Source organism: Elgaria multicarinata, chromosome 11 (genome assembly GCF_023053635.1).
Source record: "Elgaria multicarinata webbii isolate HBS135686 ecotype San Diego chromosome 11, rElgMul1.1.pri, whole genome shotgun sequence".
Lineage (NCBI taxonomy): Eukaryota > Metazoa > Chordata > Lepidosauria > Squamata > Anguidae > Elgaria > Elgaria multicarinata.
In genome coordinates this window covers 33,700,110-33,768,927 of record NC_086181.1, presented here as the reverse complement: position 1 = coordinate 33,768,927, position 68,818 = coordinate 33,700,110, and the positions used below count along the sequence as shown (strand labels likewise).

Below are 68,818 nucleotides of genomic sequence, written 5' to 3'. Positions count from 1 at the left end.
AGGCCTTATTGCCACAGCCCAGAATCCCTCTGGGTCTGGGAATCAGGTGATACCAGAGAGCCAATCCTATGCCACGGCCTGCTATCAAGGGCCCAGATCTGCTGATTTTCACTCCTGTACTGTCCATTCATTTCCCCTGGTACATAGCTTCCTGGCGGCCCAATTCAAAGTGCTGGTTTTGGCTTTAAAGACCTAAATGGTTTGGGACCAGGTTATCCGAAGGACCACCTAGACCTGAATGAGCTCGCCTAAACATTAAGATCATCTTGGGCATATCTTGGAATAAAACACTGATTTTTCCTGAGGTGTGTTCACTCTCTGTTGTGGGTTTGCCTTGAGAGGGTAGTGCACCCTGAACGGTGGGTTAAAATCTTTTAAATAAAGAGTCAGACTTGGGAACTGAGTGCCTGACACAGAACATACTCAAGAACACACAATTATTCCCTCGCCCTGTACACAGGCACATAAACACACACATACTTTTCCTTAGGCACAACTGTGGCTTTAGCTGCAGCCTATGAGAATCAACAAAAATTCTCAGCTTCCCCAAAATACTTGCTCCATCCTGAGTATTACACAGTCTTTGCCTCTCCCCAAATAAGGAGTGCCCCTCCTGCAAGGTCAAAGGTGGTTCATGTGGGAAGAGATGTTCCCCTGGGTACAGCAGGACCGGACCATTGACCAATATGATGGCTGAATCAATGCAGAAAGTGCGCATTTCCATCGCTTCAGTGCCCACCACAGACACCTGTTGCGATGTGCCAAAGCTCACATGCACACAGACATACACAACCCACTTATGGGATTTATACAGTCTCTTACCTCTGTCCTCCTGAACATGGTGGATGCAGTACCAGAGCACTTAGAAACACAAAGCCCCTCATCAGCGAGGGGTACAGAAGAGCCTGGGGTTGCACGTTTTTGATGCTCAGGGGTGGCTGCATGCTGCCAAAGGTCCGCACAGTCCGCACGCATCTCACATTCGCAGAACCTGCAGGCCGCCTTGCCCTCATCTCCTGCCACCGGCTGAAGCCAGCCTTTCAAATCCTCCTCCTCCTCCCAGCTGCTGCAGTACTTTTCCTCGCCTTCGCCTCTCTTTGACGATGCCATGATGAGCCGGGCCTGCAAGAGAAGGCTTGCTTGATAAAGTGCTCGTTGCCAACAATATGAGATTACTAACTGAGATGTAACTGACGGCTTCTTCACACAACATGAAGTTTTTTCCGCGGAAGCTGCTTTTGTGTGTGTATGTGTGGTGGTGGTGGTGGGGGAATGGCTCCAATCCTGTGCATAGTTTGGTGGGTATGATGAACACTCATGTGTTTTTTTCGCCCTGTGAGCACACTGTGGGATCTGCTGCTAATTATGGCTTCCTTGCTGCAGGTACTCAAGAAGATGTCACTGCATCTCCCATGTAATAAATGACAAGTGTGGTTTTATTTATTTAGAATATTTATATACCGCTCCCCATTGAAAAATTTCGGAGCGGTGTACAAGGTAAAATGGAAAAAAACAAAAACCAACACAGAATAAAAACAGTTAAAACAAAATTTAAAAGAAGCAATAACAGTAATCTGGTTGATACATCCAGACAGTTTAATAGCTTTATTAGGCAAGCTTTTGAGACCACCAGATCTCTTTAGCAGGCACAATGTTACAAAATGCACTGCGAGGTTTGGGGGGTTGACTGGATGTTGTAGTCCAGATGTCTGCATGGCAAGAGACTTCAGATGATAATCTTTTTTTGTGCTATGTTGCCTGATGAAAAGATCTGGAGGTCTCAGAAGCTTGCACATTTTTTGCGATCTTTGAGTTGGCATAATAAAGCTATTACACTAAATGGATTTTGGATTTTTTTCCTTATGGCTGCCTTTGTTTTTTGTATGAAAAGGTTGACAGCTTTTTTCACAGAAGTTAACATCAGAGACGGTCCTAGTCTTTAAAATGCTCCATTTCTCTGAATCTCAGCCCTTGCTCCAAACCCCATAATTAGGATTTAACATAAGACAAAGCTTTTCAGCACACAGTGCTTGCTTTTAATATCAAGACTCTCGCCTCAATTGTGGTAAGGGAGTGTTTCTGACCATGTGCAACAGGAATGAGGAAGATGCTCTTTCATGTGATTTCTAGGCAATCTATTGCATCTCTCATGGGAGAAACTAAATGCTAGCCCTAATTTCTTCTTGCTTTGAATTCCACAAAAGTTCACCTACTATTGCCTTATTTGTCTCTCATGTGAAGCTGCTTCACATAAAATGAAGAGCTTAACTGGGTCGCTAAAAGGGAATCAGGAAAATATATGGCTAAAAACAGCCATGACAGCTAAAAATAGCCTGACGCGACCTGGTGCCCTCTAGATATGTTGGATGCCCAGCATCCCCAGCTATGAATTCCCCCCTTCCGTCCTCTTATAGCCCCGTCTTGTCTATTAAGCAGGGTTCTTTCACTTTCCAGGGCTTCAGGGAAGGGAGAATTCCACCTGGTGCGACTTGAAGGACCAAAGCTGCATCAGGTGAAATTCTGCCTTCTTGGGCAATGCTCCAAAATACCGCTCCTAGCACATGCCTAGTGCTAAATAACTGAGCAGGAGTCTTTGCTTACCTGGATTATTAACCGAGATCCACTGGGAAAGATCCTCCCACCAACACAAAACCGCTTCTAGAGAGCCACGTGGGTCTTTTTCCCGGGGTTCAACCCATAGACCCACCCTCGCCGATCAACAAAGTAGCCATTCAAGTGGATAGCCAGGGGTGACGTAAGCACCTGTAGACCAATCAAAGGTAGCTGGCGGAAAGCATGCGGAACACTACAACCAATCAACAAGGAGAGGTACAGGAGTCTGATTTCAGCCTGAGACAAGCACAGAGAGTGTCCAATCGGAAAAGAGATAGTCCAGAACAGCTATTAAAAATACAACAAAAACAAAAGGCACAATCCTATGCAGAGTCGGACAGGAAAAAAAGTCTTACAACTCCCAGCATTCCCCAGTGGCTGGAGCATGCTGGGAGTTGTAGGACTTTTTTTCTTTCTAATCCTGCATAGGATTGCGCCCAAAGGAGTTAGGAAAAAACTATTCATAAACATTCAGAGAAGTTGCAAACTCAGCCAGATGCAGGCAAAGAAAAGCCCAAATCATTATAAACCGGATAATGATATACCAATCACAGACCAGATGATGAATGTACATAACCACCCCAGTGAGCCAGGCTATTGTCATCGGCACTTCCAAAAGGTGGTCTCAGGATTCTCCTGCAACAGGCACCTATTGGACAGCGTCTGTAACGTTGCTGATAAATGATGAGCGGCACCATGACCATCCTTGCCCTGGATTCCCACTTACTTTGGGGCTGACAGCCAGGAGCCCCACAGACCAGGGGGACCCCAAATGACCACCCAGAGAGTGGAAGGTGGGACGGACAGCTGCAAGCAAGCCTGGCATCAGTGCTTGTTGAGCCAACATGGACATGCCAGGGCTTACTGGGGCCAACATTGCTTGCTTGATGAGTTATGCCTTATATAACTCATCAATTAAACGTCAAGAGTGGTTGGCTGGGAATGTGTATGGTTACAGATGCTTGCTTTATGATTTTTTTACTTTAAAAATAGATCATTTTTTTCTACAACAAGATGGTACTTTATTTCCAAGTAAATCTGTTTATCCATTAGAGCAGCAGAAGCAAACCATTTCATTCCTGTAGTCATGCTGGTGCTATGGATTTAACTGAGTATAAAATACAAAACCACACACACGTTTGTGTGTGTGAATAAACAGTGCTGTCCAACAGTGTTTTGTGTTTGTTCCCCCTAACATATCAGGAATGTAGGTGCAATTGTAAAGTATGGAGTGGCAGCATTGGGGGGGGGGGGTGGGATTGGAGAGAAGATAAATGTTTGTGTGCTTCACAAATTATGTAATTCACATGGCTGTCTAAAAGAGGGACCATTAAAAGCATAGCAGCAGAGCCAGTAAAAATCGTTGGCAACTCTGGTGCTAACCCAAATATCTGTGCTTCTCAGAAGCGGAGATTCAATGGGACTTACTTACTAGGGACAGAGTAGCCAAAGGTCAGGTACCATCCACCTACTCAGAGTGACCTCGGGTTCAATCAGTTATCAGATAGTTTGTTGAACAGATCATGTGTATTTTGAGCTTGGGTTGCAGCCCCTATCAACTCTTCCCTGGGTGCAAGCCCAGTGGAACACGGTGAGGCTTCCTTCTGAATAAACATGCTCAGGTTTGCACCCATTTAGGGACGACCTCCTGGAACTGCCAAAACCAGCAGCAGTGGAGGCTGGTGGCTCCAATTTCAGTGGGTTAGTGAATCTGCTCCAGGATTGGTCAGAATTCTAAAGGAGCTACCAAAATTTCACCTCGCCGAGTCTTTAACTCTAAAGGGGCTATCTAGTTTGCACCTCGGATAGCTCCTCTAGAGTTCTGACTCGTTCTGCCCAAAATACGGAGCAGATTCACAGCTCCACTTTCATCGGAGCCACCAGCACCCACCGCCCATCAGTCTATGGTGGACACAACCCCTGAACTTCTCCAAACTCTGCACACAGAGCAGGTATTTTTGTTTAGGACTGGGCTGATGCAGCAGCCTGATCCTACACGATTTACTCAGAAGGTAAAGTTTTACTCTAAATTCAATGGGGCTTACTGTGAAGTCACACAGAGGAGGGCCAGGAACTCTTCTCATTCATCCCAGAGTGCAGGACATGGAATAACGGGCTCAAGTTACTGGAAGCCGGATTCTGGCTGGACATCAGGAAAAACTTCCTGACTGTTAGAGCAGTACGACAATGGAACCAGTTACCTAGGGAGGTTGTGGGCTCTCCCACACTAGAGGCATTCACGAGGCAGCTGGACAACCATCTGTCAGGGATGCTTTAGGGTGGATTCCTGCATTGAGCAGGGGGTTGGACTCGATGGCCTTATAGGCCCCTTCCAACTCTACTATTCTATGATTCTATGATTCCAAGTCAGTGCACCCAGTACTGCAACCCTACTGCCTGATCCTATGCATTAAGTAAGTCCTGCAATGTTCCAAGGCAATGTGCACAGCAGCAGTAGGATCAGAGCACCTTAGGAACAAGAGGTGAAATGTGTCTGCACAATCCTATTTTCTAGGCATGTAAGGATCTGTATTCTGTTTCCTCCATTTACATGGGCAATACAAATTGGTATACCTTTCTTTGTACAGTAATTTTATGGTCAATTCAGCAGCTGAACAGAAATTCAGTAGCTGCTCTGCCTGGGGTGGGAGAGGCTGCTTATACCAGAAAAAGCAAGGGTCCGAAGTGCCAAAAATCATCAGCGTAGCCCTAATCCCACCCCTCACCGTGCAGCCTCCCAGCCCTCAGGAATTCAGGAAATTTGTCTTGTGCAAACCAGTTGGGCAGGAGGGAAAAATTGCAGGGAGACGTTTCGGAGCCTGGATCTTCAGGTAAGATCTTCTTTTAATTAACTGCTTCTTTTAATTAGCGACATTTGGAATTCCTACACAATTGTAAGGCGTCAGGGAATGCGTGGGTAGGATCACAGAATAAAACCCCCAAATCACAGAAAGATTGCCTTGTTTGGTCTCCTCTTTAATTAAATGGAAGTCCAGCCAGTTTTTCTTCTTGGCTCTCAATTTTGTTGGGTTTGGGGGAAGTTTATCTTGTTTAATATGTTGCTTTCTCCCCCCCCCCTTTTTAAAGAGAGTTCATTTCATGGTTTTGGCTTGATGTCTAGAAACAGAGACACACCCACATGCACCTCTAGCAATAGTTTGTCATGGGTCTGGAGGTGTCCTTCAGGAGACATGGGACTGGAGGTGTCCTAGGACTTTGGGTAGAAACCATGAAAACATGTAACCACTTAGGAGGCAAAAATTGCAACCAGACCCATTTGTGGGTCACAATTTGAGTCACTACTAGCCTGGTACTTTTATGTTAGTATAGTGTCTTCAGTATTTGGTTTTTTGGGGGGGGGGGGTGTGACAGCACACTGGAGGCTTATAACACTTTCGTAATATTTTTTTAAAATAGTGGATTTCAAACTGCACATTTTCCTGGAGGGGATGGGTTATACAATGAAGGACTCCCCCTCCATTTCTAGAGGCTTCTCCCCACCTTTAACTGAGTTAATAACAAACCATCAATGCCAGATTTAGGAACAAGCCAAATAAGCCATGGTTTAGGGCCTCATATTATGAAGGGCCTCTAAATATGTTGGTGATTACTATGATGTAAGATAACTAAGGTGAAATTGCTTTAGCTGAAATAAGTTGGAAAGTCTGGTGACAAAGCAGAGTTGCCTTATATAGAGAAAGCGTGGCAACACAACATTTAATATTGGTGACAATAAGGACAAACTAGAGCCAATTTATGGTTTTATACTGTTGTTTTGTTTTGAATTGTCTTAAATTTGTAAACTGCTCAGAGAGCTTCAGCTATTGGGCAGTATAGAAATGCAATCAATCAATCAAGTTCAAATCAACTATTAGCCTTCTCTGAAGATGTGTATAAAAGCACTATCTAACACTGTTTAACTACAGGCACTCTCTAATGCTTGGTGGTACCTTTTCTTTACCCTTTCTCTTATAATGGAATAACTTTTTGGTCCTTAGTTTATGGTATGGGGCATCTTGTCTCAGCATGTCTTAATCCAGCCCTGCACACCTTTCCTGTGGTGCAACTCCTTTAAGTGTCTATATTTACTAATAGTTAACTCAGTCTTCAAGTTTGGAGCCTAATTTAGCTAAAACAGCACCATCAACTCACAAGAGGGAGGGATTAGCACATTCGGGGCGGGGGGGGGGAAACCTCAAGTTTGCAAAACTACAAAAATCTTTAGGAAAAAAATTATGGGAGGAATAACACATTCCACTCCTTTCCCCAAACAGCCCAACAGGAAATGAAGGTTAGTTGTCACAGAATACTAACTGGCTGGGGATGAGACAGGGTGGGTGGGGGCAGAGAGAATGCAATGGAGTGTTGTGGAAAAGGGCACAGCGGGCTGGTTAGCGGGCAGGAACTCTGAACCAGAGGTCTCCACACTATAACATTTTGTTGCAGATCCCACTTGTATATCGATATCAATGTTAGATATGGAAAATAGACTGTAAACTTGTTCAGTGTTAACTGGTGCTGCGCCGGTTGCGTTTTCCTGTTTTAGAAGAGAGAAATAGGGCTCAGAAGGTGAAATCAGCTTACAGGCAGGTCCCATTTCAAAACATTTGAGATGCATTGATTTGCAAATGATGGGCTTATTCACATAGTCGCAGGGGGGAGGGGAACTACACTGCAGGGAGGGGTAAGAAACTTACAATGCGTGTGCCCCTCACACGACTGTGGAAGCACGCAGAGCAGTGGGGTTCCCTTACCGATCCCCACAGCATGGTTGCTTCATTGTTCTTCTGCCATGGTGGCCGCATCTCCCAGCGATGGAAACCAGGTAGTACCAGCAACCACAGAGTTTGGCACCTTCTCCATCAAAGAACTTGAGAGAGATCTCCAGATATCAGGAGACCATTTCCTAACAGTTAGCTCCCACAAAGTCACGACTGAACCAGCCATTCTGGACTATAAATCAGCAATTTACCATATCAAAGATGTTTACCATAACACCATTATGCCACCACGTTTGGCTTGGTGATCCCTCAAAAAAGTGGAGATTTGGTCCTTTGTAGTCTCCAGCCTTACAAGGACCCAAGCATAATCACAGGCCTCATTTTCTGGGTTTTCAGACAGTTACAAGAGGATAAAAATAAGCTAGTGAATTTAGCAGACTAATCTATCCAGCAAGAGTAGATACTGTAAATCATGAGCTAATAAACTGCACCACTAATTCTTACCACTAGGTGGCACCATTAGTTTCTTGGAGCTTTGTCTGGTATACCTTTGCCAACATCTCTATGGTTTCTTCTCCCCAGTCCTCATGGCCTCCCGCCCAAATCTTTCACACCTTCTCCCTAAAGCCCGGTTGCATCAGCTGGCCCGTGACTGGCTGCAGGAAGATGCTCCCAGCTTTGACTACGCAGGTTATGCAGTAGGCGAGCATCAGGAACGCGCTGTGCTCCTCTGCAAGTCCCCAGGAGTTTTAGCTGGCTTCCCGTTCTTCGAGGCGATCTTTGCTGAAGTGGGCTGCTCTGTGGAGTGGCTCCAGTCCGAGGGATCCTGGGTCGAACCAATTACCCGAGTGGCCGAAGTCCACGGGCAAGCCAAAGACCTCTTGCTGGGCGAGCGGGTGGCTCTGAACTGTATAGGACGATGCAGTGGTATTGCCACATCAGCAGCCAAGGCGTGTCGGGTGGCACAAGAAGTTGGCTGGCATGGAGAGGTGGCTGGGACGAGGAAGACCACGCCCGGGTTCCGCCTCCCAGAGAAATATGCCCTCCTCGTGGGAGGAGCTTCCTGCCACCGTTTCGACTTGGGGAGCTTCATCATGTTGAAGGACAACCATGTGTGGGCCTCTGGGAACATCACACAGGTGAGAACACAAAAAGGAAAGGAAGATAGGTCGGCCCTTAAGAAAATAATTCCATAACCCACAGTAGGGCAATACGTTTACCCGGGCCAACCAAAATGTCACAAAATGCTGATCGCTGCTTTCAAATTCTCCAAAACTCTTTATCAAATTGGCTGTGAAGCAAAGCAACGGGAGGGAAACATAACTGGTTTTGTGGTAAAGCCATCAAATCCATGTTGGTCAAATCCGTATTGGCGTGTCGTGTCGTCCGAACCTGGTGCGTGGTGCAGCTTCATACCCACCACCCTACAACGCATGACTTGCAGTAGAGGTTGTAGGGTGGGTATGTGGGCACCCTGCCACACCATGCACCAGTTTCAGACGACATGCTATCCCTCACTGCAGCATGGGTAATAGGTAAACAATGGCCAGACAGGCAGGCAGGCGGAGAAGCCATGATTGCTTCATCCTCCCCCTACCCCGATCATTGGAACTCAGAGTCTGTACACCCTGTGTTAAGACTTTGACCAATGTGGGTTTGATGGCTTCCTTTCCCCTCAGCAATTGTCCAAACGCCCCACGCCACCCCTGCAACCTTTGGGTGCTTCCTGACGAGGCTTCTATGGTGCAGTTGCCCTGGTTCAAACACATAATTTTGGGGGTGGGTGGGTTCCAGACTATGGCCTCATCTACACCATGCAGGATATGGCACTATGAATGTGGTATATAAAAGGCAGGAGCCACACTACTGCTTGGTATTGAAGTGCACTGACAACTCTTGGGACTCATTGACAAATACCATATACCACTTTCATACCGCTATATCCTGCTTGGTGTAGATGAGCCCATTGTCATCTTTCACTTGGAACCTTCCTGTGTTTTCCCACCGTTCCTTTCATCTTTTTTTTTCTTACCTCACAAAATCTGTTTAGGAGAGAAAAATTGAAGAGCTGCACAATAAGGGGCTGGTGGATATTATCTGAGGTTTTTTGGTTGTTGTTTTTAAGTGAATCTGAAGGGGTCAGAAAAATTGCTGCTGTTACAAATTTTGCTGCTGTTACGAATTGCCATAGCTCTTGGTGTTTCGTTGGGGAGAGAGTTGATGGGCTGCATTTATATTTATTATATTTTATTTTTATTTCATTAATTTTTTAGTTGTAAGTTGCCTCAGACTTTGGAGAGATGGGATGGAAATGTCTTAAATGAATCCCCAAACTTTCACTTTTTATGGCAGCCTCACCCAACCAGACATTTGGACTATAGCTTCCAGCATTCCTGAACATTGCCCGGGTTGGCTGGGGCTGTTGGGAGTTGAAATCTACAACCTCTGGAAAGCACCAGGTTGGGGAAAGCGCTCCTACGGGTTTTATACAGAGTCACCAGCACCTAAGTTTAAGTGAGCCATTTCACAGCCATTGTAGCTGACTGGCAGCCCGGTCTTATCAATTGCATAGCAAGAGAAACATTTCCCATGAAAGATCCAGCTCAAGCATCCATGGACAACCTGCATGTGATTCTTCTGAGGAAAAGTCAACCCTTCTAAGCAGAAAATGGTGGGAAAATGCCAAATTGCTACGTGCTGGTGTTATGTGCATTTTAAGCACTCCCACTAAGCTACATCACACCGCCTCTGCTGTTCACCCTTAAAGAATGCCTTTTCTGCTCAGGATTAAATGTAGATAACTCTTTGTCTGTACTATGCATTAGCTTAACCCAAGGGGTAAGCAACTTGGGCCCCTCCAGATATTTTGGACCAGATCTCCCATAAACCCAAGCCAATGGTCAGGGATTATAGGAATTGTAGTCTACTCTAAACTAGCTGGAGAGCACCAGTTTGCCCTGTTTTTCAATGTGTGCAATCCCACAGGCTGTCCAAAGTGCCCGGCGTGTCGGAGGCTTTGCCCTGAAGGTAGAAGTTGAATGTTCCTCGTTGGACGAGGCTCTGGAAGCATCAGAATGCGGTGCTGATATTATCATGTTGGACAATTTTGCTCCTGAGGTACTTGGCTGGGATAAGATGGGGCCAGGTTTGGAAACTGAAATTAGCCCTTGTTGTTTTTTTAAAAAAAAGTCCTGCCCTTTTTTCTTTCTTTCTTTCTTTGGTAAACATTCTGCCTTTTGTATTTTGGCTTTTTGAATCTCTACCAGAACATTATCATAATCTTAAAGAGGTTGTGTTGAGCTGGGTTACTTCAATAGTGTCAGGCCCTGTATTTCCGAACAGTGGAGTTTCCTTCCTCTGCGGACACACGTGTACCTGGCTCCAACTCCAGCGTGGAATTGTGTGCTCTTCCAACCAATTTTGGTCTTTTTAAAAATCTTTTACCCCCTCAGCACTGTGCTGGCTTAGCCGTTTCCTGGAAACAGAGGACCTGACTGCTCCTGTGCTTGGTTCAATTTTATTATTATTTATTTCTATTAGTTGTGGATCGCTTTTCAACAAAAAGTTCTCAAAGCGGTTTACATAGTAAAAGGTGGCATACAAGCATGCTTTAATAAAGTTCTGTACAGTTGTACCGGTGGGAGGGGCGGAGGCTTTCACATATAGAATAAAGGATCACACTCCCTCAACTTACGACTATCGATGCAGCTTGTGGTTTTTGAAATGTCTTTGGGCCTCGGTTTTATGACCCCCAAATAAGTGGCTCTAGTGACGTGTTTAAAAACCATCTTATCCTATGTGGGAAGCGCTTCACAGACATGGCTTCGTGTGCAGTTTGAACCCCATGCTGTACTCTGCCATGCTACGTAAGACTTGGGCCTCAAGCCTCAAAGTGCGAGGGCTTGATTTTTGACCCGGGCTCTGTTCCCGTTAATCCACTTTGTTCTCCTTCTGCAGGACTTGCATCCCACGGCCAGCGCCTTGAAGGCCTCCTTCCCCCGTGTGACCGTTGAAGCCAGCGGGGGAATCACTGAGGATAACGTGGCCCGCTTTGTGGGGCCCAATATTGACGTGGTCTCCCTTGGTTGCCTCACTCAGTCAGCAAAAGTCGTCGATTTCTCCCTCAAGATCAGCCGGGACCTGGCCCCTAAGCCACCTCTGCGGAATTTTGTCTTCTGAGTCCTCAAGATTTGAAAGCCAGTCCCAATAAAATCTGTGGGGAGTTTGTCGTTGAACAAGGCATAGAAGAAGGGGGACTGCCTTCCTTAACCTGATACTCTCCAGTTGTGTTGGACTACAACTCCCATTGTCCCCAGCAAGAAAGCCCATTGGCCTGCTAGCCGGGAATGACATCTGGAAGGTACAGGTTGGCAAATGCTGGTGTATTGGCTTTGCCAAGTATCACCCTATGTATCATGGCTCTGCCCATTCTCCTCCCCACCCACCCCAGATTGCCTGGAGTGGATGGAGGGTGGGCAAAGGGACCAGTGGAGCAACAGGAAGGTAGAAGCTATCCTGGCAGCCTCTGCTCTTGCCACTTCACACTTCTTAAAGATGTTGGTGTGAGTTCTCAACTGGCAACTCTGAAAAGTGATCTTTTCCTGCCTTGCCTCCTCGGCTCCTGCTGCTGGTGGTTTTCGTAAGCTAGCCAATAAATCAGTCGGGTTTTTTGTGTGTGTTTTTAAAAAGGTATTTCACTGGCATTGATTTTGTCACCTGTCCAACCCAATACTATTTTTTTTCTGAATCCCCTCAGGGATCCCTCCCCACAGTATGCCCAGCCCACTTGGTGGGAAGGCAGAGGAGGAAAGAGAGAGAGAGAGAGAGACAGAAAATGAGAGAGGAAATGTGAGAGAAGGGAAAGACAGTGGCAGAAAGGGGTGACCCCCACTCACTTTGGCTTCTGGCTCTGTCCTCCGTTGGCTTTGGCCCCAGTTGCTGCCAACATGCGCCCCCTTTGTCCAAACTGTCCAAACACTCATACGCACCCTCCCCAACAAGCCTGCCATACGACACCCCTCAAACCTGGCCTGCCTCTATGCTCCTCCTGCTCCTCCATTGCATTCCCCAAGCACCACCATGCTTTCCCTGTCAAAGGCCAACTCTCTGCTCCACAGCCATAACTGAAGGATTCCTTGAATCAAATACACTGAATTCCAAAAGAAACCATAGCAAAGCTCCAGCCCAAAGGTTCCCTGTCATAAGAATGTAAGAAGAGACTTGATGCTGGATCAGACCAAGGGTCCATCTAGTCCAGCACTCTGTTCACACAGTGGCCAACCAGGCATTAGCCAGGAACCAACAAGCAGGACGTGGTGCAACAGCACCCTCCCGCCCATGCTCCCCAGCAACTGGTGCACACAGGCTTACTGCCTTGAATACTGGAGGTAGCACACAACCATCAGGGCCAGTAGATTGTCGTCAGAGATTGTGACGACATTCTTGTGTGATAATTCAAAGTAACTACCACTTCCCGATTCCTTGCTTCAAATCCCACTTTGTCCTTATGGAAGCATTGCACGGGTGGAGGGAAAACCCACTGCTGCCACCCCCTGCCCCCCAGTCTCAGATCAGAGTTGCAGTGGGACTGCGGGGTGGACTAGATCCCTTTCTCTGTGCTGTTCCAGAACGGAGAAGAAAAAATGGGGGAGGTGACGTCCGGAGGCAGGACCACGCCCCCTGATGTGCCATCAGGGCTGAGGCCACGCCCCCTGACATAATCTTGCCTCCCCCCACCGCAAAACAGTCCTGCACCCCTGCTTTAATCCCTGCTGAGTGTGAAAACAGTTCATAAATTATAGGAGGGGTAAACAAGTGTGCTCAGCCTAAGTTCAAAAAGTCTCTGCAAGCGATCACTTCATACTTCTGGTAAGAGCCATTTGTCCCTCTCTGGCCAGCAGCCTGTAGGGGAAGATGGAAGGAAAGGGAGAAGAGGAAAGAGGTGGCAGAAAGAGAAAAAGGATTGGCAGAAAGAGAGAGAGAGGAGAGGGGCTGGCCTTGCCCACCTTTGCCTGTTCACCACTAGCATGCAGTCCCCAAAAGATCACACCCACACCCTGCAAGGGAATGCAGTCCTCTACAGAGGAAAGTTTCTCCACCCCTGAGTGAATGTGTGTGAATGGGTTTATTAAACTAAAAATCATGTGAACGCGGCCCTGGGGGTATTAAGAATGTACATATGGAGCCCAGTGAGTGATGTGAGAATACCTGGGATCTGTGGCATTACAGAAACTAAACGGTGTGTGAACCTGATCAGGGATCTGGATGGGAAGCCCTATATAAGAGCAGGGATATAAGAATAAATAAGTAAATAAAATGTACAAGTGAAGCACCTTTAGCCCTGTCACTCGATGACGGAAATTTAACCAGATTAATCATATGATTTTTAGTCGATTAATCTGTTGGTTACATTTGGGAAGCGTATTTCTTTTGCATAGATGATGGATGACGCATACCTGGCGTCTTCTTAGAAGAGCCATGATGGAAAGAATTCTGCTTTAAGCTGGGGTTGCCACCTGCAGTTTTTATAAGCATGTGTTCTAAAACTATCTTTTTTAAAAAATCCGCCCAAACACTTACAGAAGAATAATTTAGGACACAATCCTATGCATATTTAGATAGGAGTGGTAGGCCTTTTTTCTACCTAACCATGCAAAGGATTGTAACTTCCAACAGATTAATCAACTAAGGGGTGCAATCCTACGGCTGTTTAGACAGAAAAGAATGCCTACAACTCCCAGCATTCCCCAGCCAGCCATGATGTCTGCAGAATGCTGGGAGTTGTAGGACTTTTTTTCTGCCTAGACAGACATAGGATTGCACCCTAAACCAGTCTTCCTCAACCTTGTGGCCTCCAGGTGTATTGGACTACAGAGTTTCCACTAGCTGTAATCCAACACATCAAGTTCAGGAACCGGAATAGGAATTGGGATTTAACAAAAAAACAAAAACAAACCCCAATTAAGGGAATGTGCCCACCATACAAAACCATTCTAGGCGTATTTCATATTGTGAGAAGACAGACAGATTGTAACAACAGGGGCATTAGAAACAGAGCTGTCCTCGTTTTTATTGAGACATTTTACGGAGGAAGGTCCCAGTTAGGTCAAGACTAGTTGAGGTGGGCAGAAGTTGGCTTTGGGGGGCATAATTTTCCTCCCCAAATCATTGTAATAGTAATAAATAACAGATTGACATGTATACTGTTGGGGTACAAAAGTGTGTGGATCATCAGGGACCAGCTTAAGGGAAACTCCCCAGCCTGGGGGTGTTTGGGTGTATCCCCCCACAAAGCAAGGGTGGTATTTATTCCCCTTCCTTGTCCTCTCCGTGTGTGATGACGTGGCAGATGTTCTTGTAGTCAACGTTGCCACCTACATCTGGAGGGAAGGCGTGCCACATGTTCTTGATCTGGTGGAGAGAGGAGAGGGTTAAGGTGAGAGGTGGGGTGATTTTTGAAGCCGTTTCCCTTCCCAGGAGTTAAAAAAAACATGGTGACCCCATTCAGAAGACACCTTAAACCATGGCTTTCACCCCCATGGTTAAGCCAGAAAGCCAAGCTGGGTTCAGAAGACACCTTAAACCACGCCTTTAACCACAATAAGGCTTTTTGCTTTATTCAACATGGTTAAAGCCATGGTTTAAGGTGTCTTCTGAACGGGCCCAGTATAATCCAGTTCAGTAAATGTATTGATATTTTAAAAATGCAGATAACTAATCAGGTGGAGGGAGACAGCGAGGAATTCAGGAGCAAAGAGGAGGATGATAGGCAAAGATATTTATTTTATTATTTTTACAAGGTTCTCCACAGTGCTGCCAACCTCACCAACTGACTCCCACCTTAGTTCTGCGATGGAAATTTGGCACATCCAATCAGGATAGAGCTTCTGTTTTCTAGTCCATGGGGCGAGGGGGGGGGGCAGTTTCATGATAGAAAACTCTTAATTGGCTGCAGTTTCCCATGACATGTAACACCACAAGCCTGCATAGACATCTCATGTTCCAGGCCGGAACTATATGTGGAAATGGCTTGCAATTACTCTGTGGTGACAGAAAAGCTCTCTGCACATGCTCAGAAGCATTCTATTATCCTTTGATATGGGGGGGGGAGATTTAATTGGCATAAGCTATAACTGGCATAAGCATATTCAAATTTAATATTCTACCCTGAGTCTAACATTCTAGCTTTTGCAGAATTTAGATATATATTTTTTTTGGCAAGGAGCAGCACATGGCAGAAGATCAGTTGATAAGAGGGGCATGGGGGAAGAGGAAAATTGGGACAACAGCATGATGCAGGGAAGTTCCCTTACCTCTTCAGGGGTGAACCGGTCACACTGGGTGGTCAGGAGTTCTTCCAAGCTGGAGTGAAGCAAAGAGAACAGAAATATTTGTGACCTCCCTCTTAGATTGTCCCCAAACGCTCCACCTTGAGAAGCCTTTGATTCTGGAGAACTTCTACGCCACAATCATGTCACCCACACCCACACACCAACCCCAGTCTTGCATAAGCCCAAAACCCATATTGACAGAAATATTTTTGTTCGGAAAGATTAGTGGCTATTAAGCCATCACCACCCTTGCAAAATGTGGCCTTTTCATAGACCACCACCACCACCTTCTTTGAATCCCAGTTCTTCAAGAACTTTAATCCCACAACAAGGAACTTTATTCCTCTTCCCTCCCAATCCCCTTTCCTTTTGTGTCATGTCTTTTAGATTGTAAGCCTGTGGGCAGGGACTGTGAAGAAATACTTTTGTAAGCCGCCGTGAGAGCCTTTTTTGGCTGAATGGTGGCATAAAAATGCTTAAATAAATAAATAAATAAACAAACATGCATACATGTACTCCACAGATTCATGGTTGGGCAGGGCTCACACCCAGCAGGGGCCCCCCAACAAGAGCCCCCTGCTCTTCTTCACCATGGCAACCTGCTTGTTCACCTGCCTCTCGCTCCGGCCCAGACAACAGGGCTGATGAGGGGCAGGAGACGCCATGGCCCGCTTGCTCACTGGCTCTCTGCCTGGCCTGCAAACAAGTGCTAACTGCGATGAGAAAGAGGAGTATTAGCTCCTGCTGATAATGAAGTGACACGGTAGAGAGACTGAGAGAGAGGGGTGACTGAGGAAGTCTTGCCCAAGAGTCCTCAAAAACCTGGAGCTGGTCCTGCACAGGTTTTATTCTTCTCATGGAATGGGAGTTTTATAAGTACTAGAGATCTCGAAGAAAAATCTCAAAACCATCAACAACGTTAGTCTAGATCCCAGGTGTTTTTACAGGTGGTGTAGGTTTGTAGTACAATCATGGGTGCAGTGTATTGTCTCAGAGACAGTGTGATGGTTCAGGTGTAATAGCCAATCCCTGGTCTGCCTGTCAAGTACAAGCCTCAGGCTTGCATACTTGCATTCTCTCTCTGACTTCTCGTTTTGGGCCAACCATAGTTTGCTGTCACATCTGAATCAGTAAACTAAGGTTTGCAATTTGCCATCCAAACCAGGACTGAAAACTCACCGCAAACTGATTCTGGTTTGGAGGGTAAGTGCAAGCCATAGTTTGCCAATTTGAATGTAACGACAAATCACGGTTTGCTTGAACAAGCAAGTCAGGGAGGGAACTGGAGCTTGCAATGAGAGGAGGGAGAATATGTGAGCCCCAGGACAGCCAAACCATGATTTGGTATTACGCATGAACTAGTCCAGAACCTCTTCTGGAAGTGAGTTGGCGTAGATACTCACAATTGCTTCTTGACACTGCCCTTGCCCTCAGGGTCCAGGACTTTGAAGGCGCCAATGATTACGTCCTCGGGATCAGCACCTGGTGGGATGAAGGGTGAGCGGCAGTGAGAGGTGGGGACAAGCCATGGAGCAGGGAAGGAGGTGGGCAACACATGGGAGGAATCACTCACCCTTCAGCTTCTCCCCAAACATGGTGAGAAAGACGGTGAAGTTGATTGGGCCGCTGGCCTCCTTGATCATGGCATCCAGCTCCTCATTCTTTACATTCAGGCGCCCTGCGGAGCCAGGGAGGGGAGGGTTAGCAGCTGAGGGGAGGCTTGGTGTGGGGTGTGTGTGTGGGGGTGTCCCATCAACCACCAAACTTTGGTTCACCTCCTGCTCTCACTGTCCTCTTTCAACATTCCCTTTTGTCTTACCCATAGCAGCGAATGTATCTCGCAAGTCTTCCTTGTCAATGATGCCATCTCTGTTCTGGTCAATGACAGTGAAGGCCTAGGAAACAAGATAGAAGAAGAACACACTGTGGGGTTGTAGAAAATCTAACTTCAGCCCCCCCCCCCCACTTCCCCAAACAAAAATGAGCGTTGCTAGAATCTAGGACAGCTTTCTCAACCTGGTCCACTCCAGATGTGTTGGACTGCAACTCCCATCATCCCCCAGGCATGGGAGATAGGAGATGCAGCCCAAGGTATCTGGAGGGCACTAGACTGAGGAAGACTGATTCAGGATTTGTAGGGTAACTACTTTGCAACAATCTTTGGACCTTGAACCTTCTCACTTTCAATAGCGATCTAGATCTGCATCATGCTGCCACGGCCTCTACAGATATTTGCATGCAAACATGGGCTTCCATTTCCAATGGCTTTGTGTAATACTTATATGCAATTCAGTACAACCTCGGTGGGAATGTAAAACGGCAGTGTTGTAGCCATAAGATTTTGCTGGTACTCCAAGGACCCCTTCACAAATGCCTGTCCAGCACTTGCTGACTCACGTAGTGACTTGCATGTGTGAATGGGCCACTACAGCGCAAATGTCAGAACATGGGAGTTAAATGCCACCTCTTCAGCACCGCAAACACAATGCTTTTCAGCAGAATCGGTTCACATACTGAGCTGCCAGTCTCCAAGCGTTGGCCGACCGAATGATGAGGAACATAAATGTATGTGTGAATGAGCCCTGAGTTCAGCAACGGATGTGGGTAAAATGGTTTTCGGAACGGCACTGTTTTGTTGGTATGCCATACCCATCCGTGCTTATGACTGGTAAATGGAAAATCACATGAACCCAGGTTTGTGTGGTGGATTTCTGCATAGACTGGAATTTCTTTGTTTCCTTGGGCTCATCTACACCAAGCAGGATATTCCATTATGAAAGTGGTATATAAAAGGCAGGAGCCACACTACTGCTTTCTAGCAGTATTGAAATCCATTGCAATGCAGGATCTACACTGCTGCTTTATAGTGGTACTGAAGTGCACTGACAACTGTTGGGGCCCATGACACATCTACACCAAGCAGGATATAACACTATGAAAGTGGTATGAAAGTGGTATATTGTATGTATCAGTGGGCCCCAACAGTGGTGAGTGCACTTCAGTACCTCTGTAAAGCAGTCGTGTGGCTCCTGCCTTTTATATACCGCTTTTATACCACTAAGTGGAATATCCACCTTAGTGTAGATGAGCACCTTGTGTAACTGGTGCTCATGGTACGCCATCCGTAGCCATGCATGAACTTGCTTTTAACAAGTTAACATTGACTTGAAGAAAGGATATTAAAAGGAGCATTCTGACTGCAAGAACTATTGGGTAGTAGGAATGACGTGGGGGGCAGATAGGTGGATGTCTCCAGATCCCTAGCGACTTCCGGTTCCATAGCATGGACAACCTATTGTCCCAGATACAGATTGCTTCAAAGCTGGACATGGCCTCCAGCTTAGATTTCCGCAGGTTGAGAAAGACAACTCTAGAACAATGAGGGGAACAAACAGTCTGCTGACAAAGTTGCCAAAGAACTGGGCATATATAGCCAAGAGCACCTGTCCCCAACCTGAGGCCCCCCAGATGTGTTTGTACTACAATCCCCATCACATCTGAATGGCTTCAGGTTGGGGAAGGCTGGCCAAGAGAAGAGAAGGCTTGTGGCTTCTAACCATCTCAAAAGTTGTGACATACAAGGAGACAGGAAAAATTAACTTGAGGCCATTGAACGTTGGCCAAGAAACAGTAGCTTGTAGCAACTGGGTAATTTACTCGGGGAGGTTGCCACATCTCTTCTCTCTGGAATTTTTATGAAGGAAGTCTCTGAGCAAATGGCCAGGCTTGGACTGAACGTGCTGTGGTGTCCTTCTTCCAGTTCTCTTCTCTGACGCTGATTGAGCAATGCATTATGGGACCTTGGAGACGCCAACCCTGGCTGGTGCAATCCCCTTCGAGCCTCTCTCCCCCTCCTCCCTGCATCTCTGCAGCTGTGCCCTAGAGACACCTGTCACTTGATATCCCTCTTTGCCTCCAAGCAGGAATGAGAACAATCTTAAAGTGTCTCATATGCAACTCCATACCCCTCCCTAAGGGGACAGGTGGTACATTCCAAAGGAGCTGTTGATGAGGGCTCCGAAGGATGGCCCGGAGCAGAGGGGGTGAAAGAACTAACTCCCTCCTTGCCTCACCCACTGTAATACCCTCTTTTTCTGCTTTGTGCTCTCTCGACCTTTCTCTCCTCCTAAAAATGTTAGATTCTATGCAGTGTCTGTGCAGGACCACATCTCTTGTTCAGGGAATGAAGAGATGGGGCAGATTAGAAATGTAATAAATAAATAAACAAACAAACTCTCTCTTCATTTCAAGGGCAAAAATTACAATCGGAGAGGGCGGAGGAGAGGCAGAAACAGCATCATCCCAGCTACTCAGCATTGCTGTTTGAGCAAAGGCAGGATAGGTCCCTGACTTTACAGAGGACAGCCCTTGATTTGAAGGCACCCTCTATTTCAGACTTTCCCAACCCGGCAACCTCCAGAGGTGTTGGACTACAACATCCATCGTCCCCAGCCAAAAGTACAGAGCAGCAGGAGCCTTAAAGTTGTCCATCACCTGTTAGCACTCTGGTAACAGGCTGAGCAGGCCCACCTTGCTACGATGAGATAGATGTCTTGGGTTTCCATTCAAACGATAATAGTTATTTTTAAACTTGAATCTATACACATATCATTGTATAAATATACAATTATATACAATATATATATATTCACATACAGAACTGAGTGCATGCAAATGTTCTGCCTCCTCTCTCAGTGATGCACTTCCTCCCTTCTTGTGTAAGGAAGAAGCACTTGCTTTGGGGGGCATCAGCAGGAGCTCTTTCCAACCAATGGATAAAACTCCCCATTCAGTGCACTGAAAAAATGCTCATTGAGGGGTGTGGGGGGAAGCAATCCCTTAGCTACCCTTGGGCAGGTGTGGAGAAGGCCAATGCAGCAGCAATGCCACGGTAACTATCCCGATTACTCATTTAGTACAGGGCACTTTCCAGAGTAACAGAAGCCAAAGCTCCCTGCCCTGATGATTGAGCAGTCAACATTCGGTGACACGGAAAAGTGCTCTGAGAGTTTGATCCCAGTAAGGGATAAGCAGTCAGGTCTAGGGAACCTTGTAAAAAGAAAATAAAAGAAGAAGAAGCAACACAAAAGGCACTAAGCTCCATCATTCAAGGAGAGAATTGAAGACAAGATGCTGCCTTCTACCAAGTGATACCATTGATCCATCTAAGCCAGTACCATCAAGTACTAACTGGCAGGGGCTCCAAACAGACCCTCCTCAATGTGAAGGTCGGCAAATAAGAAGCTCAGAGAAGGTCCAGGGAGCAGTGGCAGTGACACCAGAAGAGAAGCCAAAGTTCTTCTCTGATAGCCACTGTGGGAGAGGGAGCATAGCATAGTAGTTAGAATTTTGGACTAGAACTAGCAAGGACAGGATTCAAAATCCCCAGTCAGCCATGAAGCTCACTGTGGGAAAGGCAGTTTAGGGTAGTAGTTGATGTGTTGGATTAGGGAGACCTGGGTTCAAATCCCCGTGAAGCTCCCTGGGTGACTTCGGGCATCACATATGTCACAGAGTGCTTGTGAAGATAATGTGCAACGAGGAAAGTCACAGGAAAACCGCGTAAGCCTCCTTGAGCTCTTGGGAGGAAGGGCAGAGTCTATATTGGAACGAGGTCCAAAGTGACAGAAATGTAAGAAGATAAATATCACAAGGGCAAAGTCTGCTCTCTTCACCAAAGATTTTACAAACAGGTTGTCATCAAAAAGTAAAGAGGTGCAAAAAAAGAAAAGAAGAAAGAGTTGCCAATAGAGCGCAGGAGAAAGGAATAAGGTTGTGGAGATTCCCAAAGGAGCTAGAAAGAACTAAGGCCATTCTTTCAATGTATTTGAAGCCAGAAGGTCTTCTGCTGCCGCCGCCGCCGCCCTCCTCCTCCTCGTCATCCTCAGGGCCCAGCCACCCAGAATCTGTCTCTAGAGATCTCCTTGTAAGGAGCTGCCACTTGCTCCAAGCACAGATGTCGCCTATTTTCTCGGCCCTCCCTCACCCAAAATAGACACTGCTCCATCTCAAGGGGCTGAGAAAGGAAACACCACCATTCTTGGGGTGGGGGTGCGGAGGGGAGGCAGCAGCGACGTCTGCAAAAGGGCAAGGAAGGGCCTCTCAAAAATGGAGACCCAAAGATCTCAGATGGGGACGTCATGTGAAAGGCCCTGACCACTGCAGTGGCTTCCTAAAAGGAATAAATTGGGATTATGGCTTGAAAAGAGGGGTTACTTGAATGGCATGCAGAGGTGTGGGGCGGATGCGTGTGGAATCTAGCTTACGCTACAGAGGAGCCAGAGTAGACAGGAATACCTTCTAAGGCTGCAACTCTAGGCACACTTCCTTGGGAGTAAATGCCATTGAACAAAAGCAAGGCTTACTTCTGAGTAAATACAGTTAGGATTGTGCAGCCCAACTAAGTTTTGTTGACAATTTCTGCTCTTCTGAGACAAAAGAACTTTGATAGAAGAACTTGGTTAAATTATAGCACTTATGGCGCATCTACCCCCCCCCTCTTTCAGAGAAAACCCATTAGAACTTGAGAATGTCTACCATTAGCAACATTTGAGAGAACCTGAAATATACAAGGGTTGAAGTGAAGTTTAGGAAAGGAAGATTAGTGAGATGTGGGCCTCCACATACATCTGTTAGATGGAATTCCGAAGCTGTGATCTGCCAATTTGTAAAGGATCGATTCTATCTACTCGGTCTGCCACCATTGACTATCCATGTATTGCTATTTTTTAAATAGCCCCAGAGGAGAACTCAACCGACTCCTAAGGCACAGTACAGCCAGAAAATTCTTCCACGTATCTCATCTTGACCTTTCCTTCCCACGTACCCGCTCCCAATCTTGTTGAACTCAAAGAAATTTAATTGATATTCTGTTCATGGTGATGAATCTACAGATCTGAACATTCTTTACACAACTCTTGTGTGGCCGTTGGCTCTCTGAGCTAGACATACATGCCCATGTAAATCAGCTTCTCTCCAAATGTTTAATTGTCATTGTTTGTTGCATCTAAAAAGTCCCCGGTTGATCAGTCACTTTCTCAAAGGGCAGAGAAAAATTCTGCAATGAATAATCCAGGTAAGGCTTAAGGACAACATTAAGTCCCATATGCTCAGAGGAGCAGTTAGATCATTTTAGACCCCGGACATTAAGGTCTTATGGCCCCACTATTTAGATCGCAATGTGTATTACTTTACTCACTACAAATGGTCTTATAGGACATCCTACCTCTGCCTCCCCGCATCCCTTTAGATGGCAGTGTGCATTGCTTCAATTATTTCAAAATCTGGTGAGCCAACACATTATCGTAAAGTGTGGTAAACCTCTCCTGGTCATTTTGCGGAGTGGAGCCCTGGACGTTACCCTAGAGTCCAACCCCGATGGCACCACCATACACATTATATTTCCCAGCAAATTCCATCCATTCCCGCCTCCACCTCTTCCTTGTTTCTTACCTCTTTGAACTCCTGAATTTGTGTTTGGTCAAACATGGAGAAGACATTTGAGCTTCCTCCTTCTGTTGCTGCCCTTCTCTTTGCCTTCTTGGGTGCCTGTAATGGGTTAAAATGGGAATTAAGGATTGGGCCACTCCACCAGAATTAGGGGGGGCTAGACGTCCTGCTTTAGAGAGGACAGTCCTCTATTTGACAGTGTCCTCTATTTGAAGTCTTGTTTAAAGATAAACAACCATGAGAAGAAAGGAGAGGAGAGCATTAGGGGCCTTGAAGTTGCCCGTCAACAGGTAAAACCGGGGCAGCAAACTGAGCAGGCCCAATAGCTCACCTCTTCAGTCTTTCCCATTAAGGTAAGATGTATTGCATTTCATTTAAACCATAGTCACTGTTTTTAAATCGGCATCTATACTTATAAATTAGCATATGCAAATGTTATGCAAATTTGCCATGTTCTTTTTTTGGGTGTGTGTGATGCAAAAATAGACACTTTATACATATCATGAAAATATATGACATTTCATTAAGGATGGAAAAGGGGCCACACCTACAGGTTTCTAGAGAATTGGAATATTGGCAAGGAAATCTTGAATACAATTAAGCACAACATTTTAAAAATAATTTAATACTTTTCTGTTTCTGGGGGGGAAAAAGCACCTGGAAACAATTCTCACTTTGAAATAAATGCCTTACATCGTTTTCATAACCATATTTTTGAATCTGGTTCTCTCCCTTCTTCGTTAAATGATTCATCTATCACTGGCATCCCTAAGTCTGTCAAAGATCATACTTGTGCAAATTTTCAGCCTATTTCATTAATTAATGTAGATATTAAAACATCTGTTATTTTAGCTGATAGACTTCAAGAAGTTAATGCAACACTAATTGAAGCAGGTCAGGTGGGACTTATCAAACACAGATTAGCCCTTGATCGGATAGCTTTAAATACTGATAGACTGGACCAGGCCACCATTTTTACTTTGGATGCTGAAAAGGCTTTATAGCTGCCACAATGGTTTAAAAAACTGTGGGGAGGAAAAAAGATCCTTTGATGAACAAACCCAAAACATTGGTTGGTGGTGAAAAATCACACATTTTAGCTTGCGAAATGGAAGAACCAGTAACTCCTGTTTCAGGACATATTGTTGACATTGAAAACTGAGATACCTCCCAAAAATCTCTATTGCAGATTTGTGGCAACTGATCTTTATCATCCTGATATTGGTGTGGGTTGGTGATGCCTAGCAAATTGCTTATGTCTCTTGAAATTGTCTACATATTTTAAGCGTCCAAAAACTCTTCTTAAGGTAATAAATGTATGGATGTTAATAACGTATGGTGTGATATTTTCCTGTAAAAAGAAAGTTTGGACAAATACAACCTGAGCGAGCAAATATTATTCGACGATAAATAAGAAGTATACCAGAGAATGTTACCAACCCAAAGCTGATGTGTGTAATAGTGTGCAGATCCCGGGCAGGGCAGGGCAGGGGCTGTTCCCCAAAACAGCAATGTAAATACCTCTAGCTGCTTTCAGAGCCCTGCCCCATGTGTGAAAAGAAAAACCAAACTGGAAGAAAGATTTGCCTTCTTTTCCTCCAGTTTTCTCTTCCATCCTTAGTCTAGCATACATCTCCTTTGAACAATGCTTCTCTAATTATGTGATATGTATGCGTGTATTTTTGTATGAGTCTGTGTATGTATGTATGTATGTATGTAATGAATTTATATCATTGTGTTCTACAGCCCCAGCAACTGTCACCTGCTACTTGCCCCCGCCACTTCCCACCAGTTATGCTTCCTTATGATTCGAGCACAGGGTCAAACCAGGTCATGGCATAACACAACTATCTGGAGATGTCTTGGGGCATCTCCAACACTTTTACAATGGGACCCATAGCTAGTGGGAGGTGGAATGATATCACAACTTGGCCCTCAAGTGGTGACACTTGACAAGGGATCCAGTTCCAGATCATTCCAAAGTTGCGCAAGGCACGGAAGAGAAGGGGATTTGGAGATCCATGTTTACAAAAGCACAAGTTCATAAAACAGCGCTCTTTTGGAAGTAGGTTTGGTGCAGGAGGGAAAAAAAAGGGTGTGGGTTTCTTGATCCTCCTGCAATACTACCTAAGAAGTGACCCGAACCTCCAAAATATGCCTTGTAACACTTCAGGAATCCCAGAACTATAAAGTAAGAGATGGAGATGCAGCCTTCCCCAGCCTGGGGCCTCCAGATGTGCTGGGCTACAACTCCCAATGGCCAGACTGGCTAGGGATAATGGAAGTTGTAGTCTAACACGTATGGAGGTCTTCAGGACGGAGAAGGCTAACGCCCTCTGACAATGAGGATGTCTCTCTCGGTAAAATTGGATGCGTGTGCTGGTGATGTCTCAAGTCACACAAATAGATTTCCAGAGCAAAGGGAAAAAAAGTATATTCCTTGTGTTTCTTGTTCCAAAAATAGAAAGGGTTCCACTGTACCCCTTGATTCCGGCTCCATTTGTCTGGAACGTGCCGTGCCTCCGGGAATGTGACTCCGGAGGCATCTTTCAGCTCAGCAATCGCTCAGCTAACTTTTGCTCCTTTAAAAAGAAAGCAACCAGACAGGGATCCAATGGACCCTATGCTGGGTAATGCATACTGCCGCAATATTCAAAACGTAAGTGCATCACGCGATGATTCAGGGGCTGGAAGGATTCCGCAGGCGAGTTTCAGGGTGCATCACGGAGCAATGGAAACAGGATATTAAGGGGGAGAGATGGCTGGGAGTGGGGTGGGGGTGAGTTTCAAGATCAAGTTTCAGGTGAGGCGGAGAAGGTGAAGGACCTGGAATTCAGAGATGGGTGTTGAATCATCTTCTTTAATATGACATTCTGCACCCTGGTCCGCCTTTACCTCTCCCAAGTTCCCTTCCCCTTGTCTCTCTCACACACATACAGCCCCCCCTCCATCTCAGCTGCTCTCTGGCTTTTCGGCTCATATGGCTTCCCCAAGCCTGTCATCTAATAGCTCAAAAGCATCCCCTGAACACATGTATTTCATCTGCCCAGACAGGGAAAAGTATAAGTCGAAAGAAACCGAAATGGATTGATATACATGTGTACGAGAAAGGCGGTGGGGGAGAGAAGCAAAAGATAGGAGAGAGGCCTGTATAAAACACTTTCTGTTGTGCCAGAAAACGTAAGGAAAATCGGCAAAGGGGATCTGCCCTCACTGTCCAACATCTTTTGCTGAACATCTTTCAACGAGAGAATTTGAAAGGTTGCCTAGTCCTACGCTCCTATTTTGAAATAAAAGAAAGCAGGTCAATCGATTGATCAACTGATGCTTCCCTTTTGCTCCCCATTTTCTCTCCACTTTGTACATATCCACTAGCCTGGACGAGGGGCTGGTCGCCCGTTTCCTCTGCACCTAATTTCCTCAGGGACCCTTTTGGTGCCTGCACCCTTTCTCTCTCTTCCACTTACCATTTTGTCTCGGTGGGCGGGCGGGCAGGGGGATGAACAGCAGCTGCGGGTGCGGTGGGGATGTCCCAAGGGCCAGAAGGGCGAGCAGCCTAGACACAGGCTGCAAATTCCCCCTGGGGTTATATAGACTCCCCCTGTGGGAGGCGGGGCAGCTAACTATAGCCACATCTTCAAGTTTGGCTCCAGGGGTGGGGGTGGGGGTGGGGGGTAACCAGAGTCTAGAAATAGACTCCAGAGGAACGCAAACGGGTCAACTCCTTTCTTGGAGAAGGGAAAAGGTAAATTGGGTTGGACAGTTCCTAACTCAGAAAATCTTATTATCCCAAGGGTCCATGGGACCCCGGCTTCCTATCTTCTTGCTCCACCCAGTTTCATTGCAGTAAGAACCTCTGCTCCTGATTAAGATCAGCTACTCTTTTGCCAACACACACATTATTATTATTATTATTATTATTATTATTATTATTATTTGCATAGTGTCAGCAATACGCATGGTGCTTTACAAAGTATATGAGGCCAGGTCCCTGCCCCAAGATGCTTACAAATTAAAGTTTGACACAGGAGAGGTAAGAGAGGAATGGGGAAGGAGGTAATGGAGGCGGGTAAACAGGAGAAGAATATAAATTCATTTCAATCGCAGGTAATAAGGCTTAGTTACAGAGAGTTTGTTTATTTATTTATTTATTACATTTTTATACCACCCAATAGCCGAAGCTCTCTGGGCGGTTCACAGTTTATGCCAAGGGCATTGCAGAAAGGTGCGTTTTTTAATTATTTTATGACATCCAGGGATCTGGAGTTCACTTCGGCGACATTTTGTCTGATTATTTGATACGCTCAGCTTTGCAAAGAGCAAGTTCTCATTCAGAAAGTTACAAAGCTCACCCATGTGCCTTTAACCTGGAAGCTAACTTTAACTAAGGGTCGGTCTAGTCTCCTGGTTGGAACGATTGGACATCTGACCAGGGCGGGGAATGGGCATCTGATGATGGGCCTCTATTCTGAGACAGGTTCTAAGGCAACTGTCTTCAAGCTGACATCCTCCAGATGTGCTGGACTGCAATCCCCATAATCCCCAGACAGGCTGGCTGGGGACAATGAGAGTACAGCACATCGGGGTGCAGGCTGTTTGAAGGCCTCACACATCAGTGTTTAAAGTGCTGGATGAATAGACTCCTTCTTTCCTTCGTCTCTTTCCCCCACCCTCCCTCCCTCTCAGGCAAGGGTATCCAGTATCCCTGAGAAAATTTCCTTTTTGGGATTGTTGGCCCCAGCTGTCGCTGGTGACTGAGACACCCAGGCAGTAGTAGAAGCTCCTAAAGATAGCAATCTGAGCTCCTTTCCTCACCCCAACCCATTGCAGGCAGGCTCTGTCCATTCATCCCTCAGCTTCATCCACTGATCCCTGGCAATTTCCCTTCTAAAGAACTCCAGTTATACCCACCATTTTGCGGTAAAAGCAGAGAGCAGAGAGAGAATGTGAGAGGAGGAAAATTGTAGGCTGAAAGCCCTGAGCTCAGCTTTCCCCTTATTTGGGGATCGGCAGCTAGAGATTCCAGGGAGAAATCCAGCCCTCCGGGTACCACAGCTGCAAGTGAGGCACGAAGACGGCGCTGTAGCCATGGAAACATCTCAGTGCAGTCTGTTTGGGGAGCGGGGATGGTGAATCCCAGCTTGTTGGTCTAGGGGTATGATTTTTGCTTTGGGGACAAGAGGTATTGGGTTCAAATTCTGAACTATCCCCCTAAATTTGGGGACCAAGGGCTATCGCTCTGTGGTAGAGCACATGTATGCAGGAGCTCCCAGATCCAATTTCCAGCATCTCCAGGTAGGGCAAGGAAAAGCTCCTGCCTGAAACCCCTGAAAGCCGTTGCTAGTCAGTGTTGACAATATTGGGCTAGATGGACCAATGGTCTGACTCAGTATAAGGCAGCTTGCTACATTCCTTCTCCAGAGGCCCTCCTGTTAACATAACTGCTGACTCCTGCTTTAAAAGCAGGCAGAATTATTGACCAGACTTGCCATCAATCAACAGTAGGGTCGGACTAACATTATATTACGTTCTCCACCCACTGCCACAAAATGGCAGAACATGGCATTAAATGAGGGAAAGGAACAAAATTTAGTGTCAGGGGAACTGTGTCGGAGCACTGTGATGGAGAAGGCTGTATTTTGAAGAAGTGTCGATGTGTCTGAAAGATTGAGACATGAAAGCAAAGAAACACACTGAAAGAAGGAACAAAGGAATTAGCAGGGAAAGCAGGCGTTGCAGTGCTGGTGATTTGTGTGAGATGTACTGGCGGGGAGGGCGGAGGAGCCTGAGAATTTAGCTAAGATGGGGAAATGTACAGGAAGGCCAGAGACCATCAATTCAGCTCAGGGTAACCTGAAACTCTAGGCCTTTTCCAACTACCCATGCTGAGCTGACACATCCTCCTCTTGGACATGTGCCCAAGATGGAAGAAGATATTCCCTGCTAGCTTAGCGATGTACCTTCTGTACTCCTACTCCCAGTGTGGGAATCAAACTCGAGACTTTTAGCACCTTGGGGCATAAGAAGCTGTCTTATACCGAGCCAGGCCATTGGTCCTTCTAACTCAGTATTGTCTCCACTGATGCCAGGCATTGAAGCTGGGACCTTTGACGTACAAAGGCTGTGCTCTCTCAGCTGTGGTCCCTCCCCAGCGCACACGCATGTCCTCCAAATGCTCCTGGGTCTAACAGCTGCATGACAGACATCCTGGGGAAGAGCTTTGGGGGAAGAGCACATGCTTTGCATGCAGAAGGTTCAAGGTTCAATCCCTAAAAAATCTTTCCCAAACTCTGGAGAGCCGCTGCCAATCAGTGTTGCAGATACTGAGCTATTGGGACCAATGGCCAGACTTGATATAGGCAACTTCCTAGGTTCTTATCCAAGTGATGCAGCGTTTCCTAGCAAGGAGAGGCAGTATTGGGGAATGTGGTTATTTTGGCCATTTGAATTTCTTACCACAGAGCTCTTGAAAGCAAATTATGTTTCTGAGGAGAAAAAGGCTAACCCTTATAATTTGCATTATATTCACGTAAATCTGTGCAGACCTAAAATTAGTATGGTTGTACAAAAGAGGGGAAGAGGCCAACTCTATTATTTTTATTATTATTATTATTATTTCCTTATATTATTTATACAGTGCCATTTATATACATAGACCTTTATAAAGAACAGGTATGATATGGTGAGGCTGAGAGGCTTACAATCTAAAATAGACACAGGGAAATAATGGAGGAGGGTGAAGGGAAATGGAGGCATGGGTGAGCAGGGGGAGAAATTGAAATTATTTCAATTACATGTACTTTGGCTTAGTTACAATAAGGTATAGGGACTAAGGAGATGATCCAAAGGATTCCTGCAAAAGGTGAGCTTTGAGGAAGGACCTAAAGGAAATAAGGGAGGTGGTTACACAGGCATCTGGGAGGTACTTCCAGGCATAAAGTGGCATCAAGCAAAAATAGACAGAATCATTCTAGGGAGTGGAAGAACTTTGGTCAGCTGAAGGTTTATGGAGTTGGCTGAGCAAAGGTCCCAGGAAGGGATGTGTTGCAATATGAGCACAGAGAGATAAAGACGGAGAAGGCCATGGAGGGCTACGAAGGTAAAGACAAGAAAATTGTGCAGGATCTGGGTGCAGGATAGAAAACCACTGAAGGGATTTTTGGAAGTAGTCATGTCAGAACGATGAGAAAGGTGAATAATTTTGACAGCAGAGTGCTGGATGGTTGTAGCAGTTGAAGGTGAGACAACGGAAGACCAGAGAGAAGGTGAAGACCACTGGTGCTGTTAGGAGGACCTGGACAAGATGCCCTTTGTGCCCCCACTACACTGTTTTCTCTCCCCTCCTGCCTTACCAGGTGGCAGAAAGGAAAAGAATGGGTCCCATTTTCTTTCTTCTGCATGGGGGGGGGGGCATAAAGGGTCCCATTCCTTCCCATCACCTGGTAAATTCTGTGGGGGGCGGGGAGACAAGCAGAACCTTTTTTCTTTCTTTCTTTCTTAAAAACCTTTTACAGTTCTGGCTCCAGCACACTCAAACCTCTGCAAAAAGCTTTTAAGCAAGAATAAAAGAGGGACCCAATCCTTCCCCCCCACATGGCCAGTCCCCCCACCTCAAGGTGACAGGTAGCGACAGCAGTTATGGCAACCTCTTTCCTTTTCTTTATTTCCTTTTTATGGATTGGAAGTGTGAAGCAAGGTTCCTGTCAGACATGCCTGCCCTTGTTAGATTCCAGAGTGCCTCCTGGCCCCATGTGGGGCCTGAAGCATAGCATTCTGGGAACTGACAAGAGAAGGCACTCCGCGCATGCTCCATAACAAGAAACAAAATAAAACAACCAAACTAAAGTGGTTGCAGTGACTGCTGCTGATGGGGCGCTGCCCTTTGGGGTCTCTCTAAACTACAGGGCCCCACACCTGTGCCCCATAGTCTGGCCCTAGCAGCCGCCACTGATGAATACTGCAGTAGACAAATTGACAAGAGCAGCGACAAGAGTTTTCCCTGAAGGGACAGAAAGGAAGTGCCCTGTTTTTGTAAAGGACGAAGCCATATGATTTGGCAACGCAACGGACTAAACACATGAGGGAAAAGAGAGAAAAGAGACTAAAGGGCGCAGTCTCATGCATGTTTAGAGAGAAAAATGTCCTACAATTCCCAGCATGCATGCTGGGAGTTGTAGGGCTTTTTTCTCTCTAAACATGCAGCAAAGGGTGACCATATGAAAAGGAGGACAGGGCCCCTGTACCTTTAACAGTTGCTTGGAAAGGGAAATTTCAGCTGGTGTTGTATGCATGCAGCACCGGGTGAAATCCCCTCTTCATCACAACAGTTAAAGCTGCAGGAGCCCTGCCTAGCGTGATCAGATATAAAAGAGGGTAGGGCTCCTACAGCTTTAACTGTTGTGATGAAGAGGGGATTTCACCAGGTGCTGCATGCATAAAAAATGACCCCGGCTGAAATTCTCTTTTCTATACAACTGTTAAAGGTACAGGTGTTCTGTCCTCCTTTCCATATGGTCGCCCTATTATTAACCTGCATAGGATTGCAGCACAAGAGAAAGCCAAGGCTTTGTGCTTAACATGCACTGCGCCTGCGTCAAGGCTCCCACCTCTCGCTGGAGGTTCCCTCGCCCTGCGGACCGCTGTGGCTGCAGGACATGAGGGCAGCACACGACGCAAAGGCTGATGGGACTTTGGTCAAGGTGGTATCCCCTGAAACGTTATCCCCATTGGGCGCTCCTCCTCACCTTCCATTTGTCAACCTTGATGCCAATCATTAATTCCCGTATTTCAATCAATCCCATCTCCTCCCCTCCACCGAAGTGTTTCCTTACTGTCTCCTAACCGCCACTCACAGGCGTAACTCAGCTTTAACTTTGACTGGCACAGGAGAATGTCAATTAAACATCGACCCTCCCCCTCCGTCGTCGTTATTGGCTAATCATGGAATACCTCAAGCGTTTACAAGAAATCTCTCTGGCCTTTCATTGGATTGGCCAATGTCAGAAACGTTCGCACCCCTATTCACATCCTGGCGCGTCATTGGTTTACAGACACGCTACTCATGAAAAGTCACGCGTACGGCTGCCGCTTGATTTGACGGGAAACGTCGCTTTTACTTCTCGTTGGCCGCCTATAAACGTCATGTGCGTTCGTGCCTTCAGAGGGATAATTTTCGCTCGCGCTAGTGATTGGAGAAGCTTTGCCGGTTGTTCTTCTTATTGGTTGGATGGATCTTTAAGCGCACGCCTCCTTTTCCTTTCCGCAATGACTACACTCAGCTCTATTCGGATTGGTCCAGCTTCTCCGGCCTCGCGACTAAGAAAACGGATTTCTGGTTCTGGGTCACTATCTCTGATTGGCAGTCTTTCCGTTAGCCCCGCCTTTTGAGTGAGTTCCTTATCGCCGCCCTTCCTCATTTTGCTCGCCGTCTCCTAATTCCCCTTATGGATTGGCTCTGTACCATGTCCCACTCTATCCCGATTGGTTCACTCGCTCTCGTCACTAGGCCCTCGCCTACCCTTTCGCTTCCTCTTTCGTGATTGGCTAAATTCATGTTCCTTCTTGACGTTTATTGGTTGAATTCCAGCCGGGATGGTCTGGAGGTGCGTGCGCAGCTTGGGGTGGTTGCCTCTCTTACTGCTGCTGCCGTCTAGGCAGGGGGGGAGCGCGAGGCTTTGAGCTTCCTCCCCCTTTCCCCCCCTTCACGATAGTTCAGGCTTTAGCTGGGCGACTAGGCCGTATCCCCCCCATTGGGGGGGAGGGGGCCATTGTTGTTATGGAGACTGGTTCTGGGGATCCCCCATCCCCCCCACCTCGGTATAATGCCCCTCGTTCAGTTCTCCATGCTCTCAAGGGGATGGAACCAGCTCCAGTGGCATTCGGAGTGTCAGGAGACAGCATGTCAACTTCACCCCTGGCAACAACCAAGGCGGTAACAATGGAAACCGTGGAAGCCACCATGTCGACCAGCGCCACCACAACAGCACCATGCATTGCCACAGAGATGACATTAACCGTGATGACGGCAGAGATGTCGCTCGTGACCAACGACAGTGGAAGGGTGGCATCTCCTGTGCAGGTGGCATCTGATGCCATAGCTGCAGACATTATTCCAGCAGGAGACCGGCCTTCTGAGGAGACGGTACCTGTGGCCAATTCAGTGTCCGCCATGCCTGCCGCAGTGACGGTAAATGGAACGTCAGTGATGTCATCTCGTGATAGCGGGATGATGTCATCACCTGTGGATTTGCCTAAAGATGCCGTGGTGAAGCCCCTCCCGGTTCCTCCGGCATCACCGACGGTGGTAGTGGTGGCACCGAGTCCTGCGACACCACCAGAGAAGACTTCACCCACAACTCCGGAGGGTTTGGCTCCCCATGATCTTTCCACCCCACAGCCACCCCAGGACATGGGTTCCCAGTCCAGCCTGGGGGCCCTGACATCCAGGGCCCCTCCAGCTCCTGACACCTTGAGCTACTTGGATTCTGTCAGCCTCATGTCCGGCACATTGGAGTCACTGACTGGTCCTGGATTCCTTGATGATGCTAGCTCCCTGGGTTCGGATTCTGAGATCAATGGGTTGGCGTACCGTAAGACCGACAAATACGGCTTCCTAGGGGGCAGCCAGTATTCTGTGCAACTGTAAGTATTGGTGCCAAAACGATGGTCTTCCCATGCTCAATGGAGGGTGTTAATCTTTGATCCAAGTTAAAGGAGCTCAGCAAGATGTCCAGTGATGGGCACCACTGCAACTTGGGCTAGGGTGCTGGAAATGGAGTATGTGTCTTTCCTCCCCTAGGGGGCACTAGCTCTCATCCTGGATAAGGTTTGCGGATCTACTTATCAGAATTATAAAGTTGGGAAAGATCCCTGTCCAAAGTACTGCCCTGATAGCATGGCCCCCATCTAGGCATCAACCGCAGATGCAGCTCCATCAAACTTCTTGGATGGTATCTTTCTAGTTTGGGGAGTGCTGGCTCTGAACTATGATTTTCTGACAGTATGAATATGCTCTCCCCCGCCCCCGCGGATTGCCATATAGGAACAGACTGTGAGAGGATTTGTGAGACCATCCCCGTTTAGGCAAAATCCTTGTTTGCCTCTGACTGACCCTAATTCAGCAACCTATGCTTGGCAAATACCAAGTTTGTAGGGTGACCTTAACAAATTGCACTTGACTTCCTCCAAAGAAGTGGACGTAGACATTCCTTCACCTCCAGTTGGGAGGGGACCTGAGTATGCAGTTAGGATATATCTTGATCCTCCGGAAATTTGTCAGATAAATTAGGTGGGAACTATTTTAGACAGCCCCAATTGATTTGAATCTTCCAAAACCCTAACACTAATATTTCAGTATAATCGTTCTGTTATGCTATGTGACTCATTTCTCCAATCCAAAGATGACTGGGATCTCATCTCTGTCCTTCCCCCCACCCCCCCATAACTATTTTTTTCCTCTTTAGCTGAGATGCTGCAGCCATTGGCCTGAAATCAGAACCACTCTCTGGGTGTGTGGCTTTATTGGAAGGGTGCTAACTGCTCTTTTCTATTACTCATTGTGACTGAGTATCTATATTTCTTGCATGCCAGGGTTTGTCCCAAACATGTTGTATGTGGAGAGAGTGTGAGTTGTGCTGTACATTAACCACAGTAGTGTGGATCCAGACACTCTTTCTATGACTTTTCAGTGGTGTACACCCACCCCCTGAATCCTTGATTTGTGACTTATTCCAGTTGCCATTCCCTCCAAATACTCCCACAAATGCATTTGTGGTGGGGGGAGAGGGGTCCTGTTCAGAAGACTCCTTAAACCATGGCTTTAACCACAGTGGTAAAGCCAGAAAGCCAGGCTGTGTTCAGAAGACACCTTAACCATGGTGAATAAAGCAAAAAGCCTTATTTACTGTGGTTAAAGCCGTGGTTTAAGGTGTCTTCTGAATGGGCCCAATGTGATGTCAAGTAAACTCTCTGCTTTGGGATGTTGGCTTGGCCAAAGATTAGATGAATTCAAGTAGGATATTGACATCAGGAGTTATTAACTTGCACAGCCAAAGGAAGCAACCACAAGTCTCCTTCATTCTTCTAACCACTGGAAGGAGATGAGAGGATGAACTCATTCATACATGAAACTTGGTTTCTCTTTGTGTCTTTTGAACAGCACTCCTATTCCCCAAAATCTCAGTTAAAACCAACCTTTAAAGCTCCTGATAGGAGTAAAAGAAGCTTGCGATCTATATGGGACTGGAGTTGGAGCGAGACGGCTACGAGAATGTATTTGGGTGAGAGGGTCTGAAAAAGCACATGTAATTACTTGAGAGGAGCTTCTGAGCTCTGCCTGTTATACTGTGCCCCCTGTTATACTGTCCCCTCCACTGTGTCATGCCATCATAGGTGCCTACCCTCACTCTTGGATTAAAAAGTTTACCTTGCAGGGACTGTAACTGTGCAAGGAGGTCATTGTCCATGGCCTTCAATCACACAGTTAAGCCTTGTCCTGCTTCCCTGGGTTCTTGGGAACTAATGCGAAACCTGCAGTGACTGATGGAAAGTGAGGGACATCTGTTAACTTGCATGGTCGCCCTAGGACCTTAATCAGGTTAGGATGAGGGAACAGCATCTCTCTGTTGCCCTGACTTCCTCGGGCATGTAAACAGTGTGCACATGTGCTTCTGTTACAGCCTTCCTCCAAACTGGCACCCTCCAGATGTGTTGGACTGCAACTCCCATCATTCCCAACTTGGGAATGATGGGAGTCACAGTCCAACACATCTGGAGGGCACCAAGTTGGGGGAAGGCTAGAATAGAAATGGGCACAGCCATAATTGTGACATGCAGTTGGCCACTAACCCAAGATCTGATAGTGCTATATAAATAAATAATAATAATAATAATAATAATAATAAATCCGTGCTGTCGTTTTTAAGAAGTTTTGCTGACCTCAAGGTTTGAGAAGTAAGACTTCATCAAATGCTAGCTCTCTTTTCTCAGTGGGTGGCATAATTTTTAAGAATATAAGGGCTGCCTTTCTGATTCAAGCCCGAGGCCCCGTGAACTCCAGCCCTTTGTCTTCAACAGGCGCCAGTCATGCCCCGGGGAAGCCTGAAAGCAGGGCAGGGTGGGTGATCGCTTTCTCCTATTGTTTCTCCCCCAACTGCTGGCAAACGGAGGTATCCTCCACCTCCTTCTGAACCTGGCGTGGGTGGGGTTGTAAGCTCTCATGACTAACAGCCCGTTGATCTCCAGGAGTTTGTCTGATGATCCCCCTTGTTAAAGCCCTTTGTAACACGTAAGGACGCAAGCATTCCAGATTTTGCCAGGAAGAAAAGTTCTTTTCAATTTAAATATGGAAAAATACATTTGTGCTGGCTGGCTGGCAGGCCTGCTCTGTAGCATTGATTTCAAGCGCGGAATGTGCTTTTCATTGCTAGTCTGACAAGTGCAAATTCTGGGTGGTTTTGCAGTCTGCTAATTATGTGTGTTCATCTGCAGAATAGTAGATAGTAATAGAGGGTGTCTGTGCTAGGGATTAGGTTGTCATCGTCCCCCAGCCTGTGTGTGTGTGTGTGTGTGTGTGTGTGTGTGTGTGTGTGTGTGTGTTTAGGGCGGGGGCTGTGTCTATGGTATTGTTTTCTTTGCCTGGGGGCAGAACCAATTGTTTGAAGCTTCTCTTCTTGGATGCGGATTAGCTGCTGTTCCTGCCCCACCATCTGTACTCCCTTCTGTCATCTTTCAGATGCTTATGGGGCTGGACCCCCCTGCCCACCCACCCGCCCAAGGAAAGCCAGCTATTGAAAAAGGATGATGAACAAAGCAAATAGCAGCCAATAGGAATAGAACTGCGGGTGTGAGGGACCAAATTAGCTTACAGCTGAACAGAGGAAGGCTGTTCCTTGAAGCAACTTGACCAGACTCCCAGCATCCTTTGCAGTTATGTTAACTCTGGTTCATCAGTGACAGTGTCGGATTGGAGCAGAGAGTTTGGGATTCCTGAGTTAGGTTCGGGGATCATAGTTATAGATTTAGCTTTCCCTCCCCTTCCCTTATTCCCATGGCTCAACATTTAGTTATAATGTGTCTTTTCAATTTACGCTATGTCAGGGGTGGGCAGATTGAGGCCCTCCAGATGTTTTAGCCTATGACTCTCATCATCCCTCACCACTGGCTCTGCTTTCTAGGACTATAGGCCAAAACATCTGGAGAGCCACACCCCTCCACACACATGTGGAGACTACCCAGTGATGTTTGTGGATTCGTGGTTAAGTCGGGCTTTTGACCTATGGCTCAGGTGTGGGGTACAGCTCTGGAGAACCGGGTTCCAGTGCTACTTGGCTGCTGGCTGCTCCCATTTTGGTGGCCTTGGGGAAGCGGCTCACAAGATAGTTAGGAGGGATCCAATGAAGCCCCCTTCCCCACCAATGCTCAGTGCTGCTCCGAGTTCGGCCAAACGCGAGGCTCTTTCAACTACTCGGCATCAGAGTCGGAAATCGAGTGGAGGTCGGCCGGCCAGGCTTCTTTGCGGCTGGGCCTATGCCCTGCCTAATAGGGTAGTGGAAGCTCCCGGGCTGCTTGGCAGAGAACAGGCGCCCTACCACAGCACCAGCCGCCGGCTTCCTCCTGTGGGCGTGGCTGTGGGAGACGCAGGCTCTTCCTTTTCTTTCCCACCCAAACCCTTTCTTCCCTGGTTTTTTTTTTCTTCTTCAATCAAACAGCCCCACCACTTCCTGTTTGGCAAGCCGCCCTTCCTGTTTCTTGCTGGCTTCTGTTAAAAGGAGCCCTGCCCAGATGCTTCCGTGCGATCACCTTCCTCAAGGCCCCTTGACTGAAGCTGGTGGGCGGGGAGAGGGGGTTGCACGTGAACGGGGGACACCGTTCCATCCTTTTTTCTCGTGCAAACATCAGGTGGATCCCCGTCACCCAGCATACCCACTCATGGAAAGTCCAGAAAACTCTGAGTGACAGCTAGCCGAAGGGCTTTCTAATTTCAGACACGGTGACCCAAACAGCCTTTTCGTTTTAACTTTGAGTGCGACGTGCGGTGGGTGTGCTCACGTACACAGCTCGTGAGCTTGGAGGCAGGAATGGAAAGGGAGAAACCACAAATGTTCTGACACAAGCGGCCGGCCAGGGAACGTGATCTGAAAGTGGTTACGGGTGATGTAAGAGGGAACTGCATTGGTCCTTTTCGGTGTTCTCTTCCCATAATCCCTCTGGAAGCTAAAGGGCAAGGGCAGAGAGTTTGGCTGAAGTCTAATCCAGGTATTTTTCCAAGTGTGGCACTTGACGCTGTATGAGTGCAGCGAGAAGAAGAAAGTGTGGCTACCTGCCTTCTCTTTAGCAAAGTCTAGTTGAAAATTCGTAGAGAGGATGTTCAGTGTGGGGTTTGCTGAGTACAGGCTGGCTCAGAGGATGTTTGTGACCTGCTTAGTGGGTTGGTTCTTCTGCTCTGAGCAGAAGAGATTCCCCCCACCCCCAACCGCTGGGAATATGAACCTGGAGAGTGAAGGGATAAGGCTAGTGTGCATGTGGGATTTGGCACCATCACAGTGTCTTGTCCCACAGCAGTTTGTTTGCTTTGCTCCCCTCCCCGCTCTTCAAAAATCTGGACATTCAGTATCTGTAGTTCAGCAGCAGAGTTCTGGCATCTCCACATAAAGCTAGGAAAGATTTCTGCTTGAAATCCTGGAGAGCCACTGTCAATCATGGGCCTTGATCAGGGGTGCAGAACCTCAGGCCCGGGGGCCAGATCCAGCCGGCCCGGGGCCACAGCCCAGCCATTAGGGATTCCCCTGGTAGCCATGCCCCCTTCCAACTGCTGATGGTTTGTGGGTCTGCCACCTTTTGTACAGTTTTCTCTCCCCTCCACCCCGTTCTAAAATTTTGAAACTCCTCTTCTGATGCTTAGTGACAGGCAGTAATAGCTGTTAAGCTACAATACGCTTGCATTTTTGGTATTTCGGTCCCGTCCCCAAGAGCATCTCTGGGGCTTAGGAGAGCTGGGTTCCGGTCTCCACTCAGCTGTGAAGCTCACTGGGTGACTTTGGGCCAGTCACTGGCCCTTAGCCTAACTTACCTCACAGGGTTGTTGTGTGGATAAAATGGAGAGAAGGACCAGGTAAGCTGCCTTGGGTTCCTTGCAGGTGGAAAAAAAGTGGGATATTAATGAACAATAATTAAAAAAAACACATGCCACCCTGGTCTTAGATGGACTACTGTTCTGATTCAGTATAAAGTAGTTTCTTATGTTTCCTCTCAGTATGGCTGCATCATTTGCCGCTTTGAAGGAGGGACGTGTAGCTGTGTCTCTGTCAACCCCAGAAGTTCTTAAAACTCCCCCAATCCTGAACCCTTTCCCTCTTCGTTCATTGTACCGCTTCCTCCCCGCCCGTTTTCTTGCTGCAGTGAAAGTGCCATCCCCGTGGATGTGGCTCGACAGAGGGAACTCAAGTGGCTGGACATGTTTTCCCACTGGGACAAATGGCTGTCGCGCAGATTCCAAAAGGTGAGCAGAGATCACTCTCGGGAGTGGGGAGGTGGGTGCTAGAGGGAAGGAACCCAATTGACGTTTTGCTTGGCTTGTTTTATGGCTTTTCTATGTTGACTCACCACACTTATGAGTAACTTCTCCCCTTCGTTGCAGGTGAAATTGCGCTGCCGGAAGGGGATTCCCTCTTCCCTCCGTGCCAAAGCGTGGCAGCTTCTCTCCAACAGCAAGGATCTTCTGGATCAAAACCAGGGGAAATTTGAGGTATTTCCCAGCCCCTTCTTGGGAAACTGTACTGATGGAAGGGAAGGGGGTTGACTCTCTTACCTGGGAAAAGACAGATAAAGGTTTGTTCGCTTTATTGCAAAGGATTTATATCCCACCTTTCACGATACAAATCCTTCCAAGGCGGCTTATAAGTCACATCAAAATTTGCGAATGAAATCACATATTGACATGGAAAGGGTCATCAGGAATCCGCCCCACAGAGCAGCTGGTAGTAAAGAGCCCTGTGGGAAGAGGGGGCAGGGAAGGGGAAGAGAAACAGGAGCCTGATGCCTTCTAGGCCGGCCTGCCCCTCTTTCCAAAGTCCTTCCCACAGGGCAGTTGGTGGGGGTGCTGTGGGTGGGGGAAAGCCCTGCTGGTGCAGGCCCCGATGTCTTCCGGGCCTGGTTCCTGCCCTCCCTCCCATTTCTCAGCCTCTCTCTCTCGGTCTGCCCTCTTCTCAGGAGCTGGAGCGTCAGTCTGGAGATCCCAAGTGGCTCGACGTGATTGAAAAAGACCTGCACAGGCAGTTCCCTTTTCACGAGATGTTTGCGGCTCGGGGAGGCCACGGGTGAGCGCAGGGGCTGGGTTTGCTGCAGTGGCCAGAAGCAATCGGCCCTCTCAGTTTGAGAGGCCTCCGTGCTCCTCTCATGTGTCCCAAGCTGAATGAATGTGCACCCCCTCTGCTCACTATTCCCATGTACCGGACCCATAGCCATCCCCTTACGTGGACCTGCCTGCCGCCTTCAGCCCTGCCTCCCTAGTTCTCAAAGCCTTTCATGCTGCCTTGCCTTACGGGACCCACCAGGAGTAAGGCACTCAGGATTACTCCCGCTTTTCTCGTAGCTGTCCCAGGGGCATCGTGGCCCATGGCTTGGAATCTTCTGGCTGTTCTGTAGGCCCTGTGATTAATACAACGCCCAAATGAAACGGGGTCTGCAACTCTGCCCTGCCAGGAGGTCTCTTCAGGTTGGAAATGGGGCACAAAGGCTAGACCACATCTCCCAGTCCTGAGAGTCCCTTCCTTTTGGATCGAGAGTCCCTTCCTTTTGGATCGGATGTCCCCCCTCCCCCCCCAACCGCTTGAGGCAGGCGAAAGGCTCTGGGTTCCTTCCCCGCCCTCATCCTTCTCCTCCGCCACAGGCAACAGGACCTCTACCGCATCCTCAAAGCCTACACCATCTACCGGCCGGAAGAAGGCTACTGTCAAGCACAGGCGCCCGTGGCCGCAGTTCTACTGATGCATATGCCCGCAGAGGTGAGGCGCTGCTCCCCCATGGCGCGGGGCGGAGGGAAGGGAGCTTGGGTCCTCTCACACAAGTGTGGGGCTGGAGTGGGGGAGTTCTGGATGCCACTACAGATTGGGAACTTTGGAAGGTAGAAATGTGTGTATGGATGTGGGGGTGCGGGGGCGGGCATCATGCACCCAAAACTCTTTGGCGTCATGGTGGTGGCTGAGAGAGGCCCTTTCACACCAGGCCTACCCAGCGGGCTCCCGCTGCTCTGCCGCCTCTGTCCCTCTTGAAGCTCTCCTTTGTGCACCGCCACCCCCCGCCCCTGGCACCTTTCTCAGCGGCTCCCTGGGGCTGCCACGCCAGCAGCCACGGTGATTCCACCTGTCATTGTGTCATGCACAGACCAGGTGTAGGGAACCTCTTTCAGGCCAAGGGGCGAGTCCAATCTCAGAGAAGCCCTCAGGGCCTGCATTCTGCTGGTGGGTGGGGCCAAAGGCAAAAGGGGCAGGGCCAGAAGTACCAGCATCGTGTACCTTAAAGCTCTTGCTGCCAGTAACTAAACCTTAAGAGAATCCTTTTAAAATGGGGGGGGGGGTCTGCACAAAAGCCAGAAATCCGCCAATTGATCAACGGTTGGGGAAGGAAACAGGCGTGGCCTGGGAAAAGGGGGCGTGGCCATCTGAAGAACCTCAGGAAGGTCGGATTAGGACTCTAGGAGGGTCCGAGGTTTCCCAGCCCTGATTTAAACCTGATTTAAACCTGATTTGTGAACCGCCCAGAGAGCTCCGGCTATTGGGCGGTATAGAAATGTAACAAATAAATAAATAAACAATTATGAGGCCCATACTCATGGCTGGCGTCCATGTTTTTTCGCCTGCGGTGGTCTGGTTTCACATAACACTTGCACTGTGTCATCAAGGAACCACAGCGGCCATGTACCAGCCCTGGGGGAGAAGGCTAGCCCTCCAAGCTGAATAGGACTGGCTCATTGCATGCGACTGGGGAGCAAGCCAGAATTCTCGGAAGGAGAGCCTAGGCTGCGAGGGTGTGATTGCTCAGGGGATCCATGCTGAGAATGTCTCCTGTCTCTCTCCCCAGCAAGCTTTCTGGTGCCTGGTGCAAATCTGTGAGAAGTATCTCCCTGGCTATTACAGTGCCGGACTGGTGAGTGTGGCGGCCCTTCAGGCGAGGAAAAGCAATAGCTGTTCATTGTTTTCTACCGGAGCTGTTCGCAGGGAAAGTCTTCGACACTGTTAGAGAATCTCTTCTGGATGGGAGTTCCCCAAAAGAACGACTCTGCTTAGTGTTGTCATGCAAGGATGTTGCAGTCTCTCTCTTCTGGAGAGGAAAGAGCCCTGCTGGAGGACAGGGGGCCCCCTGGGAAAGGGTGGGAGGCTGATAGTTTGGTAATACTCAAAACAGCAGGAACGCCTGCTTCTTCAAGAGGAATGCCTATGCCTGCTCTTGCCTCGCTTTCATTTCTCTGTTGGGGCCAGCTTAGCTGAAAAGCCTTTTAGGGTTTCCCGCCCCCAGCTTGTTTCACTTCTCCCTTCCCTCCACGTCAACCTGAAATTTAAGCCCCTGTGACAAAGTCTTCAAAAGTGAGTCCGCCATGGACTCCGATCGCTGGCGCAGTTGTCACAGCTATGGCTGCTTCTTGCACGGGGCAGCAGATGGGCAAATCCGACTTGTCTCTGCACAAAATCAATCTGGTTTTAAAATAGGTCTGTAGTTCCTTATTCAATGAATTGGATAGGTTAACTGGATCGAAAGGAGCACCTGAAGAATCAGGCAGCCAATCTTTTTAAAAAGGAAAATTTCCTCCTATGTGAGCAAGGAGAGGAAACATGTCTTTGTCTGTAATGTGTGCATCCATAATTGAAAATAGCCTTCCCCAACCTGGTGCCCTCTAAGTTGGACTGCAACTCCCATCATTCCTAACCTGCATGGGCAACATGTTGCAGTCTAACACCTCTGGAGGGCGCTAAGTTGGTGAAGGCTGATTTTAAAAAGAAGGAAAAGGTATTTCCCCTCTCTTTAGAACTATTTTTTAAATGAGGTTAGTACCTCACACGACGTACTGGTTCCCCTCTATTGGGCACTGGTTAGGCCTCATCTTGAGTATTGTGTTGTTCTGGGCACCACACGTCAAGAAGGATGCAGACAAGCTGGAGCGTGTTCAGAGGAAGGCAACCAGGATGATCAGGGGTCTGGAAACAAAGCCCTATGAGGAGAGGCTGAAACACCTGGGCATGTTTAGCCTGGAGAAGAGAAGATTGAGGGAAGACATGATAGCACTCTTCAAATACTTAAAAGGTTGTCACACAGAGGAGAGCCAGGATCTCTTCTCGTTCATCCCAGAGTGCAGGACACGGAATAATCGGTTCAAATTACTGGAAGCCAGTTTCCGTCTGGACATCAGAAAAAACTTCCTGAGTGTTAGAGCAGTACAAGGATGGAACCAATTACCTGGGGAGGTCGTGGGCTCTCCCACCCTAGAGGCATTCAAGAGGCAGCTGGTCAGAGATGCTTTAAGGTGGATTCCTGCACTGAGCAGGGCGTTGGACTCGATGGCCTTACAGGCCCCTTCCAGCTCAACTATTCTATGATTCTATGAATCTGCAGGTGTATGCAGGCTTATGAATCGATTAAAGGTTGTGTGATTCATCAAATAAGGCTGCATCCCTAAACGAATTCAGTAGTAGTTCCGTCCTATTGCACATAGCAGGATTGGTTTCTGAGTAGGAATGTGTTTTGTAAGATTTTTCTAATTGGTTCATTGAACTCTATAAAGTGATTGGGCTTGCAGTGGAAACAGAAAGGGATACAAAACTGTGTTAAGTGTGAATTCATGGTTAATTACATATGAACATTTCTCAAGTGGATCTGGCTGGCTGGCTGTTTATTTGGAACTGTTTGGCCATCACAGTTTCACTCGGGTGAGGCAGGGAACCTGTAGCCCTTCACGTGTTGCTGGATTGCAATTCCCATCATCCCTGACCATTGCTGGCCGGGACTGGTGGGGATTGTAGCCCAGCAACATCAGGAAGATCAGAGATTCCACATCCTTGTATTAGGGCCCAGTGTGTTTTTATGTCAAGGGTGTTGAACGTTTTTCGGCCCGAGCGGCCTAATTCAATTTTGCAGAAGCTCCTGGGAGCTGCGTTCCATAGTGGGCGGTGCCGAAGGCAAAAAGAGGTGGGCTAAAAAAATTGCAACATGTTTTCACTTAAAGATACAATCCTATGCATGTTTAGACAGGAAAAAAGGCCTACAACTCCCAGCATGCCGCAGGCAACATAGCTGGCTGGGGCATGCTGGGAGTTAGAAGCCCATTTTCGTTGTTGTTGTTTGTCTAAACATGCATAGGATTGCACCCTACACTCTTAGTGGCAGCAACTAAGCTTTAGGAGATGCATTTCAGCCTTCTGGAATAGGGGAAAAATCCATGGAGAACCATCAAGTGGTTGGAGGGCGTGGCTATATGGTTTGCCGGCCCTGTTTTAGATGGCCCAGAGGCTTTGTGCCTTTAACAGCTGCAGAGCAAGTAATGCTTCCTCCTCTCCGTGCTGGGAAAAGCTTCGTTTCTGGTTTTCTACCCTTGATGCTACCATGGCAAAGTCACGGAACCTCCACCCGTAAAATGGTGGCAGCCCTCCTAGCCCCACGGAGCCCCAAAATCTGGTCCATGGGGCCCCTTAAGCCTTGCCGGGTCCCCGCCTCTCGCCGCTTCCTATGTTTCTCTGCCACTCGCAGAGGCTGCAAGTGGAGAAACAGGCCTACCGGGCCTGCTCTTTTGCTCCTCTGTCGTTGACAAGAGGGCATTGAAGGAAGAAAGCAGGGAGGATGGGGCAGAGGAGGACTGGGCACCATTTCCAATGCCCGTGATGTGTCTTCTGCAGGAAGCAATACAGCTGGACGGGGAGATCTTCTTCGCCTTGCTCCGGCGAGCGTCCCCCATTGCCTACCGCCATCTGAAGAGGTACAAGATCGACCCCATCTTGTATATGACCGAGTGGTTCATGTGCATCTTCTCCCGGACCTTGCCCTGGTGCTCTGTGTTGCGAGTCTGGGATATGTTCTTCTGTGAAGGTGAGGCTTGTCCTTCAGTTCCCCTTTGCTGTCCGCCCAGGCCCACGTGGCTGGTTACTCAATATCTGCTTCTCACTCTGAGTGATCCAATCAGAAAGAAAGGACTGCAGCGGCTATGCACTTTTTTGCTAGGAAATGTGTTTTAAAAGCAAAATTGGGTGGCTTTTCTATCACTGGACTGAAGGAAAGCTCCCGAGCCCTTGCTCATGTGGTTGTAACAAAAACCTCAGCCATCATGAGGGCTAGGAACTTGTTTAAATGAAAGAGAGAGACGCCAATGTTTTTCTTCATGGTACCAAATCCATGCTAGCGTGGTTATCTCGAAGTGGCATGGAGGGTCAATTTATATTCTTCTTAATAGGGGAAAAGGCTATTAAGTGGCAGCCATGATAGCAAACATGTGTGACATCAAGAAATTGGGTGCAAAGAACTTTTCCTGCCCCTCTTGCAGTGTAATTCCGTGCATCTTCCCTTGGAAATAATTTCACAGCATTCAGTCTGGCTTGCTCACTAGCAAGCAAGCTCAGGGTTTGCGGCCTTGTAGTTACTAGACCTTGGGGTTATCTAATGAACTTGATTTGGCAATAAATCTTGGACAGGCAGAAGAAAAGGGTTCTTCTTTTTTAATTTATGGAACTTGTTGCCATAAGGTGGGCTGAATAGCCACTAAGTTAGATCAGCCTCCCTCAACCTGGTGTTACAACTTTTCCTGTGTTGGACTACAACGTCCATCAGCGTCAGGTAGCATGGCTATTTGGCATGCTGGCTGGGAATGATGGGAGTTGTGGTCCACCAAGTTGGGGAAGGCCAGTTTGGATGGTTGAAAAAGTCTGTTGACCGCTGTGATCCACAATGGTTGTGCCACGTTCAAATGCAGTATATGGCTGAATACCATTGGATGTGGGGCTGCTGCCTTCCTGCCTTCCTTGTCAGCTTCCTGGAAGCATCTGATTGGCTGCTGCAGGAAAGCAGGTGCTGGAAGAGATACTCCAGTCCAGTGCGACTGCTCTTAGGTTCTTCTTCTGACAGCCATCCCTAGATTGGCTTTCATCCATTCTCCTTGTCAAATTTCTGTGCTTCTAACATGTACGTATCTTTGGGCCAGTTTGTACAACACGCTGGGCTCACTGTGGGCCATTTAACCCACGATGGGCATATTTAGCCACCAGTATGAATATGCAACCTCAGTGGGGTTGTGGCGTGTCATCAAAACCCAGGCACCATGGGTTGTCTTAAGTGTTAAACAACCCTCGCATAACCCTACGACAAGCTATAACAAATATTCATAATGGCGGCAGCACATTCCCGGTACATGGTGTGGCTCAGCGTGGGTTAAATAACCCACAGTGAGCCTGGCATGTCATACGAACCACAGCTTTTCTCTCCTTTCCTTTGTCCCATGTACGTGGCATTCTGGGCCTCTTACAAAATGCCCAGCTCCTGTCTGTCTCTCTCTCTCTCTCTGATTCGTCCTCCTCGCCTGCTTCCAGGGGTGAAGATAGTCTTCCGAGTGGGCCTGGTGCTGCTCCGGAACACGCTGGGCTCGATTGACAAGCTGCGCTCGTGCCAAGGCATGTATGAGACGATGGAGAAGCTGCGGAATCTGCCTGTTCAGACCATGCAAGAGGACTTCCTGGTCCACGAGGTGAGAGTCTGACCTTTATATACAGTCGCGTGAAAAAGAAAGTGCACCCTCTTGGAATTGTATGGTTTTACATATCAGGACACAATAACAATCATCTGTTCCTTAGCAGGTCTAAAAATTAGGTAAATACAACCTCAGATGAACAACAACACGTGACATATTACACCGTGTCATGATTTATTTAACAGAAATAAAGCCAAAATGGAGAAGCCATGTGTGAAAAAGTCAGTACACCCTTACTGCTTCCATAGGAATTAAGATGCTAAGTAGCAGACAGGTGCTGCTAATAAAATGCCTGTGATTAATTGATCATCAGCAAGTATGACCACCTCTATAAAAGTCGAAGTTTTTTCATTTTGCTGGTCTGGAGCACTCAGGTGTGTGTTAACACAATGCCAAGGAGAAAAGATATCAGCAATGATCTTAGAGAAGCAATTGCTGCTGCCCATCAATCTGGGAAGGGTTATAAGGCCATTTCCAAACAATCTAAAGTCCATCATTCTACAGTGAGAAAGATGATTCAGAAGTGGAAAACATTCAAGACTGTTGCCAATCTTCCCAGGAGAGGACGTCCCAGCAAAATCACCCCAAGGTCAGACCGTGCAATGCTCAGAGAAATTGCAAAAAACCCTAGAGTTACATCTCAGATTCTACAGGCCTCAGTGAGCATGTTAAATGTTAAAGTTCATAACAGTACAATTAGAAAAAGACTGAACAAGTATGGTTTGTTTGGAAAGGTTGCCAGGAGAAAGCCTCTTCTCTCTAAAAAGAACGTGGCAGCATGGCTTAGGTTTGCAAAGTTGCATCTGAACAAACCACAAGACTTCTGGAACAATGTCCTTTGGACAGATGAGACCAAAGTGGAGATGTTTGGCCATAATGCACAGCGCCACGTTTGGCGAAAACCAAACACAGCATATCAGCATAAACACCTCATACCAACTGTCAAGCACGGTGGTGGAGGGATGAAGATTTGGGCTTTTTTTGCAGCCACAGGACCTGGGAACCTTGCAGTCATTGAGTCGACCATGAACTCCTCTGTATACCAAAGTATTCTAGAGTCAAATGTGAGGCCATCTGTCCAACAGCTAAAGCTTGGCCGAAATTGGGTCATGCAACAGGACAATGATCCCAAGCACACCAGCAAATCTACAACAGAATGGCTGAAAAAGAAAAGAATCAAGGTGTTGCAATGGCCCAGTCAAAGTCCAGACCTCAACCCGATTGAAATGCTGTGGCGGAACCTTAAGAGAGCTGCGCATAAACAAATGCCCTCAAACCTCAATGAACTGAAGCAACGTTGTAAAGAAGACTGGGCCAAAATTCCTCCACAACGATGTGAGAGACTGATAAAATCATACAAAAAATGATTACTTCAAGTTATTGCTGCTAAAGGTGGTTCTACAAGCTACTGAATCATAAAGTGTACTTATTATTATTATTATTATTTATTTATATAGCACCATCAATGTACATGGTGCTGGCTTCTCCATTTTGGCTTTATTTCTGTTAAATAAATCATGACACGGTTTAATATGTCATGTGTTGTTGTTCATCTGAGGTTGCATTTACCCAATTTTTAGACCTGCTAAGGAACAGATGATTGTTATTATGTCCTGATATGTAAAATCATACAATTCCAAGAGGGTGTACTTCCTTTTTCACACGACTGTATATATTTATATAAAAATAGCAGAGTCTTGCTGCACCTTAAAGTCTACCAATCTTATTGCGGGCATAAACATTTGTTTACTTCAACAGATGCATGAAATGTTAACCTCAAGTTGGCAGAGGTATATTCACCTGCTTTGTGGTGGTGATAATTATAAACAATGATGTCAGGGAGGACTGAAATGCAAAAAGGTCCTACGGTGGTAATTACCTTAACAGTTGCCATTCACAACGCTGTTACGTGACAACACAGACAATCACAGACTTGGCATTTCATTTCCCTCTGACCTCACTGTTTACAATTCCCACCCACCCCCTGCCCTGCCAAGCAGATACATATCAGTTTGCCAACTTGAAGTTAACACTTCGTGCATCCGATGAAGTGGACAGTGTCCACAAAAGCTTGACCCATAATAAATTTCAAGGTGCCACATTTTGTGTGTGTTTGCTGTAACGGTTTCCTGTAACGACATCCCCTCTGGAATATATAGTTGTCCTGTAACAAATTCTCTGGACAGCTCCCAAAACAAAACACATTAAAATGCAATATATAATTATTAAAAACTATTATTGCTAAAACACAGTGAAAGCAGAGAACAAGGAGTCTAAAGCTGGAGGAATGTGGATTCCCTGCTGAAGATGAATGATTGTATGATATCCATCTTGCAGAAAGTGAGCTGGGGCAATATGAAAGATGGATAGAGAATGCAAATGATTCTGAGAAATATCCAATTTAAACAAGAAGTTGGCCGTTCCTTCTTCTACCGATTCTGACTTTAGTCGTGGCCAAAACTATTCGTGGTAGATGATCCACCTTGTTCTGTGTCTTCATTAGACTTTCCTTGCGTATTTCTCAGTTCTTACTGGCCACCATGAGGACTAAAAATAAGTTGTTGTAAGTGTCGTTGTTTTTTAAGGGGAAGCTCCTGCATTTTTCAAACAACTTTACCCATATGTTTGATTCGCCTTTTGCATAGTAAATATGTAGGCACATGGAATACATAGCACCTTGATTTGTGTCATTATTTTCCTATCCTACATAATACGAAGAGAATTGCAGCAACTTACACAATAAGCATCAACTACATCCACATTTGTTTAAACAAGCATGAAACCAGAGTCATTGAAATTTAAGATACAAATGCACTCAACATCCTAAAGCCAAGTGAATGAGTTAGGGGGCTTAAAAGGACTTACTGAATTACACACGCACACAACTCACAGACCCGTGCACAATTACTCAACAGCTGATCCATAGAAATGCTTCATGTGACTTCCCCTCCCTAAAAATACTTAAAGTTAGACTTGACTAGTGTTTCTTGGTAACAAGTTCTACAAAATTTTGGTAGCAATTAAGAAGGCCCTGCTAGCCTTTGCCGTCTTATTCCCCAAATTTGATTGCGTGTGTGTAGAGGGAGGTGCCTGCTTAAAGCGAGGAGTGGGGGGTACCGTGTGTGTCTTTTTGTGTGAGATGTCTTCCATGAAGCCTAGAGAAGAGTGAAAAAGCAGCGTACAGAAGTTTGAGTAGGTACTGGGAAAGGAACAGAGTGGAAAGACACGTATGGAGCGTCTTTTCCTCTGCTTTCGCACCTGCTCAGGCCGATCTTAATTAAACCTACCAAAATTACCCCAAAATGCAGAGGGCCGACAGGTAGGCTTGTATGGGGCCAGGGGAGGGCAGTGCCTTTATTTTGAGTGGGTGGGGCTCCCTGTGTATGGACAAAGGGGTGCAAGGTTGGTGGCGGGACCGTTGCGGAGATGCTTGGCCAAAGGTGTCACATGTGGCTGTTTTCTTTCCCCTGCCTCCACAGGTGATTAACCTCCCGGTGACCGAAGCCCTCATCGAGCGGGAGAATACCACCCAGTTGAAGAAATGGCGGGAGACCCGGGGCGAGCTCCAGTACAAGCCCTCCCGCCGGCTCCACGGCTCGCGGGCCATCCAGGAGGAGCGCCACCGCATGAACCCGCCTCTGTCCGCCAGTGCCAGCCTCTTGAGCCTCACGGGCCTGAAGCAAAGGGTTTCCCTCAGCAGCTCCGGCGGGCCCTCCTTCTCCCTGGCGCACACCTTCGGCTCCTTGACCATGTCCGCTGCCCCCCCTCCGGTCCCCCCTGCTGCCCAGAGCCAGGTGGTGGTATCTGAAGGCCTCCACCCTGCTTTGCCCTCCCCGACCGGGAACAACATGCCCCTGGGAGGCCCCAAGAAAGCAGGGGGCGGCAGCGGCAGCAGCAAAGAAGAGAAACGGAAGGAGAAGGAGCGGGAGAAGCAAGAGAGGGTGGAGAAGGAGAGGCAGAAGCAGGAGAAGGAGCGCGAGAGGAAGCTGCAGAAGGAGCGGGAGAAGCAGGAAAAGGAGCGGGAGAAGAAGCAGCAGAAGGAACGAGCCAAAGAGGAAGCCAAGCTGAAGAAAGAGAGGAAGTTGTCTCTGAGGAAAAAGGAACCCAAATCGGCCCCTCTGCCGCCCACTGAGGGGGGGAAAGAAGGGGAAACACCAGGGGCATCAGTGCTACAAGACACGTACTTTTGAGTAGGGCTGGGGGGCACAAGCCCCGACAATTCCCTCCCATCAGCCAAGGACCAAGATGGTGGCCGCCACCAGAGATGTACTATGGTAGGGGGACCCAGGGGGCAGGAGGCGGCGGCATGCCAAGGGGAATAGCTGCTGTGCACTGAACCACTCCAGTTAGGGCTACAGTGGGGAGGGGGATATTTAACTAGCATCCATATTTTCTCCCTTTGTGTGCCTGAGGTGGATTTGACCCCCCCCTTCCCTCCTCCTCCCTTAATGAAAAGGGCCAAAACAAGATGGCCGCCATGCTGTTTGTGGCTACAGAAGATGGCTGCCCCGTTGCGACTTCCCAAAGCCAACAGGTGCAACTGCACAACCCCATCCCTAAGGCTTGGCGTCCTAACCAAGGAGATAATCGTATTATTAATAATAACTCCCAACATCCCCCTACCTACCTGTACATAGAACCACCTAAACTATTTAACCTCTCCAGGCTACAAGCACCACCTCCTTCCAGAGAGGCTAGTTTTATGAGCCACCTACGGTCTTGCCTCCCCTCCCCCCCCAATGTATTAACAAGCTCTTCTTCCATGGGAGGTTGGCCTGGCCCCCAGGACCCTACCGCATATATTTCCCAGCTCCACCTCAAAAAGCGCTTAAAAGAAATCCCATCTATTCCTCCTCCTGTGCACACACAGAAACACTGACGCTCAACGACGGACAGGCTGAGATAGCGGCACCGGTTTCTAACCGAGGCGCTGTGCTTTGAGGACCACCCAACAGGCAGACATTTAACCAGCATGGACATGCAGTGGAAGGGGAAGCTGGGCCTGTTGGATTTCTTCCTGTCATGGAGCTACTAGAGGCAGAAGGCCTGTGGGGGTGGGTGGGTGGGTGAATTAGCGACCCTGCTGCCCACACACTCGGCCTTTTGGCTGCTCCTATGCAAGGGTTTCTTAGCAGCGGTCAGCAAAAAAAACAAGCAGGTGCCTAGAATTGTCTGTCGAGATAACCTGGCCATGAGGAGAAATGAAATTGGAGCGGGGTGTGGGGGTATTGTGTGAGCTGCCCCCCCCCTGCACTTTGGCACACAGTCGAGAAAGTCTCCCGCTCCTCTGTAAGAAGAGCGAACCGTTCCCCTGTCCTTCAGTATTACCTTGTGGCACAAACATTCCTGAGACATGAGGTGGCGGAAAACTTTTATTTGGCCAGCTGCGGCTTGCAGACGAGAGAAGCGGCTGTGTTTCTTGGGAGCTTCAGCCGCCGAGGGGAGATGTGGGTAAGCTGTTTCTCCCCAAGCACTGGTGCCTGTATACTATAACACCCCATCTAGAAATCTTTGTCCTTTGTTATTAAAATCTGTCCGTTCTCCTCTCTCTCCCCCTCCTCCCCTTCGTTGGAGGCAAAGGACGTGTCTCCATTACAACATTAAGCCAGTTGAGAATGAGTTTTAACCTGCACGGGTTTGCCCAGAGGATTTGGGAACTGTAGTTTTGTGAAGATGCCGAGACTGCTTTCATACCTCTCCCCAACCCGCTTTCCTCGCGGCGTATCAGGCCACAACTCCGAGCATCCCTCGGTCAGGGATGCTGGGTGTTACGGTCCCAACACATCTGGAGGTTGGGAGAAGGCTGCTCTGTGATCTCTTCACAGAACTCGGAGGGCTTCCAGACCCCTGGCGGTTAAAACTGCTCCAAAGCTGGTTTTCGTTTTTTGCTAACGTCGAACTACATTCCTCAATGGTGCATGCTTTGTTCCCTTGTCCCTCGATGAAAAGCAAACCTGTCCTTTTTTAAAATAACTGGAATGTATTTTCTCTGTGGTACGCTGTGCGACCGCAAAGGGATGCCTTTCCTGTTTCCACAACGCTGGCATTGGCTCGCCAGGCCTTTGCCGGCAGAGCAGAATACAGCCAGTTGGGTTCCGGGCCTCTGTGCCGTGCTGTCGAGGGAGGCTAAGGGTACCAGCAGATTAGCAGGGCCTGAGGATCAGAACTGTACGAATTCTGGGGGAAGAAGGGTCCCAGAGCCGGGGAGACTGAACCATTTGCTGCCTTGGAGGTCAGATTGGGCTAAGACTACAAATTTGGACTCTTATATGTCCTCAGCTCTTCCTCTTGTCCCTTCTGCATTCACCTTCCACCGCCCTGTTTCCCCTCTCTCTTTGGTCACATTCTCTGCAGTTGTGAATAGCTTGAAAATGATGACCCTCTTTCAGGATCTTGCTTCCCAGCCTACACCCACCCACCCCAAATGGCGGCTTCTCCTCGGGTCCACAGTCCCATCTGCAACTTTGCAAAAAAGCTCCATTTGCCCCATCTCATCCCTGTACATACCTTTTCTCTATAACACATATTATATATATATATAATGTTTCAGTATTGTAATTATGTATACAGATACTTGGAAATTTTTTTTTTGACCTTGTGCTCTTATTTAATGGGACAGACACTGGAAATTAGGAATTCATTTTCTCCCCTTGCCTTTTTAATTTTTATTTTTTTTACCACCACCCCCTAATCAGGAAGAGCAGAAAATTGGAAGTTTACAGCTGACATCTCCTTGCTGTCCTACTTGTTAATATTTTTCTTTCTTACTTTTTTGTCGTTCGTGCCTCATTCTCATTGGACCCCCCATTGCTTTGTTTAAAAATGTTAACAAAACCAAATGAAGTTCAAGTTTGTCAAGTGTCTTTATTAATTGAAGGTGGAATAGGCTGTCTTCAACAGGATTAGGGTGTCCAGATTGAGGGGAAAGCTTTATATACTAAATGGTGTGTGCGGTGGGGGGGCGGTCTTCTTTCATTAGGGAAGGAAAGGAACCTCTCGTGCAAGCACTGAGTCATTACTGACTCTTGGAGGGACGTCGTTTTCTTGGCAGGCCTTATAGCGGGGTGGTTTGCCGTTGCCTTCCCTGGCCATTATTACCTTTCCCCCAGCTAACTGGGTACTCATTTTACCGACCTCGGGAGGATGGAAGGCTGAGTCGACCAGAGCCGGCTGCCTGAAACCAGCTTCCGCTGGGATCGAACTCAGGCCGTGGGGAGTTTCAGCTGCAGAAACTGCTGCTTTACCACTCTGCGCCACACGAGGCTTCCCTTCTTTCATTAACTTACCGCAAAACGTTGGGTTCGGTCAGCCATTGGAGGGAGCTGTTAGATAGTTTACCCCATTGAGACTGGCATATTGATCCACGTTTGCTTGTCGGACGCGTTCCCCCTCCCTCCCATCCTTTCTCCAAGGAGCGTATGGACAGCACTGTCCTCCATTTTATCCTTGCAACAATTACTCAAGGTCGTTTCGGCTGAGAGAGTTGGCCATTGGTCATTGAGTGAGCTTTATCACTGAACAGGAAGTTGAACTTGTGCCTGACCTATAGCCCTGCCACCCTGAATGGGCTTGATCTTGTCTGAAGCTAAGCAAAGTCAGGCTTGATGAGTCCCTGTATGGGAGACCACTTAGGAATACCAGGTGCTGTAGGCTTTTTAAAAAAAGCGGGAGGGGGTATTTGCTCTTCCCATCCACTCTCCTATGCCTACAACACTCTTACCATGATTTTGGTCCCCTTGTTTTTGTTGATCCATGTATCATCGTGCCAGTGGATGAAAAATCAATGTGTATTTAACTGAATTGGGACAGAGCCATGTTGGGCAGGCCACAACGAGTAAATATAAAGCAGTGACTTGTAACCTTTAATCCACTATTGCCTGCTAAGTGTGCCATGACATCACCGAATGCTACCCATCCACCCTGCCCATGCCACACGCTCTTCACTGGTGAAATGGTGAGGTAGAAGTGGGAAAAGAGATGATGTGATGGATTCTAAAAACTCATTCAGACAAAGGATAAACAGGTTCTCAGAATGCCAACTTTTATTCGAGACCCGTTTTATTTGAGAGACTTATTTTCCTTGTTAGATTACAGTGCTTTGTCTGTTTTCTGTCTGGGAGCTCATCACACAAACTTACACCCAGTTCACATGTCATGGTGGTTAATTGCTGGGTTGTTTAGCCCCTAAACAACCCATCAGCCTGAGTTCACACGTTACACTCCCAACCTCTGATCGGGCTAATCAAAGGTTGTTTGCACAAACAAATGGCTCAGAGGCAGTGTGCATCCCCACAAATCTTGGGTTAAATAACCCATGATTTGCTGCCATGACATGCGAACGGGCTCTTAGTTTCATTGTAAGTGGGTAGAGGAATGTTCTTTTGTTGTTGTTGGTTTTGCCCCAAATGGAGACTGGGTATTCATGTCTGATTCATCTTTGGTATGTGCTGCTATTTTAAGGGCCTGTGGGCTGGGAGGATATAGAATGTGATCCTCAGGGCAGGGTAAGCAGTTTGCAAGAACTCTCCGCTGGCTATGAGAGGCTGTTGCAAGAGGGAGGAAGTCCTATTTGCCACCAAAAGTTCTGAATACCACCCAAGTTCTCTAGTTTGCCTGGTGGTGGTGGTGGAGCACATGGCCCCAGCTATGAATCACTCATAAAACTTAGGCTAAAGAACAGAATCAGACGTTGAATCATCATTAGAGGTGGACTGTGTTCAAAAAGTTGTTTGAAATAATGACCCATTTAGGGTTTAAAACTGAGCTTTATCAATTAACACCGAGGGGAATTACGTGGCATGCCGTGTCTCGGCGTTCATTGAAATCACTGGTGGTTCTGTGTTTTTTATATGCTTTTAAAAGTACAGTGTTCTATTGGGATCAAGGTGGAGAAAAAAGCTTATGGCATTGTGGGATAAACTGCAGCTTAAATCACAGAGAGCTTATGGTTTGCATGCAGAAAGCCCCTGTTCGATGCCTGACTCCTTCAGCTTAGAAGAGCCTTCCCCAACCTGGTGCCCTCCAGATGTGTGGAACTATAGCTGGGTGGTGGTTTATGGCCGTTGTAGTCCCAATAACCCAGAGGGCACCAGGTTGGGGAAAGATGACTTAGAAGGTTGCTGCTTGCAGTGCAGGGAAAGATACCTGCCTGGGATCCTGTTGAGCTACTTCTCTCCAGGAAATAGTGGGCTAGATAGACTTCAGCCCTTTTGGACCTTGTCCCACTTCTGAATTTTTTTTTTACCGTACATTTATAGCTTCTTGTTGTGACCCAGACTGTGCAGCCCATGAGTGGTCCCGAAGGCCGGTTTTAAGGCCAATCTATTGCCTCTGTTTAGACGGAACGCTGAAAAGCCAAACTTTTATTCTGGAGGGAGGTGGTTTTGCTTCCACGTTTTGGGATTTGGGCAGTTCCAAACACACCCACACCAACCATTCCCCCAAATCCTTTTGCTAGGAAGAGATCTCCTTTCTCACTCTCGGGAGCAGCTGCTACTGCTGCTAAGGCAAGCAAAAAAGTAGCTCACAGCTTTAAAAAATAAAATTTATTACAATCTTTTTTTAAAAGCAAATGTCACGATGTGTCCATTTCGCAGATTCCAGCCTCTTGTATGTCCCAGTCTTCGTATATATTCTAGCTTGCCCGTAGCCTGCTGGTTGCAGTCAAATGTTTGGGATTGCTGATTGTCCTACCCAAAAATCTATTAGGTTCTCACCCTCTGGCTGCTGCTTGGCTCTCCTCTCCTCCTGCCACATATGTCTTACCCTTACAATATCCTCCCCAAATTCCTGATGGAGCTGAGGGAAGCCCATGTTGGGGAATCCTGCTTCTGCCACCAATTCTGAAGAGGGTAGTTTGACATTGGCTGTCAAGTATCGCGGGTCTCCCTCTAATTTGGGAGGCTGCTGGCGCTTCAGTATCTGAAACTGACTCTCCAGCTCATCGACCAAGGCCCGGAGGTACCCGCATCCCGCTGTACTGAGGGCTCTCACCCAACCTTCCATGGTTTCCTGATTCTCAGCTGCCATCTTGTAAGATCTGCTGCCAAGCAAGCCACCAGGGTAGGAAATTTCAAAGGTGTGCGGTTCGGAGGCAGATTCCTGCAGCTCCACGGTGCAGCCTTCCAGGACAATGAGCCGCAGAGGCCCCCGCTCTGCGCTCCGCTCCCGGCAGAAGAGAAGGTTTCCTCGGAGCTCACACCAACACGGCTGGTAGGAAGCGTTGCGATTGCTCTTCTTATATAGTAGGCCTTGCCGGTCTGCTGCGTATGGCAGGTGGGAAGAGACAAGAGCGCTGGAGATGTGGAGTTTCATGGCGGGGACGAGATGTTGAGGTGTTCAACCTTCAGAGGGTATGAGATGTTTTTGAACCCTGCTGACAGATGCACGAAGAAACTAGAATGGGGAAAAGTAAGATGGAGTGCTCAGAAGAGGAAGTGCAAATGTATATTTGCCTTTCCCAACTTGGTGTGCTCCAGATAAGTTGGACTACAACCACAATTGTTCCTGAGCAGTATGAGCTATGCTGCCTGGGGTTGATGGAAATTGTAGTCCAACACTTCTGGTGAGCACCAGGTTGGGGAATGCTGGAATAGATGAATGACGGAGGAACAAGAGGATGAGCATAACCACGCTGGGGTGATGGTGTGAAGGAAAGGCAATGAGGCAGCAAGAAGAAAAATAGAAGCGAAGTACAAAAGGGCAAAGCGAATGAAATGGATGGAACGAGGGAACCAAATTCGGAGGGATATGAAAGTGGAAAGAAAGGGCAGATCAAAGAATGGAACCCCATGCTGGGGTCACAGAGGGAAGATCAGTAATTAGGGATGGAAATAGATTTTTTAAACATTCTGGAAGAAGATCAGGTGGAGAAGGTAAAGTAGGATGTAAGAATGAAAGGGGGAAATCAAATTAAAAAATCAACAATGTTTGATAGCCTCGCCCAACTTAGCTCTGTTGAGATGTGTTGGACTGCAACTTCCAGTGCCCTGAAGCTGTCCTTGCAGGGAATGATGCAGCTGGACAGCCATCTTGTCAGGGATGCTTTAAGGCGGATTCCTGCATGGAGCAGGGGGTCAGACTCTATGGCCTTATAGGCCCCCTTCCAACTCTACTATTCTATGATTCTACAATGGGAATGTGGAGTGTGCCAAGTTGGAGTGAGGCTGGTTTATGATAACAGGCATGAAAGCACAGGAGAATTAAAGAGAGAAGGAAATAAAATAAACGTATTTGAAGAAGTGAGGATAAAAGGTGGCAGTAAAGAAAGTGAAAGTGATTCGAATAAGGTAATGAGAGTGAAAAGACCACATAGATGAATTATTATATAAGAGGAGAATAAAACAGACTTCAGAGAGGGGAAAGGGTGAGAGAAATGCAGTGAGAGGGAAGGAGGGCAAAGATTTCCCTTCTAGAGCAGCCTTCCCCAACCTCTGGTGCCCTCCAGATGTGCTGAACTACAACTCCCAGGATTCCCCAGCCAGCATAGTCCAGCACATCTGGAGGGCACCAGGTTGGGAGCAGCTGTGTAAAGGTTGCTAAGTGAGATGTTTAGGGATGGGATAATAACAGGGCCTTTTCCCAACAGGAAATACTCTTGAAGTAAGTTAACTACAGCAGTCACAGGCAAGTCTGAAGGAACTGAGAGAAGAGGATACAGCCTCTCCGTTGAGTACCTTACCTTTGGTTTTCCCCTTCGATGACTTCGATTTCTTTTACTTCCGGTCCGTTTGGTCCTTCTGCCACCGTCCGAGAGCAAATGATATCCCAGGTGAAGGGGCGGGGCTTGAGCTCACCTGCCTTGCTCCATCCAGGTACTTTTCAAAGTCACTTGATCCCACGTTCCAGGAAGCAAGGGCGGGGAGGTGGAGATCCTTACTTTGATCACGGCTCCTTGCTTTCTTCACCCGCAGTTCCTCTCAAAAAGCAGGAAGAACAACCAGCTAGAAAGAGGAAGCAGGGAGCCCCCAGTGAGGACTGCAATGTAACCACCAGCTGACGTTCTCTCTGGTTCTAAAGAGAACTACCTCTGGTCCTAAAGAGAAGTACTACAGCAACAAATTCCTGTGGGAACTGGAGGGTGTCGGGTTCTGAGTTCAAGTTATGACAGAATTTTTAAAGGGCCCATTTTTCTGAGTTTCCTTGCCCACCCCATGAATTGTATTCTCTCTCTCTCGCTCCTGTCATTAATTAAGAAAAGATTGGTGAATACTGGAACAGGGGCCTTTTTGGTGATGGCATTCCCCAGCCTCTAGCAGAGAGGAAATACAGCAATCCTGTGTATACACTGGGAATAGAGGTATGAATTCCAGGGCAGTAATTATCAAAGGGTGGAGCCGCACAAATGCCATCCCTGTTTTGGGACACAGGACACCTGAAGGAGAAATGAGTTGAGAAGGGTGGGGCACGCTGGGAAGTGTAGAACTTTTTTCTGTCTCGACATGCCAGTCTTTACTTAAAGCAAAGACACACCCTTAGTTTAATTAGAACTTCAGAAGAGCCCTACTACATTAGCCAAAGCAAGCCTTCGCCAACTGGGTGCCCTATGGATGTGCTAGACTGCAACTCCCAGCATCCATCCTCCAAACACCATGAGGGCTGGGGAATGCTGGGAGTTATAGTCCGGAACAAACAGGAGGACCCCAGGGAAGTAATGAATTGAACTGTGTACAAGTTGGGTTTTTTTTGTGTGTGTGATTTTTAATATGTATTATCTGGGATGTATGTATCCCCAAAAACTCAACATATGCAAAAATTTGTTCACGTTGTACCATATGTTATACAAACATTGATATGTATAGTCAACATGCATTAAAGTATGACACCCCTTACACAGATACAAGGCTCTTGATATGAGATTACAACTTGGGGCGAAATATCTTAGAGTTATAGTTATCTTAGAGTTATAGTCCAACACATCTGGAGATTGGTAGCTATGTGTCCTTTTGTTTTACAGAGAATTATCCTTTATTTGAAAGTGTCCTCTATTTGAAGGGTTGTCCTTTCTAATTCTAGTTTAAAGATAAACAACAATAAGACCTGTTGCCTATCAGGAGTCGACATCTGAAGAGCAGATTGAAAAGGCAAAGCACGTGGGTCCATCAGCATTATGGTAAGATGCATTGCATTTCTATTTAAATCATCATCATCATCATCTCTAAATGTGCATATATAAAAATAAATTAGCCTATGCAAATTGGTGTCATTTTATTTTTCTTGATGCATTTCCTCTTTTACACGTGTCCCTCCCCTCATTTTTTTTAAATAATCCATTTTCTTATCATAACACACAAATACTGAGCCTTAACACTTTGCCCATAGTTCACTCAGCCCTGCCTGTCAGTATCAATGAAGCAATCGGCTGCCAGAAGTCAGTGTCACTTCCGGTGCGCCGGGAGAGCGGTAGGGGGAGATGTCTGTGTCTCCCTACCGTCATATCCGCTTCGAATGGCGGCAGGACCCGGATGTTGATTCCTTCACCGTGGTGGTTCCAGAGTTGGGGAGCTGCTTCTGCAGAAGTCGCTTAGGTGGGTGCCGGCTCCTTTCGGAGGGGTAGGAGTGGGGGCAAAGGGCGAGAGAATGAGGGTGGGTGATAATTTGCATATTATAATTGCTCGCTGCGCTTGGGCTCATGGGAGTTGGCGGGAACCTATTTTGGAGGAGGGGAGGAAATGGGGGCTTTTAGGGGCCCCAAATAACTGCCCCAGTGGCATCTTAGGTTAGTTCCCGCTTGATTGGACCTATGAGGGAAATCCGTCTCTGTAACATAGAACAGGCTTATGGGGGGAGGTAGGCCTCTATTCTTCCCTCCTCGCCCCCCCCCCCCGGGGGTAGTTCGTTAGGGTGGCCCGTTTAGGAGCTAATTGGTGGGTTTCCAGAGGAGTTCATTTGTATACATCATTGAGCCAGTCTGCTGTTCATGGAAGGGGGCAATTTATTGTATGAGGTGGAAACCAAAGTATTTCTTCAGAAACCTTGGTTTCTAGTCCTTAAGAAGGTGAAGCAGAAAAACTGCTCTGTTTGGATAATGCTCAACAGCTGGTGGAGTTTCTACTTTTCTCATGTATCTACTTCTTTTCTTTTTGGTGATCCAATCTTAGTCTTGCTAGCTAAGGTCCCCTCAGTACCTCCCTTTTATTTCATCCCCACAGTATGTGAAAATCTAGCAGATTGAATTATTTGTACATACAAGCGCAGTGTAATTCTTACTGAGAAATTTGTGGTGTATTATTGCAGATACCTTGAAACAAACCTGTTGAAGGAACTTCTCTGGTTCTGGTCTGATAGTTGAAGCTTTATTCAGATACTGGACGTTCAGGAGAGCGCCGTTCTAAAGGCTTGGGCTGGGCGGCTCTGCCTGTGGGCGGGAAAGCACAAGGATCTTCCAGTTTGCTATGTTTTTGTGTGTTTCTTTGGCTTTGAGGTTATATAAGTCGCTGAGTTGCATCATGGCAGGGTTTCTGCTTATACAAGGTGGCAAAAGATGCATTTAAAGCACACCCGTGTTCTTCTATGGCTGGCAAAGATGCATCCGGTAGCTACATGTTTACAAACTTCCCCCCCCCCCCCCCGAGACCTGCAGGGTGGAGATAAGGGCCTTATCTGCAGCAGAACCACCATTCTCCTGATGCTGGTTGAGTGAGCCTATCAGCACTGCCAAGTCCCTCTCCAGAAAGCTGCATAGCATGCATATAGGTCTGTTGGATGTCTGGACTCCCATCTACATACCTCTGAATCGCATCTGCTTTTCATAGGGCCACAATGTCGAAACGCAAGGTGACTTTTGAGGATCAAGAGGATGAGGATGAAGAGGAAATCAGTTTGCCAAAGAAGAAGGTGAGAGAGATTGATTTTCTTCTACAGCAGCCTTCCACAACCTGGTATCCTCCAGATGTTTTGGTCCTCTGTTCTCTGGCTTTTCCCAGCTATTAACTTGTGTAAATGTTGTTAAGCTTTTATATGAATGTATTTTATAAAGGAGAGACTTTTCTGTAGTGGCCTCAAACCTCTGCAATGAATTGTCTTTGGGGGTCTTGCAGGCCCCACCATTGCAGGCTTTTAGGAAGGCACTGAAAACATACCGTTTTGCTCTGGCCTTCTTCTGGTTATGTTTTATTGAACTGGGCTGTAGCTGCACTTTTATGTTATATGTTTTGTTTTATGCTAGTGTTTGTTGTTTTTTAAGAATATTTGTTACTGTTGCTGTTTTTACTGTTTTTATTACTGCATTGGATTTTATTGTGTTGAGTTTTACTCTTGTATGCTGTCCTGGACGGGCTCCTGCCCTGAAAGGCAGCCAAGAAATATTTTAAATAAATAAGAAAATAATTTGATGTAGACCATTTTGGGATTTTAAAATGGGAAGCAGTATATAAATACTTTAAAATAAGTTGCAGGCCAAAATATATGAAGGGGCCCAGGTTGGAGAAGGCTTTTCTATAGCTTGGTATTCAGTGGGTGGGGGAAGCCAATAGGGAACAGTCTGTGTACCATTTTTTTAAAATCATGCTAAAACCAGGAGGCTGTACTTACTGAAGAAGCTATAAACTGGTGACCCTGGGAGAAAGGGGGCACACACATCGGTCTTCAAGCCCAGAATTTTGATGCCATTTCTTTGTCTTGTGAATAGCTGGTGGAACCTGCCATTGGTGGGCCAGGCAGCCGATTTAAGGGCAAGCACTCCTTGGACAGTGATGAGGAGGATGACGAAGAGGATGAAGGTCGAGGAAGCAAATATGACATCCTTGCTTCAGATGATGTGGAAGGTAAGTATGAGACCAGGAGTGGACGGGTGGGTAAATGTACAATTTTATACAAGAATTCAGTATTCTCAGATCATTATTTGAAAAACAAAAAGCTAGTTTCTAGTCCCTCTGACTGTAAAGATAAGAGGGATTTACCTTGTGTTTGGGATGCCAGCAGTGTGGATATGGCTGCTTTCCAGTTCAGCTCTGAATGGCGTATAGGCATAGAGAAGTTGGGTTTCTTTGAGTGGGTGGTCAGCTGAGGCACTTTGGGTACCTTGGCCACCTGCTGCTAAAATGGCTGTTCTCAACATTCACTTCTAGAGCCCAAGGGAAAGGCTTGTGTTTGTTCTGGCAGTGGGCGGCGTTCTGGGCTTCCCATCACTGAGCCCTCCCAAGCCAGGACAAGAGTGCTGAGCAAAAATGTGGAAGCACTTGTATATGCATGCACAATATTGGAGGCTCTAGGGCATGGGTAGGCAATAGGCGGGCTGCATACAGTATCTGTGGCCTCTATTGCCCACCAAAATTATTTAAATTTTTAAAAAATGTATTGGGAGTGGTGATTTTGACTATTTTTTCACACTTTTAGTGTTCTGTAGCTACTGGAGCACCAAAAGGGGCGAAGTTAGCTTGCTCCAGATGCTGGTGTTGTTGTTTTTTAAAAAAATCTTAATATTTTTTAAAAAATTGTTCCATGCACGGAAGGACCGCTGTACTTTCCAAAGCTGCTCACCCTTATGCTATGGAGAGTGGAAGGATTGTAAAGTGAAAAGATTCCTGGTTGCTCATTTCTTCCAGCTCCAGTAATTAGCATGCAAATCTTGCAGTAATTTTAGGCCAGCCTTAGAGTAGGCTGGTCTGTCAGGAATTGATCTTTTCTCGTTTTACCCTTGTAGGGCAGGAATCTGCCACTATTGACTATGAAGATGGCGTACGGATCACCCCATTCAATTTGCAGGAGGAGATGGAAGAAGGTCATTTTGATTCAGAGGGCAACTACTTCTTGAAGAAAGAGGCGATGATCCGAGACAACTGGTTAGACAACATTGACTGGGTAAGATGGTCAGTGCAGAACAGCCGGTGCAGACAAAGTCTCACCTATAGAAGTAGAGAACCGTCGCTGTTCCTACAGTATGTGGAAAGGCTGTGTGGAATCCCTGACCATACCACAGGAGTGCAGGAATTTCGACTGGCTGCAGAATAGCAGTTTCTTTCACTTGCATTATTTAAGCATAAATGCAGAGATTCTGAAATGACCTGCAGAGGGAGCCAGAATGGACATGATTATGTAGTCCTATGGCTAGGTCATGAGTGAACCCTATTGTATAGAATGATAGAATCACAGAATAGTTGAGCTGGAAGGGGCCTGTAAGGCCATTGAGTCCAACGCCCTGCTCACTGCAGGGATCCACGTTAAACCATGCCTGACAGGTGGCTGTCCAGCTGCATCTAGAATGCCTCTAGTGTGGGAGAGCCCACCACCTCCCTAGGTCATTGGTTCCATTGTCATACTGCTCTAACAGTCAGGAAGTTTTTTCTGATGTCCAACCAGAATCTGGCTTCCTGCCCATTATTCCATGTCCTGCACTCTGGGATAATTGAGAAGAGATCCTGGCCCTTCTCTGTATAATCAGAAAAAAATCTTAACTTTGATATCTGTAAAATGATATCATATTCAGACTTTTTGTGCATGCCTCTCAGGCCATATGGTGTTTGAAAATATGCTTAGCTTGTCCAAAGTTTGCCCCTTCCCTCGCCCAGTGAGCTTTTTGGCCAAATAAGAACTTGAATGTGGGGCTCCTCAAAAGTAAACCTGCACAGCCATACATAATGGGCATAAACGCAAGAATAATTGTGAGAATGGACGAGATGGCAAAGCGGGTTTGGATGTGGATTTTTCATGGGCATTTTTTATCACGACATATTTTAGAATTGTACTAGCTTTTGGAAATTGATTGCATCTGTTGAAAGTAGGTCCAGGCGTAACATTTTAAAATGAAAAAAATCGAAAGACTGTTGTTATAGGGATAGGATTGAGCAGCCAGTGGTGCATCAAACGAGGTTAATGTGATCCTTGGTGATATTACATGAGGACAAGTCAATGCAAAAGGTAGCATTACTAGCTTAGGCATCCACCAGAGTTCAGACGTGAAAGCTGTAAATTAATGCTTCTTTTATGCATATGTTTTGGAAATGCCCAATAGTTGCCTCCTTTAGGGCTAAATATGTATTAGAAAGCGCTTTAATATTTACTGATGTAGCTGTTCTCTTAAATTATTTACCTGCTTATTGGAATGTAACACATGATCTGTGTAAACGGATTTTTCACGCTTTCTTGATTGCTACAGGACTGATACCACAATACTGGAAAGATAAAAGCTCACTGCCTATAATGCAATGAATTTGGTCTACTTTTACTGAAGTTTTTCCTTTATTCCTTTTTGAAAGCATGTTGTAATATTTGAAACTGAGCTCTTTAAAACATATAGTTACACTTGCGACTTTTTGTTTGTTTTGTTTTGTTGAAACTTATGTTAAAAAACTTGATTTTAAAAATGTTTTTAATGGTATATCACTTTTCTTTTCCGGCCTCACCCATCTCTCTTTCTCTCCTCCCTACCAGGTCAAGATAAAGGAGCAGCCTCCCGGTCGGAAGAAACCCCCACTAGATTCTGTTGATGACGAGGAGGAGGAGGAAGACGATGACCTTGAAGTCGGCCGGGCACCTTTGGACAAGAAGGAGCTGCTGGAAGGGATGGTGGATTTAGTGCTACCTGGCGAGACAGTGGCTAGAGCCATTCAGAGGCTTGGAGACAAGGGCGCACCCAAGACCAGCGGGCGTCAGCGGAGGCCCTGGAGCCGCCTCAAGGCGGAGGAGGCAGAAACAGCGGAGGAAGGTGACCCCCAGAAGCCCGGGTCTCCTGAGCGGAGAGAGCAGCTGGAGCGCCTGTCAGGCCTGGCTGACCAAATGGTGGCACGAGGTGTATACGAGATCTACCAGGAGACCCGGGAGAAGCTAGTGCTGAGGCTCCGGGCGTTGGAGCATCCTCCTGCAGCATCTTCCGCCGCCGAACCGGAACTCGATATGTTTGCGGAGGATATTGATGAAGCAAAACTGGGGGAGAAGACGCCAGCGGGTGAGAGTCCTCCGGCGGTCAAGGACTGTGCGATTCTGGGGAGGGAGTGGACAGGGAAGCCTTAAAGTGGAAACAAACGGGCCGGAAAATCACACAGGGAGGCTTTTTGCAGAGCTTTACCACTGCAGGTGAGGGATCATACTTTTCCCTGCACTTAGAAAATGAGTATGTCAGAGGAAAAGGTCTCAAGCCTAGTATTTTCCCTGATACATTAGGTGCAGGGTGCTGATGTGAGAAAGCATTCAAGCATGCGGTTCCCCCCAGCCCTGAGGATTTATAGTACAGCCCAGCTATACCTGTACCATGGGATGGTCCCAGTTGTGTGCTTCGGTTCTTAGTTGCTGGGACTTAGGTGGAGTCCGCAACCTGACACATTCTAATGCTCTCCCAACAGCGGCAAGCATGGGGCAGCAGCGGGATGATGACAACACTCTCTCCGAAGTGATGTGGGAATATAAATGGGAGAACACAAACACATCTGAACTCTATGGACCCTTTAGCAGCTCACAGATGCAGGTAAGAGACTGAGCACAGGGCATCAGGTGGGCCGCTGTTAATTCACATCTAGGTTGTGTGGTTTTGGTCTGTGTCTCTTCCTCGTCTTATGTTCACTGTTCTTGTTTCTTCATCCTGTTCATGACCTTTCTTTCCATCTGTACCGTCACCCTCTGGCTCATCGTCTCCTTTTGCTTCTCCACCTTTCCATTATTCTTTCCCCCCATTTCTGTTATGCATTTCCGTCTCAAATTCTTTGGTCTTTCAGGTTCACCTCTATCCATTTATTGTTGCTACTTGTTTGATTCCATCACTGGGCTCTCCCTGGATGGCGCTCCGTGTGGGGCTGCCTTTGAAGAATATTCGAATGGCACCTATCGCGGTGGCCTCCCTCCACAAGCAAGAAAAAGATGCCACTATGAAAGTTTCCTTGTTTGCAGTGGCTGCCTCAAGGGGTTTTAAACATTAATGCAGTCAATTTCCATAGAGATAATTTTGTTAACATTTACTGCTGGTTTTTTTTTTGCAGAGTTGCTTTTTTTTTAAAAAAAAACACTTATGGAGTTAGAGAGGGGTGTGTGTGTGTGTGTGTGTGTGCGTGTTAAACAATCAAGGATTTTGATTGATATTACACCAGTTGCCAGGCTCCATGCAAATGTGTCCTAGATGACTTGGGCTGCGCATGCCTTAAAACCTGTCCCTTTTCTGGCACCCCATCACAGTCCCAAAAGTAAACCGTGGAAGAGGGCTTTTGAACAAAACCAGCCGCATGTCAGGTTTGAACACCCAGGATGCACAAGGGCTCATACTGGCAGCTCCTCTGTATTTCTGGAACTGCCCTTGTGCTGGCTTTGCAAGAACACATTTTGGAAGCGGTTGTAGCTCCAGGCTGTTTGTGCTCTGCAATCTTCAAGCCCAGAGCTGCAGAAGTCAACTGCCTTAGAATCTCGGCATTCATCATAAAACAAGTTTCTAGAACAATCTTCTCTTCCTCTTTCTGTTTTGGGGAAAATCCGCTGACTTAAAATATATGGCCGGTTCTAACGTCCTGCTTTGTTGCTTCCCACATGGCTTGCATGCATCTTCTAGCTTTTGCTTTCTGCTCGTTCTTTTTCAGTTTCGAATTTTGGTTGGCTCTTTTGATAAGCCAACATGCAGTATTGAGTTCTATTCCTTTCCAGTGCCACTTCCTGTCTCCTTCACGCTCTCTTCTGTATCTCTCTAGGACTGGGTATCTCAAGGCTATTTCCCTGATGGGGTTTACTGCCGGAAGGCAGATAATTCTGAGGGCCAGTTCTACAATTCCAAGCGCATTGATTTTGACCTCTACACGTGATCGGAACCCGCCTCCCGCCCCATGGAGCACGACAGATGGAACTCAACGCAGCGGCAGACTGAAAGAACTTGCCGGACTTTAGGGGGTGGGGGCCTGGGAAGGGGTGTGTGAGCGTGAGTGTGTTTGCAGAGGGTGGGGGAGAGGGTTGATTCGCTATCGAATTCTGAAAATGTTTCAGGTTTTGTGAAAAATAAAGAATCAACCTTAAATTGGGTGGGTCAGCTGTGTCTTTCTCTGCTGTCGATCACAGCCAGTCATTCCTCCGTGGGGTAGGATAGCAATTGGTCATCGCAGACTGCCATGTTCGCTCCCTACTTCCTCGTCCCAGTTGTGAATTCTCTCCTGCTTCTCCAAGCTTCTGACAGCATCTTGGTGATGAAAGGACAAAAAGCTGCATGTGAGCAAATGGAAGGTGGTGAAGGGTGGGGGACTAGACTGGCTAAGCTAGTTGCCGATCAGCGGCATAGGAGGACATTGCTTATTGTTCTACTATCAGCTGTGATGTTTAGTGGAGAAATCGTGACCTGGTGTGCTTTATTGGTTAGATTTGCATGCCGCCCAACTGGCAAATGCCCTTGCAGCAGTTTGCAATACCGCCTTTAGTCAGACGGTGACTTTGTATGTGCATTTGAGTGTGTGTTTGCGGGCCCAGGCGTATCTGCAGCAGATCAGTCGACACTTCATGCCCAGACCAACTCCTCGGGCCCGTGCCTCAGAGTTTTATTCTGCAGCAGCCAGCTCCGTCTCCCCATTAAAAACAGGTTGATGTTTTCATGACAGAACACCTCAAACGAGTAGCATGCAAACTGAAGGAAAGGGTTGATCATTACTTCGAAATCTACATTTCCTGGGTTTCAAACTGAGCCAGGAAATGCTTTCACAGCAAAGGCATTGTGTTAGGCAATTTGAGCTGCTGACCAGGCTGGATAAGTTACGGATTATTAATATTTTTTTAAAAAAGGCTGGGGATTTTTTAAAATTGGAAGCTCCCTTTGTGCCTCGTTTTAATGTCACATTCTCTGATGCAGTGGAAGTGAAAAGTACCTGGATGTGTCTGGTGTAGTTGTTGCTATAACTGAGGCTTCTGTGTTTTTAGTGGCTATTTCCCTCCTCAGCTGTTCCTCATGACAGACTTTCTGATGGGGAGTGCGCAAGGGTGCAGTGACACCCTTCAAGCTTTGTTCTATAGCAAGGTCATCCCCCCTTTTTTATGGGGTGAAGCTTTTTACCTTCAAAACTATCACGAATTGCCTTACTGGATCAGACTAAAGC

General features: G+C 47.2%; 5 protein-coding genes across 7 annotated transcripts in view; 2 read left to right on the top strand and 3 right to left on the bottom strand.

Annotated features, from left to right (window-relative positions):
* The window catches only part of DCTPP1 (dCTP pyrophosphatase 1), a 5,398-nt gene extending 2,674 nt beyond the window's left edge, over window positions 1-2,724 (bottom strand). The window contains exons 1-2 of the mRNA XM_063138359.1: window positions 2,602-2,724; window positions 823-1,122 (exon numbers count right to left, since the gene is read on the bottom strand). Of these exons, the coding sequence (XP_062994429.1) occupies window positions 823-1,110 (288 nt within the window). The 5' untranslated portion in view covers window positions 1,111-1,122; window positions 2,602-2,724. The remainder of the gene's footprint in view (window positions 1-822; window positions 1,123-2,601) is intronic.
* Window positions 2,725-14,376: 11,652 nt separating this feature from the next.
* On the bottom strand, window positions 14,377-23,238 carry MYL11 (myosin light chain 11). Its single transcript, XM_063138366.1, has 6 exons — window positions 23,117-23,238; window positions 17,484-17,559; window positions 17,238-17,342; window positions 17,068-17,146; window positions 15,647-15,695; window positions 14,377-14,744 (listed from the first exon to the last, which is right to left on the bottom strand). Exons 1-6 carry the CDS (start codon window positions 23,150-23,152, stop codon window positions 14,640-14,642), a joined length of 450 nt encoding a protein of 149 aa, XP_062994436.1. The 5' UTR covers window positions 23,153-23,238; the 3' UTR covers window positions 14,377-14,639.
* A 9,482-nt stretch (window positions 23,239-32,720) lies between these two features.
* Window positions 32,721-53,681, top strand: TBC1D10B (TBC1 domain family member 10B). Its single transcript, XM_063136510.1, has 9 exons — window positions 32,721-33,754; window positions 39,512-39,611; window positions 39,750-39,857; window positions 40,322-40,428; window positions 41,001-41,115; window positions 42,191-42,256; window positions 44,995-45,184; window positions 46,675-46,829; window positions 50,312-53,681. The coding sequence occupies exons 1-9, from the start codon at window positions 32,889-32,891 to the stop codon at window positions 51,020-51,022; spliced, it is 2,418 nt and encodes an 805-aa protein (XP_062992580.1). The 5' UTR covers window positions 32,721-32,888; the 3' UTR covers window positions 51,023-53,681.
* Window positions 53,682-56,362: 2,681 nt separating this feature from the next.
* On the bottom strand, window positions 56,363-58,892 carry LOC134406788 (sesquipedalian-1-like). 2 transcript variants are annotated; one of them, XM_063138363.1, is made up of 2 exons: window positions 58,513-58,892; window positions 56,363-57,227 (listed from the first exon to the last, which is right to left on the bottom strand). In XM_063138363.1, exon 2 carries the CDS (start codon window positions 57,144-57,146, stop codon window positions 56,496-56,498), a length of 651 nt encoding a protein of 216 aa, XP_062994433.1. In that variant the 5' UTR covers window positions 57,147-57,227; window positions 58,513-58,892; the 3' UTR covers window positions 56,363-56,495. The 2 variants fall into 2 exon arrangements, with proteins under 2 accessions (XP_062994433.1, XP_062994432.1); XM_063138362.1 differs by having other exon boundaries at window positions 56,363-57,175.
* A 1,357-nt stretch (window positions 58,893-60,249) lies between these two features.
* On the top strand, window positions 60,250-67,755 carry CD2BP2 (CD2 cytoplasmic tail binding protein 2). 2 transcript variants are annotated; one of them, XM_063138354.1, is made up of 7 exons: window positions 60,250-60,358; window positions 61,586-61,667; window positions 62,461-62,596; window positions 63,475-63,632; window positions 65,202-65,715; window positions 66,110-66,231; window positions 67,436-67,755. In XM_063138354.1, exons 2-7 carry the CDS (start codon window positions 61,593-61,595, stop codon window positions 67,544-67,546), a joined length of 1,116 nt encoding a protein of 371 aa, XP_062994424.1. In that variant the 5' UTR covers window positions 60,250-60,358; window positions 61,586-61,592; the 3' UTR covers window positions 67,547-67,755. The 2 variants fall into 2 exon arrangements, with proteins under 2 accessions (XP_062994424.1, XP_062994425.1); XM_063138355.1 differs by lacking the exon at window positions 60,250-60,358 and having other exon boundaries at window positions 61,443-61,667.
* Window positions 67,756-68,818: the final 1,063 nt, after the last annotated feature.

Excerpts from the sequence above, each read along its gene's own strand:
- MYL11 (XM_063138366.1), bottom strand. The coding sequence starts at position 23,152 with ATGTTTGACCAAACACAAATTCAGGAGTTCAAAGAG. Across the intron at positions 17,560-23,116 it reads AAATTCAGGAGTTCAAAGAG|GCCTTCACTGTCATTGACCA; the intron begins GTAAGAAACAAG and ends CTTGTTTCCTAG. Across the intron at positions 15,696-17,067 it reads GGCAGTGTCAAGAAGCAATT|CTTGGAAGAACTCCTGACCA; the intron begins GTGAGTATCTAC and ends GCTTCACTCCAG.
- TBC1D10B (XM_063136510.1), top strand. The coding sequence starts at position 32,889 with ATGGAGACTGGTTCTGGGGATCCCCCATCCCCCCCACCTCGGTATAAT. Across the intron at positions 33,755-39,511 it reads AGCCAGTATTCTGTGCAACT|TGAAAGTGCCATCCCCGTGG; the intron begins GTAAGTATTGGT and ends TTCTTGCTGCAG. Across the intron at positions 39,858-40,321 it reads AAAACCAGGGGAAATTTGAG|GAGCTGGAGCGTCAGTCTGG; the intron begins GTATTTCCCAGC and ends CCCTCTTCTCAG.
- LOC134406788 (XM_063138363.1), bottom strand. The coding sequence starts at position 57,146 with ATGAAACTCCACATCTCCAGCGCTCTTGTCTCTTCCCACCTGCCATAC.
- CD2BP2 (XM_063138354.1), top strand. The coding sequence starts at position 61,593 with ATGTCGAAACGCAAGGTGACTTTTGAGGATCAAGAGGATGAGGATGAA. Across the intron at positions 62,597-63,474 it reads TGCTTCAGATGATGTGGAAG|GGCAGGAATCTGCCACTATT; the intron begins GTAAGTATGAGA and ends TTACCCTTGTAG. Across the intron at positions 63,633-65,201 it reads GGTTAGACAACATTGACTGG|GTCAAGATAAAGGAGCAGCC; the intron begins GTAAGATGGTCA and ends CCTCCCTACCAG.